General features: G+C 51.0%; 2 protein-coding genes and 1 pseudogene across 2 annotated transcripts; all 3 read left to right on the forward strand.

Moving 5' to 3' along the window:
• Positions 1 to 2,152: 2,152 nt before the first annotated feature.
• Positions 2,153 to 18,088, forward strand: LOC119103488 (indole-3-acetic acid-amido synthetase GH3.15-like; the record flags this gene model as incomplete). Its single annotated transcript, XM_037227047.1, has 6 exons — positions 2,153 to 2,478; positions 2,610 to 2,859; positions 3,066 to 3,232; positions 6,816 to 6,899; positions 15,540 to 15,709; positions 16,886 to 18,088. Coding segments are annotated over 6 exons (2,200 nt in total), but the record flags the coding sequence as incomplete, so codon positions are not given.
• Positions 18,089 to 18,387: 299 nt separating this feature from the next.
• LOC119103628 (GH3 domain-containing protein-like) lies at positions 18,388 to 19,365 on the forward strand. The gene is made up of 2 exons (XM_037227230.1): positions 18,388 to 18,596; positions 19,003 to 19,365. The coding sequence occupies exons 1-2, from the start codon at positions 18,405 to 18,407 to the stop codon at positions 19,219 to 19,221; spliced, it is 411 nt and encodes a 136-aa protein (XP_037083125.1). The 5' UTR covers positions 18,388 to 18,404; the 3' UTR covers positions 19,222 to 19,365.
• A 4,535-nt stretch (positions 19,366 to 23,900) lies between these two features.
• On the forward strand, positions 23,901 to 51,073 carry LOC119102334 (aromatic-L-amino-acid decarboxylase-like; annotated as a pseudogene).
• The last annotated feature ends 6,035 nt before the right edge of the window (positions 51,074 to 57,108 follow it).

The following is a 57,108-nucleotide window of genomic DNA, read 5'->3' on the forward strand; positions in this document are numbered from 1 at the left end:
CACTGCATGCGATGTCGTTTTACCCTCGCTTAAATACTACCACCAACCATCCGGTGGAGGTGGGATCTCGTGGTTTTGCGGTGTCATGCGCAGCGAGGAGCTCTTCATGGTGCCTGACCGAACCCACCACCCCGCCAATACGCCAGTCACCCACTTCATTCTAGCCATGTGGCTCACACGTGTGTGATGTCGGGTGTACTGGAATCCGTGCGTGCCGAGTCGTGCGCTTACCATCATTTGGCTCGTATGCTGACCAATGGGCTTCTCATGATAAATTTGGCCTTCTGAGGAAGCGTAATAGTGGCAGGCGGTGGCGCACAACACCAGCGGAAGCCGGGTAGCTACGCAAGCGCAAGCGAGGACCACAGAACCTCCCCTCCCCTACACACACACCACACGCACACGCACGCGCACACGCACGCACACACATACGCACGCACGCACGCACGCACGCACACATACACACACACACGCACACGCACACGCACACGCACGCACGCACGCACGCACGGACAGGCACACGCACACGCACAGAATGTGCTCGATGACAGCTCGCAGGCCGCAGCTGACATACGACGGAGCGGTTGCTGCGTCGATAGACAACCAAACAACGTTGAGCCCGTTCCCTTTCGGCAGCCCGCGCTGGTGCTGCTGGCTGCTGTCGCGCGATGTCATGCGGCGCGGCTGCTCCGTCGATCTGACCTGGCCGCAGGCCCTCAGGCTCTATGCGCTCAAGGTCATCCGCTCAGTGGCAAATACACTGGGCGTACCGTCAGTTTCTGGCGGACACTCGGAACTTTGAAAAGGTGAGTCATAGCAGCATGCAGGGTGTGGGCCATTTAGTAACTAAGCTAGATTGTGGGCGATATCTATAGAAAAAACATGGAAACCGAACGACAAACTGACCTTATACGATGTTTATGCGTTTTATTTATTTGCGTTACACGTCTAAACACTTTGTGTCATCGAATGTATTTGTGTAACACCAGGCTAATTAAAATTATAGCTGTTACAGACAATATGATGGTTAAATTTGAATAAAATTGGGCACGCCTGCGGTGATTATCAATCCAGCTTGACAGCTGGGAGTGTTGGTTGCCTCTCGTTGGGCTAAAACACCTATTTGCAGTGAAGTCAAGGAAAAGGGTCAAAAAACTCGAGGACAGTGGCCCCTTAACACTATTGCGCTGGTTTTGGGCAACTGTACGCGCGAACAAAGACGTCCGAAGCCATGGAGATTTGGAAACCCAAATCACGCAGTAAACCTGAGTACCCAACGTTTGGATCGACAGTAGTAGGTCAATGCCGTTCTACACAGCCGGATACGTGATGACGTCGTCGTCCGTGAGATGGAGTAATGACGGTGTCTTGCGGAAAGCCTAATGTAGCGCTTTTTTCTTGTCCTGCCGTGTGGGGCACAATGCCCTTCCATAGAAGGAAAGGAGGAAAGGGTCCAAATGAATGCCATTACGCTGTAATTTGTTATCAGTGTAACCATTGCTCGCCCTAGTGAGGAATCATTCACCTTGTCCTTTGACACGCTTACAAGTTGATGCCTGGACGCAACTGTCCTAAACTGCACCACAATCGCCACGCGTTTGGGCCCGTAACACCACGTCACTAACGGCGAAGGTTAGTTACAGTAACACGACGCGCTATAAACAGCCCAGAGCACTTACTGTAAGAAGGAACACTATAATAGCACCTACTGTAACAAGGAAGCAAAGCTGTCTGATATTCAAAAGCACCGGGTTAAGTGCCTCACTTCCATCACGCATCACTGTCTACGAATTCCACATTCCCACTTTATCTCTTATCTTTTACCGTAGTTGGATCAAAAGAGTGACTCCGATAATCGTTTTCAAGCATTATCCCATTACCAGGAAAACAGTATGTTGAACTGTTAATGACATAAGTACATACCACGCATTCAAACCTATGCGCAAAAAAGCGATTATATCGCCCATAAGCTGTTTAAAAGGCATGCTAAGATTAAAGTTCCCGTACCACCCCTTCCGCATCTAAACATAACAGATCTGTAGCCGCCACAGCAACAGCAGCCCGGTTTTGCGCCGACGTTTGTAATCATGTCCTGTGCATGCGCTGCAGGTTCAGGCAAACACTGCTGATCAGCATCGTCCGCGGTCACCAGAACACCGCTTACGGCCGCGAGCACCAGCTCGCCTCCTCGCTCGACGTGGAGTCCTTTTCGCCGCTCGCGGCCGGTCACCGAGTACGAGGACGTGAAGACCTACATCGACCGCGTGGCTGACGGCGAGACCTCGGCGCTGCTGGGCGACGGCGAAAGCATAGAGATGTTCACGATGACGTCCGGCACGACGGGCGTCCACAAGCGGTTCCCTCTAACGGCGGCGGAGGCGAAGCGCGCTGTTCGCGGCTGGATGTTCAGCCCGACGCACCTGGCGCTCTGGCGCGACGTGGCACCGTGGAATCTGCAGCGAGAGATGTTCGTGAAGGGTGACAGAGCCGCCGCCACAGGATCCCCTCGCGGTGTCCGGCCACCGAATGGGGGGCTTGAGCGACCTCCTGGCCAAGACAGTCGGCCCAATCGACCGCCCTCAGCACCCCGGTGGTCGCTCTTGGAATAGAGGGCGAGCCCGAGTCCCTCTATGTGCACGCGCTGTTTGGGCTGCGCGACCGAGACCTTAGATGTATCAACTCAATCTTCCTCTACAGCGTGCTGAGCTTGACCAAGCGGATGCAGGAGCAGCAGGCGGACCTGGTGGCCCGACTCCGGCCGTGGTCGGCTGAAGACGATCTCGCCATCCCTGCCGCCGTACGTGCGCAGCTCGAGACCCAGCTGAAGCCGCTGCCTGCGCGCGCTGACGAAGTGCAGGCGTGCGTTCGCAGGGGGACTGACCCGGCCTTCTACCGCGCCTCTGGCCGGAGCTGCGGTTCGTCATGGGCGCGTTCGCCGGGCTGACGAACGCAGCGTACCACCGTGAGATGGCGCTGTATGCTGGCAACGTGGCCGGTGATCGCGCAGGTGTACGGCTGCTCAGAGGTCGGCCTCGTGGCCGCCATCACAGACTTCCGGCGCCCAGACGCGACCTGTCTACACCCTTCTGCCTTAAAGCGGCCTTCTTCGAGTTCCTGCCGGTGGTGGACGACCGGATCCAGGAACTGGCGGAGATCGGTCGGCAGGAGCCGCTGCTGGCCGACCAGCTGCAGGAAGGCGGCGAGTACGAGCTGCTTGTCACCACCAGGGGTGGTCTGTGTCGGGTACAGACTCGGAGACGTTGTCCGCTTTGTCGGGTACTTCAACCGGACACCACAGGTGGAAATATTATATCGGTAAGTGGTGTGCGTGCGTGCGTGCGTGCGTTTTTGCGAGAGGCTCGTGGGTTCCGTCCTCAAGCGCATGTTTAAAGCATCAGCTGGCAGGTTTCAATCAAACATATTATTCCAAGGTACAGCTTTTGTATGAAGTAAAAATTGTTTCCCTTAACCCGCTTTTTACGTTTTAATTAAGGTAGCAAAATGGGTTGGTTTTTCCTTATAGTTGGATTCCTACTGGTAGAAAACAATGTGGTCAGCTGCCAACTTTTCAAGGTCACACGCTGCCACCCTTATTTCATCTGCAGCGCTGGGTACATACTGAACGCGGGCGACGAGATGGTATCAGAGAAGGTGTTCTTCGAGGCCCTGGAGGATGCGCTTGCCCTCTGGCCAGCGGACGTGCAACTCGTGGACTATACGGTCGCTCCCAGTCAGCTGCTGCCGCTCTCCAAGCATCAGCTGGCTCCCCACTTCCATCTGTTTTTGGAGCTGGACGGACCGCTGCTGTCTGACAAACAGACCAAACTGGTGAGGCCACGCAGCCAGCGGAGCTGAGCAGGCCGTTGAAGGACGTTTTAGCCATGCTACCGAATGTTCACCGATTGTTTGATCATAACTGGATCCCTGAAATGCATGATTGAGGATTGGTACCGCCTTCAGTTTTGTCCGTCCGCTAGAATAAAAAACATCTCACGCCTTTCCCCAGGTGGACGCGACGCTGCGACGGCGGCACGTGATCTACGACGACAGTCGATGGAGGGAGCGCGTATGTCCGGTTGTCGTCCGTCAGCTGCCGGCGGGCGCGTTCCGCCGCTTCCGGGACCACTTGCTGGCAACCACGACCGCCACTCCCACCCAATTCAAGATGCCCCGCGTGCTGAGAACCGTGGAGGCGGCCGAGTGGCTCCTCAAGTGTCACCCTCTGAGTGAAGCTCGCCAGTGATATCATGTGCGCATAGAGGATGACGCACCTGGACGAAAACAACAACGGATCGCAAGTCTGAGTGTTTTTTTTAATCCTCAGCAGCACCTCGACTGCCTTCGTCGACGGCGTTGTCGATACTACCGTCGTCATGACGACAGCAGAACCTGTTGGGGGCTGTCTTAAGCTGTTGCCGACTGTAGATACGGCATCTAGTATCCTGCATAGATACCACGCTTGGGTCGTGTTAAATCCACATATTGCGGGCATGAGGGCTTAACGCCAGTACAAATGAATATTTGCGACTGGCTCAGCGGGCGGCGAAGGTTTTTGTGCAAAAAGGTGCATTGGTTGAAGCTTGGACCAGTACGTTACTATAAACCATGTAAGAGGCTTGCACCCCAAAGCTAAGGTGCGCATAAAAAACATCTACCTTTGTAAACCCCAGAGGGGAGAAGTCAAAGCCATAGTGTACGTTCCGTCGAATTCGTGGATCTTAGCCCCGTGCTTTTGTGCATATTTACCTACAGCGAGTGCTTCAAGCTTTGTTAGCAATAGTTACTCAAACATTTTGACAATTGGGTAAATTTTAAACATTACAGAACACACACAGCTTTAAAAAATCTAGGATAATTACAAGGATTGCACATGCCATTAGTTCAAGCTGTTTTGGTTATATGGATATGCATATATACTTGTTGTGTGTGGATACATATGTATATACGCATATCTATGTTAGTATTATAAGCGTTAAGCAGTTTTTACTCCATCGTAAATCTACAAAACACACCCACCCACACACCCACACACCCACACCAACACCCACACCCACACCCACACCCACACCCACACACACACACCTCACGCACACACACGCACACGCATTGGAAAGGACATTACAAGTAATACTTTTAGCACCAAAATTTGTTTAACTACACTTGCAAGCAGACAAGTGACAAATGCTTGTCGGTCATGTCACCCAGGGCCAACGGAGCGAGCTGTTGGACTCAGATTTATTTTTGCACCGCTTTATTTCTTGACCCCGATGGCAAATAATTACTTGATGGTTTAACTCAACCCTACACGTAACAAGCAGGTCGACCGTGTCGTATTAGCAGGTTCCGTCACGGTCCAGTGCGGTTGGTGGGTTAGCTTTCGAGCAGGTGTTGCAGCGCGGAGCTGTGCGCTGGGACGATGCTGCTAGATGAGGACATATTTGGGAGGACAAGCACCACTGCCGATGGCTTGGCATAGAGGCGAAACACTTGATGGGGGAACGCACGATCCGGCTTGCGGTGTCACCACAGCTGGAGAGGCTTGAGTCCATCCTGAGGGGCACAGGTCCCCTCAACCGCTGCTGCCATTATGGGCGCGGTTCGAAATAGAGACAGGGCCGACAGACTGGTTCGACAGGTTCTGGCGCGGGATTTTTTGGTATAATATAAAGAGGAGGGCTTTGGCACGATATGAGCAGAATGTCCTGAGAGATTTCTCCCGTCGGAGCGGCTAGATCAAAAAGACCTTCTTCGCTTTTCAGAATAGTTTTGAGAAAACTGGCATTACCGATCCAATCGAACGCGTCTGATCTAACAATATGTAAAAAGCAGAAAAGGGAAGCGGGCTTCTATTAACGATGGTTAGTCATTCGAGACACATTGTGCCTGATTTCGATAGTTTTGATGAGCTAACATCAAAGCTCTATCTTCTATGAAACTTTGCTCAGAATAGCAGAATCCAACAATCGCTGCAGGAAAACTAAAAGCGGGGCGATCTGCATATCTACATAGCTTGCCTATAGACATCATAGACATTTCCGTCGTGGAGAGGATGCCAGTGGTGTAAAGGTTAAGTTGCGCGTCTTGGGAAAACGGAGACAGGCGACGCCATACAGCTCTCAGCAGCTAAGTGTGCTGTAAAGAGCCAGTGGGAACGACGACAGAATGCAGGGCAACATCCACAGAGGAAGATAGCTTCCCGGTGACAAAGTGAAAGTGACCGAAAAGTGAAAAGCATCTAAATGAAGTGGCTGAAATTTGGTCACTTTTCGTGAGGGAGTGAGACCCCTCAGTGAAGTGTGGTCCATCCCGTCACGAAGTCCGAAATCCACCCCTGATTGCACGGCCTTGTTAGCGGTGTTCAGCTCTCACAAAGGCTTCATGCGCATGCACAGCAGAGTCGCCACAGCGAACGCCAGCAGATTCCAGTGAGGCCTGCGCTTGCTCCAGTCACTGCGGTCACGCCAGTCAGTGGCGAGCATTTTATCTGGCATCATGCAATGGTGCGATGCCACAGATATGCTATGACGTCACGAATTGCGCCACTGCCCTGTGGTCGCTGCAGCCGCTTGAAATTCACCGCAGCCATGGCAGGACAGCATTACTTAGCCGCTGTTCATGCAACCAACTCTAAACTCAGAAATCGTTGTTCGGATTTTGTCCAAACCAACACCATTCAAAAGGGACAATGTGGTTTCATAAGCCGCTGTGGAACCGACCACCGTAACTGCGACCGCGGGCGCCGTAACTAAAGCCAGAAACCGGTTCCCGGTACCAGCTTTGCACCCGTCTCTGGTCATGCGGCTGCTCTTCTGCAGTCTGCTATACGGCGCAGAAGGCGTTCACACCATCTGGCCGCGAGATGGGGAGCGTCTGGTCCGTCCCAGCGACGCTCGTCGCCGGTGAGTTTTTTGTGAGATGGTGCTGTTGAGATGGATTTTAATTGATTGGTTTGATTTTGATTTTGTTGGGATGGTAGGAGTCACGTTGACCGGGATGCGAATTGAAACTATGGTACGTGCATTGGGACAAAATATGGGCTAATTCCAGTCGAACAGGTGTGCGCAATGCGACTAGACTGCAAAGGCAGAATGTGTACTACGTCTAGGACAATATGAGAGACATGAGGGTTGCGAAAATGATTGGAATGCGAAGGAAGCTGCGTAAATGTTCAATGCTTTAGCACTAAATAAAGAAAAGTACATAATGATTGTAATACAGCAAGCAAGAGCAAAGTTGAGTCAGCTCGATCGCCACCCGCCAGCCCCCAGCTTTTTGAAGGTGTAATTCGGTTTGAAAGCATTTGAAAGTCGGGGCGTTGAAAAATTTAACGTAGAAAGAATGGCAGTGATGTTTTTTTTCACTGCAACCTCTATAGACTTCGTTCGGTCTATCGCCAGCGCGCTTTTCAGCACCAGTCTGACCATGTGTTCTGCCTAGGTCAGTCACGTGACGATAAAATCAGGTGGGTTGTGACATGCGGCACCGGCTGACGCTGCGGCCAATATTTTTTTTTTTGTGAGCCCAATAGCTGTGAGAAAAAGCACTGCTAGACTGAATACATCACCCTGGAAAAGAACCGCGCATTTCACGTAGAAGCTCTTCAGTTTTCCAGTGCGTTTGGAGGGGGGGGGGGGGGACTTTTCCCTAATTTAGAGAGAATATGACGCAATGGACTTAAAATGCCTGATAAAAGTGTAGTCGTGGAAAGGTTAGTAACAGTGAGTGGCATGGTAAATAGTCGTGTTTCCGGAAAATATTCCACCATTTGCAACGAAATTTTGTCCAGATATTTTCCTTGCCGAATTAGTTTACTACTTGATGTTCCGTTTTGCGACAGTTGTTACTTTTCAGGGTAAAATTTGACATCAAAGGACACAAAAGCCTAAATCACTATCAATTTCCCAAAACATTGCGCATAAGCGATCCAAAAATACACCAAGTCAAAATCTAGCGTACGAGAGGTCTCCATCCCGCCAAACATTGACCTGGATTGTCAAACTGCAGGAAAACGGGCGAAAATGTCACACGTCCAATTTTACCGTGAGAAACGCACGAAACCAACATCCAAGTTCTTTATACAAAAGTTCAAGTGAAAGAAAATCGAATGGAAAAGGTGAGACGAAAACGGGCTGACAAAAAGAGTCGAACGAAATTAGTCAACATGAACAAAAAATGACAGCGTTATATGTTAAATTGGAAAACAGTCAAAAGACAAAGATCAAAAGGGATTGTAGTTGACTGGAATAAAAATATAATCGAGTTATTCAAAGGGCAAAAAGTGGAATGGGATAAGAGCCAAGAGGGATTAAAGTCGTGCGGGAGAAACGCAAAATTACCTCAATTCATAGATGATAAAGTCGAGACGTGTTTAAAGTTGAATCGGAGCAAAATCGAAAGAGAAAAGCTGACAATGGTAAAATATTGGGAAACAATTAAAAGGACAAAGATGGAATTGGTTAAGTGTCAAACCGAAAGTGCCAGCAAAAAAGATCAATATACAGTACTTCGGCACGAATAAACATTGAGTAAATAAGACTAAACAAGCTGGCAGTCGAACCTATTCACGGGGACGCCGTCCTGCAGTATTGTGCGACAGTGAAAATGCCCTATAGGTTTGTCTTGTGAAAAAGCGGTGGCAACATTATCCCTTGAACCTTGGGAGGTGAGTTCAGGGTATGTGGAACATGACGTGCTTAGTAACTACACGGATAAAAAGGCCGCCTATGATCGGAATAATTTGATCAAGTAGAGGATTTCAGATGAGAGAGTTAATGATTTGACGCCTGCCATGGAAGGGCATATTGCCGGCCGCACTCGGATGCGCCCGTCGATTCAGTGGGTTTCACTATCTCGCACCAGTAGGTTCTCTAATTTGGGCCCCGCCCTCGCTTGCCCGGCAACTACTCTTGGCAGCAGGCCAGCGTTCGAACCTTCATAACCAGAACCCTGCGGAACGTGGCCTAAGGCCATCAAGTGGTCGGTGTGCTGTGGGTATCGTGCCAGTCACTATTTATTAATGTGCATATTCCCTTTGGTCATTTTCTGGGACGGTTGTTAGCACTGCAGACACTCATGGTGGGAGCCGGCGCACAGCGACTAGGCCCACAACAAATCCCGCTTTTTCGGTAGCCCTGATGTTAGACAGACACGGGCCTAGTTCCCAATGTTGGTCCGTGCTTACCACTTCCCCTTTCTGAAATCGAAGCTTTTTCGTAAACCGCAGCCCCGGGTCACGAATCACACTGGTTGTATACAAACAGAGCTCCCTGGTCCATGGTACTCACTGGCTCTTCACAAATAAATCTATGGGTTTCCGGTCCCCACCGGTTTCTTCACAAGTACTGGAGCCGAGATCCTGGTTCCCATTGGTTTTCCATAAGCACCCAACTTTGTTTCCCTGGCTCTCATCAGTTGTTTTATAAAAGCCAGGGTCTAGTTACTGGTTCTCATTGGTGTTTTGTCCCCATCGGTGAGTTGTTTCCAACTTGTTATTCCTGTCAGCTATAATCTCTTCCAGCTTTTTTGTCGTCGCAATTCAACTTTCATCACTGCTTAATGCCCACTCATATTCTCGTTAATTTTTGTTATTCGACCCCTTTTCCATCCTTCTTTTATCACTGCCTATGATTATCCCTTTTGATCCTTTGGCATTCGACCTTTCCCCAATTGAGCCCTGGTTTCTGTTTACTTTTATCGGCGTCTAATTTTTGCCGTCTGACTTTGTCCATTATGGAGAAATGAATATAAGTTATGCTCTTCTTCCGAACACCGAAACAAAAGGCGGCTGGTTTTCAAACTTCAGAGTGAGCAACATTTTACCTTCAACCGTTGGCGACCTTCAAGGTCAAATTCAATGTCAAAGATCGGAAAAACCAAAACAGTTAAGTGATGAAATTTGCAGAAAAAGGCCTGTTGCCACCTATCCCGTGTCGAGTGGTAGGATAGGCCAAGTTTTTATCGAAACAACGTTTGATGTTCAAAGATATTTCAGACTACAAAAGGAGGGAAGTGCAAACTGTAGGACTTGGGTGTAAGGACAAAACCTATCCGTATTCGTTGCTAAAACGGCGTCACGAAGCACTTAGTACAAGACTAAATCAGAACCTTGACTGTTAACGCGACGGCTGATGACCTCCAGGGTGAACGTCAAGGATCTTTGCCAGTCAACGTCGTTTCCAAGGTAGAATGACGGGGAGCTGTTAACCTCGTAGCTTACAGATTGTATAAAGTTAACTGCTTTAACAAGTTGGCCGCTGTTAACTGCGGTAGAAAGCAAACAAAAGTACAAACCAGGTTTTCTTGGTGGTCAGATGCCAGGTAAAACTGGCCGGAAACGCCAGAACGCCAGGGTTTTTTATATTCGCAGTCAATACAGCTCTCACGAGATAGCCTGCGTCAAGCTCCAAGGTAAATGGGCTTTAATTGTAACAGCAGAAAACTTTGAAGGTCAACTTAAGGGGTAGGTTGACAAAATGCAAGATGGTATAGATTGGTGGCTGGTGAGCTATCGGTAAAATGATACGCAAACAATTTTTTTTCTTTTGATACCGGCTTTGCTTATTCGTACCAGCAGGTTTTACCAGCATGTTCTGACGCTTGCCGTCATTCGCCGTTTAGTTTCACTTTGAAGGTAAACGGCTACCGAACCAAGAGGGAGTGTCATGACGTAAGTCGTTACAGCCTGTCCTGTGATCTTCTCTTTGTCGACAAATGCAGGTATGGTTTTGCATTGCAGCCCTTTACGACGTTTTGCACTAAAACGCCTTTTGAGCTTTAAGTTGTCTCTGCAGACTAGTTGCCATATGCGATGAAAACTTAGCTCATGTTTTTTTTTCGTTCGGGTAGGCTGGGCTGAGATGCGCGGTCGTGCGTCGCATGAGGAACCTGGTCCTTGCCGCAAATGATGCAAAGGGTTTTTAAGAAGTGTAGACTTTGCTTGTGCACTTGAGGGAGATAATTTGTCACACGCTGCGTGGTTCCATAGTCATGTTCGGAGTGGCCAAATCACTGCACCGATAGAACTGCATGGCGATAGGCAAAGCAGGCGAACCTTCCCTTGCGTATCCCACACGTATCTCGGACGACAAGTCAGAGCGACTGAACGTGAGCAGGACGCTGTTGGTTTGCCATTAAATGTCCTCCCGTTTCGACAAGGATACTGCAAGCGGCGATCACACCAAACTCCGACAGTTCCTCGACTTTTTCGCCCGCGTTGACGTCGCGCAGATCAAAACGGTTAGCACGCTTCTGGACAAATGTTTGGTGTTGTGCGGTGTCGTTGACATTGGCACGGATCAGTTTATGCTTGCCAGCTTTGTCTCGAACGCTATACGTAAATTCATTTGCTTTCGTGGCCTGCCTCGCCTTCAAATCACTAGCAGACTGAAATATTTTTCGTTCTATCCTGCAGGTTGTCACACTTTTGCGAACATATCGCAACCACTTCATCTTTGAAACAGTGACAGAAAGGCCCGCCTAATCTCATCATTTCCAAAGATGAGGATCCGTAGAGCGTGGAGATCAAAATCTTCTCTGCACCCTGGGGTTATTGAGGCCTGACCTCCTTTCGGGGACAGAGTGTTTTCAGAGTGAGAAGATGCCATACAAGATGGTTTTTATTTCAGAAACAGAGCTCCCCAGCCACCATGGAGCCCAACTGGGGGACACATTCCCCCCTCGGGAGGTGGTCAACGCCAGGGTTACCCCGGCGCTACACGGGGTCGATGACGCCCCCCACACGGCCAGATGTAACCGTGTTGACCGTCCCCGTTCTGGCCGTGGCTCGGCACTGCCGCCCCTTGACCACTTAAGCCGTTTCTGTATGGATCTCTACGCCACCCCCCCCCCCCCTCCGTGTCCCCGTATATTCTTGCCAAAGTAAAATATTGGGACGCGCCGTGACTGACCCACGCGACGCGCTCCTCAGCCACCAGAATTCGATTAATCGGGGGTCGCTGGCGAGCGGGCACGGCAACCCCGATAAAACGGGGATGAGGAGTGGTGAGGGGATGGGATGCCGGAATGCTGGTAATGGAAAAGGAGCGGCGGGGGGGGGGGGAGGGACACGGTGCAGTAGATCACGTACCGACAAGGTTGCTTGGCAATGAAATGAACAGCTTGCGCTGCCCACTCGTTACAGGCGCTAGACCAGAGGAGCGCCCCTGCGTGGATTGTAGTGGATGGATTGTAGTGTAACCTCCGCAATGCTGTGCACTCCAAAGGCTCACGGTAAATTTATTTGAGATGCAGAAATGATACAATTTTCGTCGCCCATGCTACATGCGTGGCATAAGCACACCACGGGCCATGGGGTTGGTTTAAATCTGCTTTCCAGTAGTTCGCTCTAGGATAACCTTGACGATACGCATACCGCTGCCCCTTTAACGGGGGTCGAGCCGCGCAGCGACGGCCGCGAAGAGTGATGAGCGCGGAACGCCCCCGAGCAGTGCGGCTTGGCTATAGTCAGGATTGAGAAGGGACAAAAACGGCCACAGACGCGCTCTTATGCAGATAAATTTTTGATAGGTAACGCGGCTCAAAGGCACGGTTTTGTTCTCTTTTACCAGAAAACTATCTGCTCGTTTGTTTGTTTTACAGTCTCACGACCGCTTCGAATAGGTAGGGGCACTGCCGTAGAGAGAATCGATACGTAGTCGACCATCGATCAAATTAATACTCTTTACAGGTTCACCGGCGTACACCTATCGTTATAAAGGTCATACGATATACAATTTTCGAGAGGTTCACACAATCTTTACCACCTTCAGGTACTTCAGAAATATGGGCCGACGGTCAAATGCGAGACCCAAAAAAGGCCGCATGACATGCTGACATGCTGACAAGTGGCTGTACAAAGTCGCAACTCCAGGTCTCTGCAGTCGCGACTCGTTGAGCAGAAGTGCATGCTCTTGACTTCGGCGGTAAAAATTGGAACGTTTCCCTAGACTTCACACAGTTATCCGAATGAGACATAACTGAAGCTGTCTCTCTGCGGATGCCGCCGTCAATGCCGTTCACCAGATGGCAAAGTCATGCACAAATAGTGACCGACTATTGGTGGGTTGCAGAGTATTGGCGATATCGTCAATCACCGGTGCAAACACAGCTACGCTAAGGACGCTCCCTTGGGGAACACCATTCTACTGTTCATAACGGTCTGACAGCGTTCCATCCAGTCGAACAAGGAAATATCAGCGATGTACAAAGTGTTCAATAAACAATGTCATGAAGTCTCGAAGTTTACACTTGTGTTCGTTGTCAGTAACGTCACGGCGTCAGTTGATATCATAAGCATTCCCAAGGTCGAGGAAGATGGCTATCACATGACGTTCTAGTTTAAAAGCATGTCGTGTAGCTGCATGTAAGATCGATAAATGGTCAACAGCACGTCGGTTGTCTTGAAATCCACATTGCAGCTTAGACAGACAGCCGTGAACTCCAAGGTATCATACGAGATGATCATGTACCATCCTTTCTATTCTCCATAGGGATGAAGTCAGCGTAACTGGACGACAGTGCATTAGGTCGGAAACATTTTCTGGATATTTGTATCGGGTCTATAATGAAATCCCGCCAGGACTCTGAGAAGTCTTCATACAACCACATGTAGTTGAAAAGTCCAAGGAGAGCATCTAGAGACGTCTTTTTAGGTAATTTGGCGTATGATTGTGAACTCACCCCGACCAAGGAACACACCCCTTGCCTTCCTAACAGCACTACGGAGCTCCATAATAGCGAATGGTCAGTTGTGCTCATAAATTTCTGAGCCAGGAATACTAAAATTGATTGACGTCGATTCAGTCTGTTCCCTGTCTGTTCCATGCTGGCACCTAACTGCAAAAGCCAGGTCTATTTTGTTAGATACTTCCTGGGTATTCAGCACCGGAATTGCAACAGGAACGCGCCGACCGGAGATGCAGCTAGCTCGCTGCCACACACGACCACTGGGTGGGGTGTAGCGACTTAAGTCATTCAGATGTTCCGTCCATTAGGCACGTTTGGCCCCGCGTGTGATGCGTTGGCCAATTATCTTGCCTTTTTAAAAAGTGACCAAACTGTCGCTGCAGATCACTAAAAAACATTTAACGTCCGCTGTCGCTTAAAAATTGCCGCCACACAGTCCCCCCACCACCAGTGGACAGGGATCCTACGTGGCTCAGGTGATTGTTCTCTTCTGACGGGTGTACACTAGATCTCACAAGCCCTAGATGGCAGGATTTTCAAGTAGGATAAATATTCAAGTACGAATAGAGATCCCGAGAAGCCCACAGAGAGGGCAAAAAGGCATCAAGTCGTCGAATAGGCCGGTCAGGCCGGTCAGTACGAGTGTCCAGAGTGCACCAGCGGTGGAGACTGTGGAGCGTAAACAGCCCACACCGCACGCTCACTGTCTGCCGACGGGCTCCACCGTCCTAGCAGGTGCACTGTCTACCTCCAGGCCTCTGAGGGACGCGCCCCAGGGCCGATATGTAGCGGGTCTTAATCAGTGCAACTTTCCGATTGCGCGTGATCCCTACCAATTTTGGCGTACCAGGGAATTCAGCACGTTTAAAGTTTTCGCTGCATGCGGTGTCGTTTTAGCCTCGCTTATATACTACCACCAACCATCTGGTGGAGGTGGGATCCCGTGGTTAGTTGCGGATAACCATCCGCAGCGAGGAGCTCTTCATGGTGCCTGACCGAACCCACCACCCCGCAAATACGCCAGTCACCCACTCCATTCTAGCCCTGTGGCTCACACGTGTGTTGATGTCGAGTGTACCGGAATCCGTGCGTGCCGAGTCGTACGCTTACCATCATCTGGCTCGTAAGCTGACCAATGGGCTTCTCATGATAAATTTGTCCTTGCGAGGAGGCGTAATAGTGGCAGCCGGCGGCGCACAACACCAGCGGAAGCCGGGTAGCTACGCAGCGCAAGCACTGACCACAGAACCTCCCCTCCCCTACAAACACACACACACACACACACACACACACACACACACACACAACACACACACACACACACACACACACACACACACACACACACACACACACACACACACACACCACACACACACACACACACACACACACACACACACACACACACACACACACACACACACACACACACACACACACACACACACACACACACACACACACACACACACACACACACACACACACACACACACACACACACACACACACACACACACACACACACACACACACACACACACACACACACACACACACACACACACACGCACGCACGCACGCACGCACGCACGCACGCACGCACGCACGCACGCACGCAACGCACGCACGCACGCACGCACGCACGCACGCACGCACGCACGCACGCACGCACGCACGCACGCACGCACGCACGCACGCACGCACGCACGCACGCACGCACAGGATTTCGATTACAGGGCAGGTTTTGGATGTGCACGATGACACAGCTTGCAGGCCGCAGCTAACATACGACAGCGCGGTGCTGCGTCAATAGTCAACCAAACAACGTTGAGCCCGTTCTCTTTCGGCAGCCCCGCTGCTGGTGCTGCTGGCTGCTGTCGCCGATGTCATGCGGCGCGGCTGCTCCGCCGATCTGACCTGGCCGCAGGCCCTCAGGCTGCATGCGCTCAAGGTCATTCACTCACTGCAAATACACTGGGCGTACCGTCAGTTTCTGGCGGACACTCGGAACTTCGAAAAGGTGAGTCATAGCAGCATGCGCCATTTAGGGTGTGCGCCATTTAGTATCTAAACTTGCTTTGGGGACCATAACTGTAGAAAAAGATGCAAACTGAACGACAAACTGACCCTATACGATGTTCATGCGTTTTAGTTCTCTGCGTTTTACGTCCAGACACTTTGTGTCATCGAATGCATTTGGGTTGCACCAGGCTAATTAAATCATAGCTGTTACAAGACAATATGGATGATTGAATTGCAATAAAATTGGGCCACGCAGCGGTGATTATCAATCCAGCTTGGCAGCTGGGAGTGTTGGTTTCCTCTCATTGGGCTAAAACACCCTGTTGCCGTGAAGTCAAGGAAAAGGGTCACAAAACTCGACCAGTGGCACCCGTAGCCATACCGCGTTGGTTTTGGGCAACTGTAAGCGCAGACAAAGACGTCCAAAACCCATCGAGGTTTGGAAACCGAAAACATCGAGTAAACCAGAATACCCAACGTTTGGCACGACAGTAGTAGAGCAATGCCGTTCTACACAGCCGGATGCGTGATGACGTCGTCGCCCGTGAGATAGAGTAATGACGGTGTCTTGCGGCAAGCATGATGGAGCGCCTTTTTTGTCCTGCCGTGTGGGGCACAATGATCTGTCATGGAAGGGAAAGGAAGAAAAACTCCAAATAAATGTCACTACGCTGTAATTTTGTTATCAGTGTACCCTTTGCTCGCCTTGGTGAGGAATCATTCACCTTGTCCGTTGAAATGCCTACAAGTTGTAGGCATTTCTGGGCGCAACAAATACCTGGGCGCAACTGTCTAAACTGCACCACAATCGCCACGCGTCTGGTCTCCTAACACCACGTCACTAACGGCGAAGGAAGATGGGTGCAAGATGTCTTATCTTGCACCGCAGTTGGATCAGAACGGTGACTCCCAATTATCGTTTTCAAGCATGATCCTATTACCAGGAAAACGATATATTTAAGTATTAATGACCTAAGTAAATACCGCTCATTCAAACCTATACGTGAGAAAACCGAATTCTTTCGTCAATAAGCTGTTAAAAGGCATGCCAAGATTAAAGCTGCCGAACTATCCTTCCGTACCTAAAACATAACAAATCCGTTACTGTCATAGCAACAGCAGACCTGTTTTGCGCCGACAGCGTTTGTAATCGTGTGATGTGCATGCGCTGCAGGTTCAGGAAACACTGCTGATCAGCATCGTCCGCGGTCACCAGAACACCGCTTATGGCCGTGAGCACCAGTTCGCCTCCTCGCTCGACGTGGAGTCCTTCCGCCGCTCGCGGCCGGTCACCGAGTACGAGGACGTGAAGGCCTACATCGACCGCGTGGCCGACGGCGAGACCTCGGCGCTGCTGGGCGACGGCGAGAGTATAGAGATGTTCACGATAACGTCCGGCACGACGGGCGTCCACAAGCGATTCCCTCTGACGGCGGCGGAGGCGAAGCGCGCTGTTCGCTGTTGGATGTTCAGCCCGACGCACCTGGCGCTCTGGCGCGACGTGGCGCCGTGGAGCCTGCAGCGCGAGATGCTCGTGACGATAGCGCGGCCAGCGCGGCTGCAGCATCCGATCACGGCGTCCGGTCACCGACAGGACGGCGTCGGTACTCTTGTAGCCAAAGCGATCAGCCCTATCGATCGCTTCAGCACTCCGCTGGCGGCGTTTGGCATCGAGAGCGAGCCCGAGTCGCTGTACGTGCACGCGCTGTTTGGGCTGCGCGACCGAGACCTCAGATGCATCAACTCAATCTTCCTCTACAGCGCACTGAGCCTGACGAAGCGAATGCATGAGCAGCAGGCTGACCTGGTGGCCGACCTCCGCCGTGGTCGGCTGAAGGACGATCTCGCCATCCCTGTCGCCGTACGTGCGCAGCTCGAGACCCAGCTGAAGCCGCTGCCTGCGCGCGCCGACGAAGTGCAGCAGGCGTTCGCAGGGGGACTGACCGGCCTTCTACCGCGCCTCTGGCCGGAGCTGCGGTTCGTCATGGGCGCGTTCGCCGGGCTGACGAACGCAGCTTATCACCGTGAGATGGCGCTGTACGCTGGCAACGTGCCGGTGATCGCGCAGGTGTACGGCTGCACAGAGGTCGGCCTCGTGGCCGCCATCACAGATTTCCGGCGCCCCGAGCGACCCGTCTACACCCTTATGCCTAAAGCGGCCTTCTTCGAGTTCCTGCCGGTGGTGGACGACCGGATCCAGGAACTGGCGGAGATCGGTCGGCAGGAGCCGCTGCTGGCCGACCAGCTGCAGGAAGGCGGCGAGTACGAGCTGCTTGTCACCACCAGGGGTGGTTTGTGTCGCTACAGACTCGGAGACGTTGTCCGCTTCGCCGGGTACTTCAACCGCACACCACAGGTGGAAATATTATACCGGTGAGTGGTGTGCGTGCGTGCGTGCGTGCGTTTTTGCGAGAGGCTCTTGGCTTCCGTCTTCAAGTGCATCCTTAAAGCACCAGCTGGCAGGTTTCGAGAAAGAATATTCTTCCGAGGTACAGCTTTTGTATGAAGTAAAAACTGTTTCCCTTAAACCGCTTTTTACGTTATAATTAAGGTAGCAAAATGGGTTGGTTTTTCCTTTATAGTTGGATTCTTACTGGTAGAAAACAATATAGCAGCTGCCAAGTTTTCAAGGTCACACGCTGCCACGATATTTCACCTGCAGCGCTGGGTACATACTGAACGCAAGCGACGAGATGGTATCGGAGAAGGTGTTCTTCGAGGCGCTGGAGGATGCGCTTGCCCTCTGGCCAACGGACGTGCACCTCGTGGACTATACGGTCGCTCCCAGTCAGCTGCTGCCGCTCTCCGAGCATCAGCTGGCTCCCCACTTCCATCTGTTTGTAGAGCTGGACGGACCGCTGCTGTCTGACGAACAGACCAAACTGGTGAGACCACGCAGCCAGCGGAGCTGAGCAGGCCGTTGAAGGACGTTCTAGCGATATTCCCGAACGTTCACTGGTTGTATGAACACAATGTATGTCAAAAAATGCGTGGTTGCGAGTTTGTATGATCTTCTACTTTGTCTAACAACATTATTTGGTAGACGATTCGTAGTAGCCTCGTGGTAGTCACGCTGATATGACGCAGGCCCCATACATAGCCCAAATGTGCTTAAGAACTGCCAACAATAGCTGAAGATCTTGGAAGACATTCAGGCAACAAGGTGCGAAATATTGCACCAAAATTCAAACGCAAACACCTGCCCCGGCTACACCACGCAATACCCCCCGCCCCTGGTGGGAGGCCTGGCCACAACTGCGGCCCACACCGACAGCTCGCGCCTCTCCGCAGGTGGACGAGACGCTACGACGGCGGCACGCGAGCTACGACAACAGTCGGCGGCGGGAGCGCGTATGCCCGGTTGTCGTCCGTCAGCTGCCGGCGGGCGCGTTCCGCCGCTTCCGGGACCACTTGCTGGCAACCACGACCGCCAGTCCCACCCAGTTCAAGATGCCCCGCGTGCTGAGAACCGCGGAGGCGGCCGAGTGGCTCCTCAAGTGTCACCTCTGAGTGAAGCTCGCGAGTAATGTCATGTGCGCATAGAGGATGACGCACCGGCATGAGAGCAACGACGGATCACAAGTTTGCCTGTTTGCATTAAGGCTGTACCTCAGTGGGGCACGCGACTCCACTAACTGGTCAGCTGAACAAAATGCGATTCAGTGGACGGAGCGACGTGTTTAGTGCCAGAAACCCTTGGGTTAGTCTCAGACTGGAGCGTACTTTCTGCAGATTGTGTGCTACCGTTTGGCCCTGATTATTTTTTGTAGTTGAGCGTCAGTGTAGATATATATGCCTACGCAACGTTTAGAAAAAATCATCGTACACCATTCGTCGTGTTTAAGGCGGAACATACCGTCAATAATCTTAAAACAGGTAGATTCATGCTCCTACCTTCACTGCCTTGCTGTTGCGTAATTACAATATTTCTGGTTATCAAGAACTATAAAAAATGTACGGGACCAAGGTAGCAATATTAATGCAATGAAAAACATTTCTTATCGCGTCTAGGTACGTTTATGAAACGGACAGGCCAGAAAAGTCCAGAATATAGCCTAAACTAAACTAAACTAAACTAGCCTAGCCTAAGCTAACCTAACCTAATGTAACCTAACCTAATGTAGCCTAACAACTTAACCTAACCTCACCTAACCTAACCTAACCTTACCTAACCTAACCTAACCTAACCTAACCTAACCTAACCTAACCTAACCTAACCTAACCTAACCTAACCTAACCTAACCTAACCTAACCTAACCTAACCTAACCTAACCTAACATAGCCCCCACCCTATCCCCTTCAACCCAATGTCCCACTGGCATCCATGTTCCATGTCATATATATGTACCGTATCAAGGAGTTTTGTTTAGCCGCCATATTCTCATTTTGCTTTTCATTCCCACGGAACAACGTCATATTTCCCCACCATGTTGACCAATCTACAAACAATACGGAAGACTGCTTCGATACGCAAGAAACACATTTTATTGAATTCTTGTTACCTCGGCCTCATACATTTTTATAGTTCTTGATAAGCAGTAATGTGATCGCGCAGCAATGTCGCGATCACGCGTAGAAATGGCGCCGGGGCCGTGGTTGCTGCGTGTTTGCGCTCGGATGTTCGCTATCGTAGTTATTTAAGTTCCAAGGTAAGAGCTTAGATGACCTGTTTTACGGTTAATTACGATATGTGCTGCGTTTAAAAACGGACGATGCTCTGATGTAGCTCTGATGCTGATGCTGATGTACATCGCTCTTTCTTAACATGAGGTAGCAATGTATACCCTGACCTGAGCGTCTGGTGGTGTGGTATATTTGATGTTGCGTTACAGGGACTGCTTCACGCTTGTATGAGCTTTCGGGCAGATGAACACAATTTTCGAGAACCTTCCCTGCAGTTCACAGCTACGCCCTCGCAGCTCAGGCTTCAGCCACACGGGGAGAGAACGGCCCCTTCAATCCCTGACCTTCCGGAAGGGGCAATGTACCCCCCCCCCCCCCCCAGTGTGCCACCCACAGGCTCCGTTTCCGGAAAAGGTGAGAGGTCTCCCCAGCGCTAAAAGGGCGGATAGAAGTGTGGTCAAAGATAAGAGAAGACAACTTACGGTAGCCTCACTAAGTCCAATCTGTTACAGAATCGACTAATAAAACTAATTAGACGACATTATTTGGAGCCTGCGCTTGCCGTCTTATGACCGGCAGCCGACATTCTGCAGCCGACGTCAGGCGGCGGAAGCCGGGCGCGCAAGGTCGACAGTCGTGAAATAATGCTGCCGAAAGTTTTCCGCTATCAATTCTTATCGTTCAAAGACTAGACTGGACTGTTTACTTGACCCGCTTCGTTTTAAGGTTGTCCTCTGAGCAAAATGACGGTGTAGCAGCACCAAATGTAAAGGTTAGACCTTTACTTTTCCAGTTCCACCACAATATTTCAGCACTACCTCGCGGCGCTACTAATCCGTTCCTGTGATCAATCTAGGGATTGCATAGATGAAATAAACATTTGGACTAAACGTTTTCACTGGTGTCCTAAAACGTTCAAAGGCTTCTTTTTCAGATACACCATCGTTTTCGCCCATCCAGTGGCCGCCACCTAATGCTGCCGCAGGCTGACACCACGCAACATACGGAGAATGCTACGCCGGATGTCGTTTTTGGTCCAGACTGGCGAGCGTGTGTGTTCATAACTATCTTACACAACTTGTAATTGCCCAACTCTAAACGCAGGTTTAACATCTACAGAGGAACGTGACTTGGCCATGTTGACACAATTTTGACCTATTTCGATCTACAATGTACATCACGGGTCCTCAATATCTCTGCATAGAATTCGGCAACAATTCCGAGAAAGCCCACCGCTTAGTACTATCGTTTTAGAGTGAGTTAACTGAGCCATTGTGAAATGAATAGCACCGGCCGCTTTATTCCATGCAGTCATTTAATGCACGTGCTTTTAGTTTGTTGACCTCAAAATACAAGAGAAAATTATATCTTTCGGTGACTTCTGACCTGTTTGCATTAAATATGGAAAAGAACAATAAAGTCAAGAATATGACCCTCCTCGAATCGGGTGCGCCATATCCGGTACTTTGTGTTTAGGGGGCCTTTCACTATCAGAGGGCATTCGTCAACCCTGTGCATCCTATTAGCAAGACTCTGGCTGCGCCCCTGCAGACCTCTATGTACCCAACGTCGCTCCTGCGCCGTTCCAGCTCCTCAGGCCCGCTGTGTTGACAGAGGACCCCTCTGGCCAGTGAGGAGTTCCTGACCAACGGCGTTTCCGGTGACTGTTCGGGGGCTCCAGTGACCGCCTGAGGGTCCTCCGGCCACCAACGGACACCTCTAATCGCTCAAAGGCCCATCCGACCACTTTAGTGCTAATCTGGCTACCAGGACCCCACTGGTCTGTTCAATGGCCCGTTTGGTCGCCGGGTTATTTAGCCGTGCACTCGCTATACTCCGGAATCTCAATGGTTTTATTAGCACTTCGGGGCACCTTTCGCCGCTCCTATACCGCCTCCAAGAGGCACGAGAAGAGACGTACTCCTGAGAGTCGTTCTGGCTCCAAAGGGGATATTTTTGTTGCTTATTTGCTGCTCCGACCGTTCAGGGGCTCTCTGGACACTCAGTGGTAGAAGTAAACGTCAAGGGCTCTCTTTCAGCGCCCTTCTTGTCGCTCAAAGGCCTGTCCAGCCAGCGATTGGTCACTTTTTCCACTAAAAGCCTTTCGGCGCCTGACCTACCCCTCAGGCTGGAACTCAGCACATGGCTGGAAATCTTCGTAAGGCCCTCTGGAAAGCCCCAGGCCCCGGAAACCTCACGAGCCGTCTGCATTGAACCTGGGGTTCTGAAGAGCGGTTGGCGGGTCCAGGCTGCCCCCTAGAAGGGATATTTTCGGGGCGGGCAGCGCAGAGAAAAGTGGCCGGAATGAATGAAAAGTAAAAAACGAGATTTTTGCTGTCAATTAAGGTAGTAAGTGTAGCCAAGTGAATTAAATAAGTCATTACGGCAGCACCATAGGCAACCTATGTGCTAAAATTCATGACTACAAGACTGGACCCCTGAATCGACCAGAAGAGTTCCGGTACCGTCACACACAAATCTGACATACTTCGAGCTCCCCGGAAATACTCAAGATACCTGTCGAACACTCAACTGAAGTCGGAATAATTCGAACGGAATTTTGCTTTTCGGAGCGGTGCTGCTGATCAACACGAACGTTGCGGAATTGCCCAAATCTCCGCGGGGCCTTTAGGCACAGAAAGGTACTGGTGGCTTTCTCTGGGTCTCTTGGGAATGTTAATCATTCGTAGACGATCTAATTCAAAACTAAATACCTTAGCACACAAGGAGATACAAAGATATTCAACTTGTTTTGACTGTACAAACTAGCACCAAAAGCGAAATGGATCCAGTATCATTTTAGCTGCGACTACATTGATGAGGGGATGATAAAATGTAGACAAGTTGTAACAAGGGGTAACAGACTATCATCCAAATAGGCTTGGATGCTAGAGAAAAGAATGCGCGCCTTTGGTGCGTCAACATGCGCAATGAAAGACAGGTGAGCTTTTGTATGAAACGGGTCATTGAGTAGGATCGGTCTGCTGTCCATTACGCCGTAATAAACTGGCTTAAACACATCAGGTAATCGTCCAAACGGCAAAAACTGTATAAGCTTAAGCCAAAATGTCGTGTACCTTCGGCAACTCAAAAAGTGTCACAAGCTTCCAGCTGCCTCCCAAGCCCTGCGCGCGGGTTTTCACAAAAAGCTTAAGATCTTTTCAAAAATTGAGATCGGTGTGCCGCTCTCAAAATGAAGTGGCCTAAAAACCGAGATGTTCTCAAGTTGGGGAAGGGGAGCGGGCTCTCTTGCGGTTGATCGGGTTCGTAAGGGCTCGAGGCGCCTGGATCCTGGACAGGCCCCCTCCCCACCCAATTTCCAAGAGCGGTCTCCATCTCTGCCTAGGGCCTGTTGGTCGAATTAACAAGTGGGCCGGCAGTCCGGCGCTTCGCGGAAGCGCACGCAATCTCGACGAAATGCGCATCAGCTGACCAGTCCGGGACAGGGACTGCGCGCGTGACGTACCTGCCCGCGGGCCAGCTCTGACGGCGGGGGCGTGGCATTGAATCGTCCGCGACTGTAACGATCTGGGCGGGCGGAGAGGACCGCCCCAGTTGGCCGGGGACCGACCTGTTGAGTGCAGCCTCCGGCCAGCGGTCGCGGCGGAAAGGGGGCTGACGTTAGGCCTGTGTCGCCCTCCCACAGGTATGTCTAGGGCTAAGATCGGATTAAATGGTCTTCATGACGTCGCAAGATATTCGTGGTATATAGTAATTGTATGTGGTGTACCAAGCGCGGGTTAACTGGACATAGTGCTCTCTTGTCCCAGATTTGATATGAACTTTTTCAAAGGCTATATGGTACCATCAATTTTTTTGAATTTTTTTTGGATCTGACAAGTGGTTTTGAGATACTGCCTCTACAACTTTAAAACTTGACGACGCGAGGGTATGACTGACTTGTGTGTTCCATTAACTAGCGCAATGCTACAAATGATGCATTATCATCACACAAAAGCTCGTGGTCCGTAAGTTATGACACATGCTTTGTGCTCAATATTCCCTAAAATGATCTCGTGACGTTGTGATCTTGAGTCGCGAGGCCTGCTTCGATCTCATCGGGGTACAATTTATGGTTTTATTGGCTTTAAAGGTAAAAAGATAATTGGTCTTTGAGCTGGGTACACACAAAATGATAGACCTCATTAAATGCTGCATTTATTTTTTTTTATGTCATATTATGCGAATAAGCACCTTTGCCGAAGGAGGTTCAGCTTTGACGCGGGAAGAATTAACACGCACTCGGGTGGAGGTGAATTTGACCTGCCTTACTAAAAAAAAATTCCGAATAATTTCCGAACGGCGCAACGGTGCCGCATCACACTTTGCATAGTGTAGCCAATAAACAGTTAATTTGGTGTATAAGGCATCAAATTACTTTTGTTAAGTAGCTGACCTATGACAGGTCAAAGTCAGGCCATGGTTGTCAGCGAAAGCAATTCCTAGGACATAGGTCAATCTGATATGGAAACGGAGTTCTAAACGAAGCCACGCATCTTTGAGCGGTATTGTTTACGAATGAAAAATCGAATTTAGGATTAAGACTAATTCATTAGCCTTGATTCAGGTATAAATTTTAGGTCGAGGTCAAAGCCAAATTGTTTGGCCATTGTTGTGTTTCTATAGGCTTTTGGCTGTGTAGGGCTAGTCTTTGGCGCTCATTTCAAATTTCTTGGTTAAAGGGAAGCAAGAGAATGCTTTACATGAGTTGCATAAAGATGAAGAAAGGTCACTGACCGAGTAATGGACCCTCGATCAATCGTTTGTTTTTAGTGAAATACCGCCTAACGTAATCCTTGACGCTAATGAAATTCAAAAATTAGCACAATGTCGCAGATTCATCGTCACCTGGACATTTTGAAGATCAAAATAAAGCCAATGACCTGAAATTCACACCAGCGGCCCTTTGCTTCTGAGAAATGCACGGGGAAAGGGTGGTTGTATAAAAAAGTCTGGGGGAAATTGTTACACCGATCTGAAATTTGACTTTGTTTGACTTGTTTGACCTCGTTTGACTTTATCTCACCTTGTTGGCTAATATGTGACCAGCAGGCCGTGACCTTGGGGCCTAAACATTTGACTAAGTGAATTCAAACCCACACGCCTATCAAACATCTAAATGTCTTGTTTCCAAGTTGGTTGTCTTGAAATGAAACAAAACAAAATTTGTGTTTTTTTGCTGTCAATTAAGGGCATAGGCAGCCTGTGTGCTGAAATTCATGACTACGGACAAGACTGGTGCATCCCAAAAACAAGCTCTCTTGCTTTTGAGATCTCCGTGGTCAAACTGGCCCTCATCGGTCGCAAAATGACTACCGACGTCGGAGAGCGCTTAAAGTACATTAATAAAAGCGAACTTGTTTTTATGAAAAGAAATTGGAATAGTTCCCGAATAATTGTAAGAAGGGTGAAATCTTGAAGTCGACAACCGTATTCGTCTTGCTGTGTGTGATATCTGTACGCGTGCATTCACTCATCCTTCACGCCTTTTCCTCCGGTTCCGTTCGAGCGTGCCGGCGTCTCTATCGCCGATCGACTCGTGTGGTCGTATGGACATGTGACTTGCGCGCATGCGTTTTCGACATGGATGATTTCGGAGATCATTCCCCTCTAGGGGTGTTGACTTGCGCTCTTTTTTTTAAGGTGTTCCCGCTCTCCCATACGGAGTTGGGCTTACGTAATATTGGACTGGCCCCTCCAATATGTTAACACGCGCTCGAGTGGCCGGTCGAATAACCTTCACTCGAGTGGGGGGTCAATAGGACCCCCACCCACGCGGGTGGGGGTCAACCATGGCCCCCTGAGATCTTAAAAAGTATGACGAGCTAGAGATACTAATTCACGAAGCGTATTAACCTGTACATGAACTTACTTGCGTCAAGTTTTGAGATTTTTAGGTCATGATCTCTTGGTCTTCTGGTTAAAAAGGGTCCAAAAAGGTCAAACTCCAAGGTGGTGTCTAAAGCGTCCCCAGAACCTAGATTGCCCGGTCTAAGCAGAAGGCCACTGATGCTCATTTAAGGTCATTAACCTTGTCGGAGCTCTTGAAGGGTTATGGTGACCCAAATCTTCCAAGACTGCTTGGAGTTTGGGATTTGAACAAGCGTTCAAAGACTTGCGCTAGGCAATGCGCTCCTAAAGCAATACATTGACCTGGGCAATTTTAAGTTAGTTCACCTATTTAACCTCTCAGAATTCTGTTGAACGTGTATAATGCGGTTCCTCTCATCAATAGATTCGCAATGGGCACCAGAAATTAGCACGCACAGTATAATTAATAGCTCTAGAGTAACAAGACAGGTTCGTTTTTCGCCGTGGTTCGACCTTCAGACCTGCCTTAGGTCAATTCCATTCCTTCATTCATTTGTTGTGTTGCCTAAGAGGCTACCTCACAGGTGCATGGCTTCGTCTAAGACTTGTTGCATTATGTTGAACGATTTCTCAGAAATTGTATTCGTCGAATCCATGGCCTAACTTTAACTCGTTGTAGGTCAGTGACTTTACACTTAACATCTAAATTGTACTGCCTAAGAATCCTCTATTCAATTATCTACAGTTATGCAATATTTGACACGGCTACGATGAGTCGTTCGGAAACCATTCCGGAAAAAACCTATTAGGGGAGAGGTTTAAATTGGCCCCGCTCACCCGGGCGCGTGTGAGCTGGAACGCTACACATCTTTAGCGAGACGTGAGATGCCACAGTGAGCGGCGAGCGGGCATGTACGGTTTATTTTATGCTATGCCACTCCAAATAAAAGCTGCCTCACCACTTTTTTATTGTGGTTTGCTAAACGAGGTAACGAATGTGGTGGGCTAACGCTCCTTTGACAAACACAAACTTGGCATTTCGTTGTCTGTTCCAGACTGCCCCCCCCACCCCCCAACAAATAGGACGGTGGCCAAAGTTTTACACTTTTGCTCCCCTTCAATCCAGTGCTGATCTTTTAACGGTCATGCATCTATTGAATACCGAAGCAAACAGTGCCGCACTGATTCGTTTTAATCATGATATGTGGTGGGTGTAACCTGGGTCGGCGCCGCTAATAGGGGCGACGGGGTCGTGACAACATCACAGCTCTTGAATAAAATAAAAAATGTATCGGATATCGTGCGCTTTATACCTGACCTTGCTGTAAATGAACATCAGCATGTAACTTCCAATGTGTCTTAAGCAAACACCAAAGTAAGGCATGGGCCGCCGGAGTAGGGAATTGAGCAGGGTCCAAAACCCCCAACTCTCTGAAAATAAACAAAAAGTAACAAAAATAAATGATAAAAGGGTGAACGATAACACTTCCGATTGGGAACCCGTGGCCTTCGGTGTCCCAGAAGAATCACTCTTGGTTCTCTCCTTTTCACTTGTTAGCAATGTTCCGTGCGTAATTGAATCCGGCTGCCTTTTGTGTGCCAAGTGTCGCACAAATGTTCACTACAATTACGTCCCCAGCTCATGGCCTGCTGCTGCAAAATGAGCTCGATCATCTAGTAACGTGGTTAATCAGGTGGGAGCTGAACTTCAACACTTTAAGATGTGAAACACTCATGATGACCCTCAAGCGTGCTCCCGTACAGACCAAGTATTTTATCGATAGCACTGAGCTTTAACATGAGTAAAAAATTAAGAATCACAGCGCAACGTTGGGTACCAAACTACGTAACGCTGAATACCAAACCATGTTGTAAAATGCTGGGGATTTCATTAGCTTCCCTCGATCGAGCCCCTATCTTCTGACATTGCTGGCGGAAAGTTTGGATTTCTCCGATGCCGCGCGACTGTCAGATTCAGGATTTGTTTCGGGAAGTCACTTTGGTGAGCGGTCGCCACAGGCACCCCGGGGAACGCTCCGATCACCCCAGGCGGGAAAATATCGGGAAACGGTCCGGAAAAGGCTGGTTATCCAAACCAAGTGGTCACCCATTCAGGCTGATCACTGGCGTCCCCCAACCGAAAAACTGAGGAACGGTTGGGATATTTCGATTGGCATTGAACCGGAACTGCTGGCTGGACGTTTCCTCATCCCGCCTGAACGGGCGCCGAAACGGCCGCCTGCCAACTGCAGTGAGCAGCACCCCCGCCTGCCACTTACACGGCAGCACGGCATCTGGCGCGCCGGAAACCGCCACCTGCCAACTGCAGTGAGCAGCACCCCCCGCCTGCCACTTACACGGCAGCGCCGGCATCTGGCTCGATAATGGCAATGTTGAGATGTTCGGTCGCCTCTGGAAGTGCCGGTGGCGCCAGACGACGGCTTCAGATGACCTACACATGGCTTAAGAGGCCCGAAACGCGCCGCTGAACGCCGTTGAACGAAACCATTCAATAGCGCATGACCAATGGCATAAGTCATAAGGAAAATGCTCATGAAAAGTACCCATGACAAATAATAATGGGGAAAATTATGCTAAAGTCGTGACAAAAAATGAGACATGGAGCACAAAATGCAAGGCACGCACCTACAGTTCTGTAGTTCGTTCAGGACACGTTACATCCAGCAACGACTCGACAGCAACGATGATCTTGATTTTCTTGACGCAGACATGGGTGTGGTGGAAGGGGCCTAGTTAGACAATGGTCTAATTACCACGCACCACGCGTCCATTATGATTTCGGGATTCTGTGTTGCATGAGTCCATAGTTTGTATGCGTCCTTGCGGCATGCTGTCACATATGTCAAAACGCTGGGGAGAACCACCGCATCCGGACTTTAGCATGGATCCCTGAACAACTAAACAAATGCGCCCACCAGGGCTGTGGACTTCAGGGTGCGGGACGAAATCTGCCGTCCAAAGGCAAAAGGCCTAAGCGCTAACAAGTTAGCTGTCTAGGAGGAACATTTTTAAGCTTCGCCGAGTTTAATATGGTCTAAGATACTTCGAAAATTGCGAATATGCTGAATGCAAATTACTGAAAAATTTGACATTGTATCACAAGATGCAGCCAACTGATAGGCATTGCGTCGTCTAAATCACTCCATTTTTCGAGAAGATCTTAGACCTTTTTACCTTTGGGCGGCAAAAATGACAGCGCAGCTGCCCCGGGAGGGCGAACAGCGTACGTAATAAACGCCACCGCGACCGCTCATAAAATGTCACGATTTAACCCGCGCCATGTCGAGGGTCTGAGACAACCGAGCCCTGCCGGGCGGTAATTCTGATAGATGCAGTTAACACCTATGTTAACACTTTAGGACGGATAATGAGGGAACGAAATAAGCGTTAAGACTGTAGGAAATCTTTTCCGACCATTTCTGTTTGACAAAAAGGGTTGGTCAAATCAGGTCATCGTTCAAAATTGATCTACGAGTACCCGACAAGAACAATGTTATTTCACAGTGTTTCTGACTTTATTTTATTAGGTGTAGCTCTGGGAAAAAGTATTTTATACACCAAAACACTTCAGCCTGACCTAAAGGTCAGCAGAGGTCAACTCAGGTCGAATGTGTAAGCCATTCAAATGAAAAAAATTAAGTGCTTGCCGAGTCTCTATGACCAGTGTAATGTTTTTCTTTGGTCAGAAATAGTGCGTCGCACATCTACAGGTACTCAAGATCGCATGGCCGTCGTATGCACTATACACGGTCCCTTAAACACTTTTTTTCTACGGCCGTTACCCAAGAACAGGTAACCGGGAGTGCCCCTCCCTCAATCCCAGCGACGCAGTAAACCGTACGTTAACACCAGAAAACATAAAATCAAGTCGCGGCACTGCCAGCTAGGAAGATGAAACAAACTTAAAAAAAAAACAGGCGAGGAGGTGGAGCAGACCCGAGGGAATTGCGTTATGTGAGAGGTAGGGAAAAATCATAGATGAAAAGGCTTAAAGTAGTCATTAGCCAAAATCAGCTAATGACAGCCCGCTACAACCGCCCAATAATCTACAACCACTCAATTCCCCGTGTTAGTAAGGGTTATACAGTCACAAATCGGAGGGGGCAATTACCTGGTCATTTTTGTGCTGGGTTTTGGGCTGGATTTCCAGGGAGTCCACCCAGCTAAGCAGAGCTTGTTGCTGGGAGAACTCCCGGAGCCAGCGCCATGAATTTGGGTATATTGTGCATGACTTTATATCAGAAATTGATTATGAAACTTGGAGGAGGTCAAATATGAAGTGCGTTGGATATGTACAGCACAAGGATGGCAATGTCTTCAAATATGTTTGTTACGTTAATATATGTTCACGAAATGCTTGCGGATGATGTTCTTAACGATGGTTTTCGATACAGGAATATCAGCTATTCTTGGAAAATATGGAACCATAATGTCGTTCCACAGCTTAGGGCCAAGGCAGGATGCTGTAAATGGCACTTGGCAATGTATTTGCACCAGATTGGGAACAGGCACGTTGGCGCATGAAATTATGCGTCATCAGCATCAGAAACGCGATTAAGAGATGGCTACACACGTCGCACTTGTTCATCCAGTCTCTCCGCTACAAACAACACAGGTCAATGACTTTTGATGGCCTCATATGACTGCATGTTTTCACGTGGCGTATTGTGTGCTCATCATGTACTGGAACGATATCATAGCACGCTTTCAGTGGAATATTTTAATTGTGCGTACAAAGTTACCTCTACGAAGCTGCCTATATTGAGCCCAGCATGTGATGTGCAGAAGGCATCCACTGACGTAGATCATGACCTGGAGCAAGGTTATGTGCTCTGTGGTCATATGATGGCTTTGTATGTGGATAAGTCCTCTTTTCTCACATACAAACGCCAAAATGGCACAGAATATGTCATATATGCAGGTAGCTTTTGAGGGCAGCGTAGGTGGCGATGGCCTTTGGTAAGTGTCCTCCGAAGCCTGGAGCTATTTCTGAGGACTGTCTTAATGTTTTATCATCAACGCACTGTTCCGTTCTGCTCTGAAAGCCCTTGTTGTAAGGAAATGATGCCTACGCTATTCGTTCTGCGTTTGGCTGCCTTGCTTATTGAGCGTGCGCTGGGGGCTTCCGGTCCGTGAAGCTTTTTGGGTACCCGTTCCCGCAGAATGTGTGGGTTAGATTATTTATTTCTCTCTTTTTAGGTGCGTCATCACCGCTTACGGTTTTTGGGCGATGCTGAAGGCAATGTCGATGACTTTTTTATGTCTGGGCGGTGGGACTGGAAGTTCAGGTAGGAACCGCCTGATTTTGGTTTCCGTTATATTGATCCGAGGTGATAGTCTGAACAATTATTGTATGCGGGCTTTTAATACCTCGTCTCAATGCTTCCGTAAAACTTCAGCATATTTACAGCCTGTTGATCGAAACATTGCGGCCCGCTTTCCCAAAAAGCTCGAAGACTTTCACCATGGTCAAAATAGTAGGACATTTACGTCCGGAAAACTAGAGGTGCGGGGGTTTGATTCTCTGCGGTGCCCGCCTTTCCTGCAAAATGAGAGGCAGGCGCCGCCATAAAGCCTCAACCGCCGAATGCGTCGTGAATCTCCAGTAAAAACAACAAGCTTGCAAATCGAAACATGTGTAGACCGCTTAGTGTTCCTAACAGCCACCGCTTTGATTCATACTACTAGAGGCGCGTAGCTCCAGTTTCTTCCCTGGCCTTATTAACACACGCCCGGGTGGCGGGCTAGATACCCTTCGCTCGGGTGGGGGTGGGTTGAGGGGGCAATTTGGCCCCCTGAGACCTCTGGAACTAAGAAAGCTAGATACACCAAATTTGTACGCTGTGTTGACCTGCGCGTTAACTCATTTCGTTCAAAGTTTGAGGTTTCTTAGGTCATGACCTTCAGGTCAAATAAGGTCAAACAAGGTAGAATTCTAGTTTGGTCTCCAAAGTGCCTCCAGAACCTTAGATAACTGTTTCTGAGCGAAAGGTCACAAGCTCATTTAAGGTCAGTAACTTTGCTTGACCTTTTGAAGGTCATGGTGACCAAATCATACAGGACTGCTCTGAGTTTTGCACTTGAATAAGTGACAAAGATTACGCTGGGCAGTATGCTCCTAAAAAAAATGTCGACCTGGGTCATCTTAGGTCAATGACATATTCTTACCTCTTACAAGTCAATGAAATATGTATAACGCGGTTCCTGCAATCGATAAATTCGAAATGAGCACCAAAAGCTATCCCATACAGCAAACCCTAGAGTAATAAAGCAGGCTAATTTTGACCCTGGTCTGACCTCCATATCTGACCTTAGGTCAACTTTATTTGCTCATTCAATACTTGAGCTGCCCAAGAAAGTATTTTAGACGTATGGCTTCGTCAAACACGCCGTTGTTGCATCAGATTGGACGATTCTCCAGAAATTGCCTTCGCTGAAACCATGACCTGACTCTAGTCTGCCATAGGTCAACGACCTTACAAAGTATGTCTATTTTTTATATGAAACGATTCGCCATCCAATTGTCTACAGCAATGCAAAATTTGGCGCGGCTACGCTACGCCGTTCGGAAACCATTCCGGAAAAAACTTTCGGGGGGGGGGTCAATTTGACCCCTCACCGGAGCGTGTGTTAACAAATACGAAACGGACCTATGCAAGAACCTCGTAGAAAGAAGGCCAAACCTGCCCTGTGTTGAACTTACTCGGTCGACTAAAGAAATGTATTTGTGAAAAACCAAAAACGACAAAAGTTACGTCATTACCTCCATGTAATGCACTTTCGAGGGAAATAGAGCAGTTGTATATTTAGACCGCTTTTATAAGGCATAAACACTTAAATAGAAGCTCCCTGAATCCCCGAATTTAAAGAATTATGGGGGCTACATCACAAAAACCGTCGGTGGGGTCGATGTGCCAATCACAGGGATGGGTTCAGGGCGCCAAATAACCGCATGGATGAGTTAATATGAAAATCAGAAACACCAAACATGAAGATGTTTTTCACCTTTTGGTGGTTGATCTATGGTGAAATTCTCCGACTAATAAGCCTGTGTCAAAATGCTCTTTGCTGTACCTTTTTCACTTTGTTCCTTTCAATGTGAAATACTTGTGTTGTGATCACCAGTGTGATGAAGGGAGTTTCTGACAGAACCTCGTCCTCATTGGCGAATGGTGAGCAGATCGTTGGAAAACTGAGGCTGCCACCTCACTTGCCAGTGAAGAGCGACTGTAGTAAACAGATTTGTGCAAGACGGCGAATGCATTAATCTCACCTTGTCCCCGTTCGGCATTCAAACACTCGCGAGCGGGGAGTGGCGGTCAGGACAGGGAGGAAGGGGTGTACGTTTTCACTGCAGGTTGAGCCAGCTGTCTATGTGGCGGTTTAAACAAAAATGGGTACATCTAAAGGCCCGACCTGACTATATGCCCGTTCCCCCCCCCCCCCCCCGCGCGCTAATCGCTCCCCCCGACACCGAACAGCTGAACAGCACAGTGCAAATGCAAACGACGTCAGCTCTAAGGCACCATGCCTGGTAAAAGCTCCAGATCTCGGAAGCCATGTGCCCCTGGAGCCGTATTCACGCTCCTGTATCCGATTGCCATTCGGTCTGCGTAATGCCAGCCAAACCCTCCAACGATTCACGGATGAAGTGCTGCATGGAGTGCCAGGGACATTTGTCTACTTGGACGACATTTTGGTTGCCAGCAACTCGGAGCATGAACATCTCAAACACCTTCAAATGGTCCTCGAACGACTCGACAAGTTCGGGCTGGTCATTAATGAAAAGAAATGTGTGTTCGGGACCGGGAAAGCTCAGTTCCTTGGCCATGAAGTCACTGAGCTCGGCATCGTCCCCCCTCCCCCCCCCCCCCACCCTTCCAGACAAACTACCTGCGGTGTAGGATTTCTCGTAACCAACTACGGAGAAGCAGCTCCGGCGTTTCACCGGAGTGGTGGCGTATTATCATCGTTTTATGCCCGACAGGGGCCCGCAGCTATACTGGCCCTACTCACCAGTCTGCCTCAGGAAGAAAGCTCGAAGAGCCACCGCCCCATCATCTGGTCCGCCGACGCTGGGCAAGTGTTTCGTCCCGGTTAAGCAGCAGTTTGGCGCAGGCTACCCTACGCCGGGTTCACTCCTCAGTCTGCAGATCGGACGCTTCAGACACTGGCGTCGGAAGCGGTTCTCCAGCAGTTCGTGGCTAAGCAGTTGGAAGCCGTGTCGTTTCTTCTCGAGAGCTCAAGCCGACCGGGAGACTCGGTGCAGCAGCACCTTCGGCCGACAACTCCTTGCCGTGTACCTGGCGATCTCCGGCACTTCGCACAGCGTCGATGGTCGGGAACTCTGCCGTCTTCACGGATCAACCAAAGTCCCTGGTGTCCGCGATCGTTGGTCAAACTCTTGACCGTACTCGCCCAGGAGTCCGCACCCCTCGACTCATCGGGCATTGCTCCCAACTGACGTCAGGGCACGTACCAGGGAGAGGAGAACACTGTGGCTGACACACTTTCACGGAAGATCGCCATGCTGCAGGCACCGCGGCCCCCGCTGGGCACACAAGAACTCGCCTCCCAGCGTTTTGTGTGGCCTTCTATGCGCCGAGACATCGAGGAGTGGACATGAGCGTGCACCTCGTGTCAACGGGCAAAGATTCATCGGCACACACGGGCACCAACATATGGCTTCACGCTACCGGACGCTCGATTTGACGCCGTCCACATCGACATTGTCGGCCCACTGCCCCCGTCGGATGGTCACACGTACCTCCTTACGTGCATCGACCGGTTCACCCGCTGGGTGGAAGCTATCCCTGTTGCGGACATCCGGGCGGTCACCATCGCCCGCGCCCTCGTCGCCGACTGGGTGGCTCGGTTTGGAGTGCCGGCACAGGTCACCACCGAACGCGGTGCCCAGTTTGAGTCCGCTCTGTGGTAGCAACTGTCGGCGCCTCTTGGCTGCACTAGGCATCGCACCACCAGCTACCACCCGCAGAGTAACGGCATGGTGGAGAGGTTCCATCGACAGCTGAGGACAGCTCTGCGGGCGGCAGATGCGGCCACTTGTTGGACCGATCTCCTACCACTGGTTCTGCTGGGCGTGCATTCAGTTCTAAAAGAGGATCTGGGTTGCACGTCTGCGGAGCTCGTTTACGGTACAACACTCCGGCTCCCAGGGGAGTTCCTCAGTCACCAACCCTGCAAGGTACCGCTGGACCCGGCGTCGTAAGTCGACCTCCTCCGGCGAGCCATGGGGCAACTCCGCCCGGTGCAGCCACGCCAGCAGTCATCGAAGAACGCTTTCATTTCCGAAGAACTCCCGGACTGCACCCATGTTTTCGTCCGGAGAGACGCCTCACACTCACCGCTAGAGCCGCCCTACGACAGCCCATTCCACGTGTGCAGGCGGTCATCTAAAACAGTGACCATCCGCCACAAGGACAAAGAGGAAGTTGTCTCTGTCGCCCGCATCAAGGCAGTTTTTCTGGATCCACTACCGATCTACGAGACGCCATCCGGGCCAGCCCGCCCGCCGGCTGCACACGCGGTTCTGTAGGTGGCCCGCGGCTGCTGCTGTTCCCGTCGCCAGAGCGGCAAACTCAGGACGCTACCTCGTGCGTGCCTGCGCGGGACGGGATGCGTCCGGATCTCCCCGGACGCCAGCCGCCGCGGCGCAATAAACCCCAGCGCTCCCCACCAACTGAGGACGGTACTGAGCACCCAGCTCGTCCGGCCGTCTGTACGCGCTACGGCCGCGAAGTGGTGCCCCAGTGCGTTGCGGCGCTCGACATGTCACCTTCCGATTGTAACATGTCCGGGAGGGGTGGTGTAGCAGCACGGGGTCAACACCTCGTTGTGTGGGTCACCAATAGGTGGCGCTGACGGGTGTTGTTGTGTGTATGACATTGTGCGTCGTGTGAGAACTGTGTGTCTCCATAGTTTCGCTGCACTGTTAGTGCTGGGTAATGATATGAGTGACATGCCTACTACAGAACGGTTGCTAGTATAGCTGTTGTTTGGTCGCTAATGGCGTATTGACTACCATAACTAGGCAGATGTTTGCTGCTGTCAAATGGTGTATTCGAACCGATCCATACCGATAATAGATGGTGTGCAACCTGACAGCGCAGTGTTCTTTACCATTCGTGATACGTCCCCCTCCGGACGCGCTTCCCTGTCTGTCAGTCCGGGCCGGCATCACCTCGATGCCGGCACCGATGTTTCAAACCGGACCAGCACGACCGACGCAGCAGTGCTAGTCCCGGCCACCCGGCCGCAACCAGCCGGTTGACAGCCCGAGTCCTGAGGTGCGGGTGATTACTCTAGAGTCGCACTGCGCGGGGGCTGGGGTTGTCAACTGAAGAAAACAAAGCGCAACTACTGCCTCCTTTTCTCTTTCGTCGCCGAAGACGGGGACGTGCGCGACACTCCTGCCGTGGAGGGCACGGACATTACCGGGTTTGCATGAAATACGTCACAGACCCGTCACTTTCTAAATATAGACCTCAATTTCCGGACCTGTCTCATCAGCGACGGAGCAATATCGGACAGGTAACTCTGGTGTCGGTAAATTACCGGCCGCCGGGCGGGCTGACTGGCAGGCTGGAAATGAACTTACACCGACTGCTGACGAACGGGCCTCTTGCGTGGTGTCGTTACGTGACGCCCGGTATGCTTCGTCTGGCAAACACGGCGCCTAAGTAAACAGTTCGGTCGGCCAAGCGGAGCTCCGGAGTAGATCCAACACAGCGCTCCGGTTCCGTTTACCATCCGAAGTGGGCAGTGGTGTATTCAAACGGGGCTCCGGCTCTTGTGAAATGTTCACGTGATGAACCCTTCCCCTGTTAGGGCGTCGATACGACCCCCACCACATGAGATTTTCTGAGCATACCTCTCTGGCGTGTCATGCAATCACGCCCAATTTTTTGGTAGCCTCTGGGCATCCATTGCGTGTCTTTTGCCACCAAAATGTTCCAAGCGTTTTTGGCTTCTCAGTGACGATGTTTTTTTGGGGAACGCTGCATGGCGATCCACGACCGGCGCGGCCCCGACTAGCTGATTTGTGCATGGTGTCGACCCACGTAACCTAAACACTCGATCCATTTGTGTTTCTTTTTTAACATGATACCGTGAGGCGTCCACAAAAACAGGAGCTTCACGTGATGTTAGGTGTGCGACTGGGCCAGTGGGATAATGCATCGCATATCATTTGGGACCGTATCCAGCCGACGGTGCGCCACCGGCCAGCGCAACCGTGTCCCATCGGTTCAACGCAGGTAGCACACATTTCGAAATTGACAGAAATCGTCGTATCGCGTGTCAGAAGTCGGATCACTGATGTCTAGTGGTGTTTACGACGAATCGCACCTGCCACTTTGCGACCCGGCAATATGGCTGTTGCGTTTCGACAAGACTAATCAATGGTGCACTCCACAGAACACACACATGCGCACTTTTGGACGATTTGGGACGGAACACTCAAGTCACGAGGGAAACATACACAAACTGACGCTGTTCCACACCCTCATCCACAACCAACCTCATCCACAACCAACGTCAACTGCCAACAAACGTCACTGCACTTCTACCTGACACACGAACACTTGCAACAGGACACCCACTACGCACTGCAAAGACACATCACCACCGAACAGAACCCCAACATACTCAGAATACTACATTCCATCAACTACGAGAAAATGGAACCAACTCCCGCTTGAGGTGTCACTTATATAGTCTTTTCGTTCCTTCAAACGGGGAGTATACCAGCGCTGCGGTGTGGCTGCGTCTCCGGTGTATCATAGTTTTGGATCCAGGCACGATAACATCCTACTAAATGTTAGCCTGAGATAAGGAGTATCAGAACTCAATGCTCACCTGTTCGAAATTCAAAGTCCAACAACACCTAGTCCCTCTTGCGTGTGGCTGTCCATATGAAGACCCTTAGCACGTTGTATTGAACTGCCCTCGCTATCATGAAATCAGAATTTTGATACGACGCACAACAGATCGTATTATTCCAACTTTTTCCGAGCTCACTCACAACGAGCAACAAAGTATCTATTTCAGACGTAACGGCTTGCAAGATCGCACTGGGCACCAGATAGCAAAAAATTCAAGCATTTCTTTTCAGACCAAACGATTCGCCTAAAAACTTTCTGCTGGCGCGGGCAGCAGACGGGCCACTGTGTGGCGTTGCCGGGCCAGGCGTCCCCCGCCGGTCCGGGACGGCTATACGTGTAAACCGGAGCGGCGGCGGGCGCCTGGCCCGTCTCGGCTCACAAATCTGACTAGTGGGCAGTGTGTCGCGGGTTCCCTGGCGGCGATGACCATATCTTGTTATTGTTAGGAGAGGCGCCCAGATTGAAGCGTTCTGCTTATGCACCAGTCCACACGTCACATTATGTACTGCGTCATGTCCATCATCGAACAAAACATCAAACATCAAACCTGCGATCCTTCTTAAGGCGGGTGCTTAGAGGTGTCACTGGACATTTGGCAATCAAGGGTCATAATTCATCGCTAAAGCCGTGACAGAAGTGATTCGGCTGAGACGAGAACATGGAATCTCACTGGAGCTCGTACTCATGTCTTTGTTGTTCCTGACCACGCGCTGGCGGGCCCCTGGTCACGCACAAGCGCTGTTAGCTTCATCGGCGAAGTCATTCGCGTGGTGTGTATGCCACATATCCGATGGCAAATATTTAGACGTGTGAATGGACATTCAGCAGTCTGGGGGCGTGGTGTCGCAAGCCAACACAGTGTGGCTGGGGCAAAAGCATGTAACTCACTAGCGCACATGTTTATTCGAGTGTCCAGCTGGCCACGCGCTGCCGAGTGCGATGCATGAATCGGTTGTGTTAGCACGTGCCCCACCGCACCACCAAAATTTCGGGTAAGCAGCTGAAAGTAACAAAAGAACAGCTAGACTCGCTTCAAGTAAAATGGGGTCAGATAGGCCTGCATCGCAGTCACAAAAGAATGTTTCCCAATAATCAAAGCACAAAACGATTGCAATTTTAGGACACGCAATTCTAAAAATGAACATATCAAAAACAGAACGTTGCGCACCGTGCAATGATGACTCTCTAATCTATGCCACTTTTTATAACGTCCGTTAGTCTTTCATGCACAAGCTACACCTCAAGAATCGCATCACCTCGTTAAATTTGGGACCGTGTCCGAAAATCAAACATCTAACATCAAAGTCAAACATCAAATATCAAACCACCCCGACACTCCACCGCGGTGCCGCAGTGGGGTGTCGCGGTACGTGCAAACGTACCCCGTTTGTGCACCACTGGAAACGTGCAATGCCCAAGTCGCCGGAACGCGCCGAAACGAGCATCGAAACTCGTGTCATAACCCGATTATCGGTGGCCACGAGACAGGATCGTGCATTCCAACTGGGAAAGGGACGGGCAATATGGCGGACGGTGCGTTGCCGGTGTCTCGATGGATCCGACAGTGTTCTACTGGGTGGGTGATTTTTATGTGGCACACGTACCAACACGGTGTGTCTAGTTAATATCGCTGTCGGCTCCGTCGCTGAGAGCTAGCGTCAATCATTAAAAAATGCAAAAAAAAAACTCCGAATACAACATGCTGACGCCTAAGCGAATCAACCTATTATTATTATTATTGCATACATTGGCCAAATCCAGCGCGTGGCAGTTCTAACGCCGCGTCAGTACATGTCACATAGATAAAGACAGAACACGCAACAAATACAAATGGGACGCAACGCCAGCGATACACGTACGATGCTATAAAACATGGGCGACTAATGGTGCAATCAGCACCTGCACGTCATGGTCAGTTGGTCAAATTAGGTAAGTTCTCTGATGAAAGACATTGCTTTGCCCTCGAACTCATTAAAGTGTTTGCGCTGACGCGTGGCAGCAGGGAGGAGAGCTGACGCTTTGGAATAAGTGTATATATAATTAGAATAAGAATAATACAAATAAGGAATAAACTAACGAGCTAACTCCACGCCGCCACCACTCGATAGGGAAATGCCCTCTTCACGCACTCTAAGCGAGGGTGTTTGACAGCGCTCGTCTGCAGTACAGTTTTGTCATGGGGGGGTTTGTCTGCTATATATATATATATATATATATATATATATATATATATATATATCCCCTAAATATCTATAGCTAAATATCCTCTCGAAATATTTCGGCATGCCACGCTAAATTTGATCGTAATCGCCCAAAACACCAATCACTGCCAAATTCTAGGCTTTCGTCGGCGCAACATGACGCTGCTATTTGTCATTTGGGGCGGGGGTTCACATTTGTATGTGGGTTTTGAACTGTAAAAACCGTCTTGAAGATCATTCGGCGCAGTTCACAGCCCTGTCCTTCTTAAGACTTAAGCCCCTTTAATGTCTGAACCACACGCCCGCGAAGATGTGCAGACTTTTGGGGACACTATTCCAAGGCCACTCAAGCATCCGTGACGCTGTAACAACGTTATTTAAATTAAGCCATTCTAACCAAGTGACGATCAAAGCCAATGAAAATATAATTGCGGAGTCGTTCATACCTTGTGTCGATGAGTGCGATTTCCAGATATAACAGCCGTCTATTAGGTCATAATCTAACCTGCCCAAGTCACGATGACGTAACCAAACAATGACGTATTGAGGAGACGTACAACAACAAAAATTGTGTTGTCTAGAGCAGTCTTTTCCACTTAAAAGTATGCCAATAGTTATAAGCGAGCTTACTGCATTATGTCTGATGCTTGCTTCAGCATCTCCAATTGTGGAGCATTCCCGTTAACAGCAAGCCAATGTCAGATGTTGCGATTGCCACTGATATATATATATATATATATATATATATATATATACATATATATATATATGTATATGTTGATCTAAATATATATATATTCATAGATATATATGTTGATCAAAAAAAAAATATATATATATATACATGTATATATATCATGTCACAATTTCAACCGTTTTAAACTGGTGAAAATTTATGTGAGAAGCTTATTCCAAAACGGTCATCCCCAAAAATGTCATCCAACCGACGTCACGCACTAGGTTCTATGTTGTCACGTCGGCTCGGCTTTACCGAGTGATCAAGGCCATGTAATAAGATATGATCATCCGGGATTTTTCCGGCACTTACCCTTCACTTTTACAGTGACGTCACAAAGTTGCAGCCTGCCATCACCGCTCCTCCTGCCTGCATTATCTTCGCGTTTGCTACACCGGTGCACCTACTAGCAAATGCATCTGGTGATCGCCACAGGGCGCTTCAAGAAGTACTGTGAGGAAATATGAAAGGGGGATTTTTTGTCACGCTGGGTATATAAGAGCGAACATAGGCCTAGGAACCGGGAGGCTGTGTGCCATGGCACTCCCACTTGCTGAGGATGCCAAATATTGAGTCTATGGCGATGCCTTGAAGTTGGCCAGCCTACAGCTCCTTAAATGCAGGCTGGCGAGCCTGCCTAAGGTCCAGCCACTGCCAAAGAAGGAACTGACCGGCACCAGGATCATCATCCGAGCTGTCGCGCTGAACCTCAACAAAATACATCATGACGCGCCGGGTTGAACTGGTGTGTGGTGGAGGCAGTTTGAGACGACGGAAGTAGTGTGCAGCCTGGTAGAATATAGGACATTGCACATTGCATCAGCTATGACACGAAGCATCCGAAGGTCGTGGCGCGTGGCGTTAATCAAGAAAATATCTGTCACACCATGCAGCCAGTTCATCGAACACACGTATGACTCATAACTCACCGTATTGTTCTGAAACGATTCTTGCGCCCAGCATACACTTCATTGTGCATACCTGGCGAGGACACAAAGCAAACGGGAAGGGGGGGGGGGGGGGGCGGAGAACACAAGTATATATTTATCAGCTTGAATTTAGAGTTATGCGACATGACAACCTGTCTGAAACAACCCAAGCGTTGATCTGCGAAGGAAACGTCCAGGCCTCAGACAGACGCACAAGCATGCAAGACAAAGAAGGCATGAGGATGCCCATTTAAGGTCACTTACGTATGCTCACATAAGCACAACAATGTTCACTTAACGCTGTCCACCTGATGCCGCACCTGTTTGGCTGCGAGCCTGGCAGCAGCCCGCTCAGCCCCAGCCTGCTTAAGCCATCCGAGGCGCAGATGGATGCGCGTCGTCACCAGCTTCCGAGCAATTCGCTTGTCCAGCGCAGAACTTTCTCAGCAGGAGCTTTGTGAGGCGGTCAACGATACCAGTGTCTCGGTCGATGCTTCCGCCCATTACTAGCTGGAACACGATCTCGAAAGCCTCGACAACGAGGGTCAGCGCCCTGTGCTCGATGTTGACCTCGTCCATCTTTTCGCCGAGGCGGAGGCCATTTTCGGTCCTCTCGCCGTCACAGCCATGGAGCTTGTCTTCGCCCGACCCGTTGACCTCGTCGTCCTCGCCGAATTCGTTCAGGGCGGGCATTGGAGACATCGCAGCTGTTTGCTGGTAGGCTGTCTCCATGTCGTCCGCATGCCCTGCCATGTCCACCACAGCTGGATCTTAGATCTACGACACGACGAAATACAGTAATTTCTACGTACCTAGCAGGCGTATTAATCAGACCCTATTACAAGTCACCAGTGCTTTTTCTCATTGCAACAGCAAAACGTGCTAGACCCGGACATGCCCTTTCTTTCGTTGTCGCATGCTTGTTTTATACACAGACACAGTTTTTTTGTGGTTCAGGGTGACAATCCGAGCGGGTAGCAGGGACGGTCAATGGCCGACGAGTTCTGCACTGCCTGCACCATTCTGATATATACCGTTCCTGGCCATAACCACGGATTTGTCTGGATGGCCCCGTTTCATGGTCCCATTTCAGTGCATCGGCTACCCCAGGGTGTGCGGGAGGGGGGGGGGGGAGGGCGGGGCGCCGCAATTTCTGTTTTCCGACGCAAAAATCACGAGATTAGCGCGGCCCTCCGAGTCCCCCCCCCCCCCCCCTCCATTCGTCTCTGCTCGTGAGGTTGAAGATCTATGGTTTAGGCACAGCAGCAGGTTTTACCATGATATCTCGGTATGCTATCCCGAACTTCGGTGACCAGGCAAATAGCCTTTGTTTGAAATCTCAGACACTAGCATAGACAATGACACGAAGAGTCCAAAAAAGGTTCATTAGTAACGGGACTCGCATATAGGCGGGCGAACATGTACGGCACGCAGCTGAAAGAACTGTTTACGGCACCAAACCAGACCAATATTGGTAGCTCATTGATGCGCTAGGTACTGTACCTATTAGCGGTTGTGGGGTTTGTTAGTCAGTTCACAGTGCATAGATGTGTTGCCAATGGGGCTGGAATTCGCCCGTGCAAACTTGCCCTCCCCCGTCGCAAACCTCGACTACGCCCTGACACTCACCCCCTTCGCCCGCGTAGCATAGATGGCTGTGCCAGTTGTGTGGTAGTCAGGGCCCACTTTGTAAACAAGGTTATGGTTGGAAAGTCTCGTTTAAATCTCGTATTGTAGTCTAAAAACTGAACAGATCGGCATAGATTGTGCACGCATTGGACCGTGAATCGGGTTGAAAGATTTCTGCATAAAACAAGCCGTAATTTTCCTTTTAAGCACACGCATACTCACCTCGGCATGCCGGCCATGTCCAGCTGCATAGAAGGAACTGCACTTGGTCGAAGGCATGGTTAAACGTTGGGTGTGGGACTGGTCTTAACCAGATGGCCAGGATCAGTCATGATCTTGAAAATGAGCAGATCGGATTACCGCATTCTCCACATTTATAGTTAGCCCGAGAGCAACGGTGCACTCATGTTTTCAGGACAGTTGGATCGGTGTTTTATGAATGTAAAAAAACTTAAGTGCCTTTATTGTGCCGTTTAACATTCTTGCAAGAGGCCACCTCACAGGATGGCATCTTGCTGCCGAAAAAACCGCCTTTGATGCCCACTCTCGCCGAACGCTCGCACACCGCTTGGAATATCTCCCATCCGCGACATGAAAACATACGCCGAGGCCACATAACAATACAAACTTGATGCCACGTTGCACGATAATAGACAGGACCGACCACAGTACTTCTGCGGTGACTTCTGCTTTCCAAGCGACGTCGACGACGTTGCCATGCAACGCTGCCGCTCAAGCCAGTGCGACTTTGTGACGTCACCGCCTAACGTTAAGGAGCCGCCCGCCCGACCAATTCCCCAAGCTGTGATGGTGGTCCCCTGCGAGTGTTTCTATTTCCTTGTTCATAAATTGGCCAGCGATCAGGAAAAACAATCGGCTAAAGATTGACCAATCCCCCATGCAGCGCGTGCTGTAGTAGACCTTGAGACTCCCGCACAAAGCGACAGAAAACCGAACAAAACTAAGTCAGCGGCAAATAAAGTGAGGGCTGATAATACGATGCACAAAGTCCCCAAAAAGCAATTCAGATAACCACAGAACAAGAGTTTGACAACTTCAGACCATGTGTGATAACTACGTTAGTTGTTCAATGCATTAGCGAGGGAGATCAGTCACATAGATAAGACAGTAGTATTAGCCTTATTTCTCGAAAAAAAACAGGGGAATAGAGACATAGTTAGGTTGATATTTCGGCAACATGCCAATCTCGAAACAATAACAGAAGTGAATTGAAAATTGCCTGCCGATGATCCTACTCGATTTTTGAGGTTTGTTTTGAAAGAGCAAGCCACAGTTTTTACCGGACACTAACATTAAGGGGGTTAAACAAAAAGCAATTGCAATAAGCTCAATACAATAGATAAGCTATACAAAGAGCAATCGCTCTTTGGTTGATTCCCTGAATGTCGGTGTCCTGTAAAAACTGTGGATTGCTCTTTCAAAACAAACCTGAAAAATCGAGTAGGATCACCGACAAGCAATTTTGAATTCATTTCTGCTGTTGTTTCGAGACAGGCATGTTGCCAAAATATCACCCTAACTATATCTTATTATCCTGGTTTTTCTGAGGAATAAGGCAAATACTACTGTCTTTTCCATGCATGATAACCTTAAAATACACCACGAACAAGCAGTAAAGCTTTACAAATTGTGCATCGTGTTATCCTCGCGTTCTAGGAAGAGCTAAAGCCACATCAGATTGTAAAGCAGTTGCAGCATCCACAGCCCACTCTTTTGGTTCAGGCACTCAGCTCCAAGGCCATGAAAGATGCATTTGGCCATCACGACGCCCGGAAGCGCTGACAATGGTCCAGGCCGCTGTCGGCTGCCAATGCTCCCATGGCTAAGTCGGATCCCTGGGTTAAGGCATGTCACGCTGCGTGGCAGCGTCGGCTGCCAGTGCTCCCATGGCTAAGTCGGATCCCTGGGTCAAGGCATGTCACGCTGCGCGGCAGCACAGACGCGCAGCGTCGGGGTCGGCTCAGAATCGCCTTCAGAGCGGCCGCGGCGCGATGCTGGTGTCGCCAGCAACTGCTGCACCGTGGTGCTTCGGAGACCGTCGTGGATTCGGAGGGCGCAGCTGACGCGCTCGCCTTCCGACAGCCTCGGCAGGCGGCAGCACCATGAACGCCGAGGAATTCCGCAAAGCTGGCAAGGAGATGGTGGACTATGTAGCCGATTATTTGGAGAACATCCGCGAAAGGTGAGGAGCGGGTCATACGCATTGGGTTCATACGCGTTTTCACGGTCTTGGAATGATTGGAAGAGTTTGGAAAATGGCAGAGGCGCTCTGACTATCTCTAGCTTACAACTTCCATCTAACTTCTATATAACTTCTGTCTAACTTCCGGCTATTTCTCCAGCTGACGATCGGATCTCGTTTGTTATCAGACCCACCACCATAAAACGTACGTGCATCACAACACGCAGCGGATGTATTTTGTCACGCAGTGCGGTCCCGCGGTGGTACTTCACGTTATCCGACCGTTGATTTTCAACCGCAAATCAGATGTTTTACCTGCATGCAGCATGTCGTTCATGTAAGAATCCGAAACCACTTGATCGAGACGCGATAATAGCAATATCATTTCGATTGCGTTTGGGGACGATGTGACTGCTATAGTCATGCGTCCATGGCGGTGATAAACTGCGTGTGGTTAGTCAACCATGGGTTGGATTGTGCATGGTCATCGATCAAAGCAAACATGCTAGAAATTGGCCCCGAACGTTTTCAAGAGCTCCCGATACATACGAAAACTTTCTCCAAAAGATGACTTAGATTGTGCCATTCAAGACAGACCATTCAAAGGTGCGCCAGTCAATAACATTGGGACGCCGCAGCGGTAGTGGTTCGGTGTCGGCCAATCCCATCACGACAAACGCATCACGAGCTATCACCCCTAGTACACTACGACCGTTTTTTTTCCAGAGGGCGTAAACAAACCCTGAACGTTTACCAGGCGTCCATGGCCGTTGTGGCTTGTGTGACCTACGTAATCTTCGTGACTGACACGAGTTGCTCGAGTGTTGTGACCTGCACTACCCGTTTGCCTGCTGGGGTGACCTGCGTGACCAATGTGACTTGTGTGACCCATCTGACCTGTGCGAACCGAGTGATTTACTTGGCCCGTATGACCTGTGCGACCTGTGTGACCTGTGTGATCTGTGTGACCTGTGTAACCTATGTGACCTGTGGCATGACCCCTGTGCGGCAGGCGCGTGCTGCCGACCGTGCAGCCGGGCTACCTGCGTCAGCTGATCCCGGCGCAGGCGCCCGAGGAGCCTGACTCGTGGCAGCAGGTGCTGCAGGACGTGGAGCGCGTCATAATGCCGGGCGTCACGCACTGGAACTCGCCGCAGTTCCACGCCTACTTCCCCACCGGCAACTCGTACCCCGCCATCGTCGCCGACATGCTGTCCGACGCCATCGGCTGCATCGGCTTCACTTGGGTGCGTCGGACGGGGCGGTCTGCCGCCTCCAGTCGATAGGGCGGACCGCATCGGCTGGGTCCGCGGTCCAGCTGGACCAGGCGATAGCGCTTCGGGCTCCATGTTCCTCAGACGAAAGCACGGGCCCTGCTGTAGACCACTATGCTTGATGATGGGAATTAGCCTGAAGGTCACGCCGCTCATGTCGTGCTTGATGTTGCTGAATCGTCAATGGTTGCCTCGTAGACGCTAATATGTCGTTGATTATCCGTTTTAATAACCGTTACTTAGCTGCCTCCTGGGAATAGTTTATTTGAGAGAATATAGGAATACTTCATAGAGCAGTCGCCGTCTGGTGTCAAGCGGACAGGGTGATTGGACCAGTTGCAGTGCTGCCTCATGAATATGATGGTCTGGAACGTATGTTATGAGTGCAGCGTAGGATGCTTTCCCGAATTAGTGATATTGTCTTAAATTCAAACGTTGTTTTCAACTGTTTCTTGGGATTCTTTGTGCTAATCACATGCCACTGAATGCTACACCATCAAGCCGCCAAACCGGGCAGACCGTCCCACAAGACGTCCCAGCCAGGGCCCCGCAACCGACGAGAGCTGACGGTGCAACGCCGCGATGGGAGGCGGCGGCTGCGGCGCCGCCAGCCACCTCATGCGGCGGCTCGCTCCTCCACAGATCGCCAGTCCGGCCTGCACCGAGCTGGAGGTGGCCATGATGGATTGGCTGGGCCAGGCGCTGCGACTGCCGGCGGCGTTCCTGGCCAGCGCCGGCCACGGCGGCGGCGGCGTCATTCAGGGCACAGCCAGCGAGGCCAGCCTGGTGGCGCTGCTCAGCGCGCGCGCGCGCGCCACCCGCCGCCTCAAGCAGAAGCACCCGGACTGGCTGGAGAGCGCCGTCGTCGGCCAGCTGGTGGCCTACTGCTCCGGTGAGCGGGCTCCTGCTCCGGATAGCTCGCTGCTGGGACGCAGCTGGATCTGGGAACCGCCGACGGCTGGTCTCAAACGGACAGGGTCGTGAGACCTGTTGCCGTTGCTGGGACGTAGCCGGATCTGGGAACCGCCGACGGCTGGTCTCAAATGGACAGCGTGGTGGGACTTGTTGCCGTTCTGCCCCTTTCGCGAATGTGATAGTCTGGAGTCATGATAGAATTACATCGCATGTTTAGTTAAATGTTGATTTGTTTTTTAATTGGAACATTTGTCATGCATAATCCATTAGGATTCTTTGGGCAAATTGCATCGGTAAAACGATTCGCGTAAACGGCTGCTATGGCCCGAATGCTCCTGTGCGGTCCTGCAAACCAACACAGTTTTTTGTTTTCTTTCTTTCTCAGACTTCCGATATCCTGATCGAGAGTGCAAGCACAGTGCGAATACGTGCGCGCTTGCAGCACCGGCATGACTTCATAACAGCAGTTGTCCACCATTGGCAGACCAGGCCCACTCGTCTGCAGAGAGGGCCGGACTGTTGGCCGGCGTGCGCATGCGCCAACTGCAGACCGACAACAACTTTTCGCTGCGCGGCGCGGCACTGCGACGGGCCATTGAGAAGGACAAGTCTATGGGGCTCGTGCCGTTCTTCGTAAGAACCCCGTTTCCGTGCTCTTCGTGCAACAGCTGGCTTTGAACATTGACTTTGTATGTTCGTATCATGTTTCACACAACAATGCAGAAATGCAAAGATGCTCAAACCGCTTACACGTCTTTTCCTGCCTAAACAGTTGACCATCTCTCATGGGCGTTCCTCACGCATGGGGTCCTCCTCGCGAACTGTCAAGTATCATGATATGGTCCAGCATTTCCCTTCCCACACAGCTCTACTGCCGATGGCTCTGAGCCAACTTATTCACATCAGACAGCCGGTGCAGTGGTCTCTCCTCCCCCGACCCGTTCTCGGCATGTGCAGTCCTGCGCGGACTCCGCTAGATGGCTCGCCCGGCGTGACGATGCCGTCAGCTGGCTCGCCCGGCGTGACGATGCCGTCAGCTGGCTCGCCCGGCGTGACGATGCCGTCAGCTGGCTCGCCCGGCGTGACGACACCGTCAGCTGGCTCGCCCGGCGTGACGATGCCGTCAGCTGGCTCGCCCGGCGTGACGATGCCGTCAGCTGGCTCGCCCGGCGTGACGACGGCGTGTGCTGGTCGAGCCCACTGACCCCGTGACTCGCCGCCAGCTGTTGGCCACCCTGGGCACGACGCCGTCCTGCGCGTTCGACTGTCTGCCCGAGCTAGGCGCCGTGTGCGAGGGCCGAGGGGCTCTGGATGCACGTGGACGCCGCGTACGCCGGCTCGGCCTTCATCTGCCCCGAGTTTCGGCCACTGCTCGACGGCGTGGGTCTGGCCGACTCCTTCAACTTCAACCCGCACAAGGTGAGCAGGGTGGGCGACATCCTCTGCAACAGGGGCGTCGCGCCCTGCAGAGATGTCTCCTAATGACGACCTGAAGCGGAGAACAGCGGGTGATGACGGCTTTAAGGCATGATACAGCTCGAGCGTCATTTCAATTCAGCTGTATGGTGAACTGCCGAAACTGTGTCATGACAGAAAGATACGTGCATCCAGGGTCACGTGCTGATACAGACGTGGGCGACTCTTGCACACTCTTTTGACTGGGATCCCGCCTAGGCTCCTTAATACAAGTGATGCATAGACTTTCACGGCATGCTTTACTGGGTACGTACGAATTAATTTCAGTCCCTGTTAATAATTGCAGTGGATGCTGGTGAACTTTGACTGCTCGGCGATGTGGGTGAAACGAGCCAACGACTTGGTGGACGCTTTCAACGTCGACCCGCTGTATTTAAAACACGATAAACAAGGATTGGTGCCTGACTACAGGGTAAGTGCTGAAAACAGACGGATGCTCATATATCGACGCTTAAAATGGGAAGTCATCCTAAGATGCTTCCGCCGTTCTGCTGCGTCTGAGTTCGGACCGATGACGGGGTCGAAAATTTTCACTAATGTTGCAAGCTTTACAGCAGGTTTGAAAAGGTCAAATCCACCACATCCATCCATCGAGCCCATCTGTCTCCAAGAGCAAATGCATTTTGCGTGTCTTACATATGTGGGCCTAGGGATGGGAGCGTTTCTAACATGTGACTGGCACTCATTCGCATCGGGTTCAAACACCATTACTCCAACGAAAGAGCACACAACCAATGACTGTCGGTTTTCCCGCCGGATGGCAGCACTGGCAGATTCCGTTGGGCCGCCGTTTCCGTTCGCTGAAGCTGTGGTTCGTACTGCGAATGTTCGGGCTGAGCGGCCTGCGCGCCCACATCAGGCGTCATGTGGCGCTGGCCAAGCTGTTCGGCGAGCTGGTTGGCGCCGACCGCCGCTTCGAGGTCGTGACACCGGTCACTCTGGGCCTGGTCTGCTTCCGTCTCAAGGTCAGCACCGCCCAGGCGTCCTGTTGGAAACAGGGCCTTGCATCTAAACGGAAACGAGCTATTGTATGCATGTGGAATCGTTGGAGGGAACACATAACAGCCAGGCGATGTAAGTAGTTGCGTCAGCGTACTTACCTAGAATGGTTCGCAGAACTTGAAAACAAGGCATGTTCAATGACGGCTTAAGAATATAGCGCGCTATTTCACTGATCGTTAACTCGCGAGGCCAAGATATTGGGCTGGGGTTATTGCCACCACCCTGTCCGTGGTTGATTAAATTTCAGTATGGGCCGGTCTTCACGGCCAATGTGAGCCAAGTCCCAAGCCGGCCCGGCACTGACACGTGACTCGGCCTGCCCGCGGGGGCCTTCATCGCAACGAGACCGACCCGCTGCCCGCCCCCAGGCCAAGAACGAGGTGAACGAGGCGCTGCTGAAGCAGATCAACGACGCTGGTCGGATCCACATGGTGCCCTCGAAGCTGCGCCAGACGTACATCCTGCGGTTCGCCGTGTGCGCCAGCGCCACCGAGGAGAGCGACATCGAGCTGGCCTGGGGCGAGGTACGCGACCAGGCCACGCGGCTCGTCGGGCCGCCCGACCGCCTGTGAGCGGGACGCGGCGGAGTGGGGCGGGACAGGACGGACCGGACGCGGCGGAGTGGGACGGGACAGGACGCACCGGGACGCGATGGGGCGGGACGGGACGCCACGGGACGCGATAGGACGGACCGGACGCGGTGGAGTGGGACGGAACGCCACGGGACGGGACAGGATGGACTGGACGCGATGGGGCGGGACGGGACGCCACGGGACAGGACAGGACGGACCGGGACGCGACTCAGGACGGGACGGGACACAGAGAACCGTGGCAGGACGTGGCGGGATAAGACAGGGACAGGATATGGAAGCTGGTATGTGCCCTGACCTTCACGTGCAGGACGCCAGAAAAGTACAAGACAGGACACGGCGAGGCAGACAGCACGACATTTATGACTAGGGTGACGTGAGAAGGACAGGGACACGACGTGGACATCTGAGCAGGACATTGTGGACCGGGACGGGGCATGGCGGGCGCGACAGGACATGCCGATCAGACATGGGGTCTGGTGAGGCCGATTAACCGGCTGAACAGGCCGGTGGACAGAATACCAGGACAGGACACAGCGGACAAGGGCGGGACACGGGGTCCACGACAGGGCCAGAGCAGGACGTGTCACACCAGGCAACGCGCCCGGTGGAGCCGCCAAGCCAACTGGGAACACGACAGGACATGACGAATCCGTGCAGGACATCCCGTCCACGACAGGATGGTGCCATTGCAGTTATTGGTCGATCCTTGCCGCTCGGCGTTTACGACAGGGATTAGCTCTAGACAGGTACTCTATCAGGCACGCGGTAGACGGAGGCGCAAAGCGACAGCTTATTTCGACCCGTTCCGCCGTCGCCCGTTGCCTGCAAGCCCTGCATTGACCCAGTCGCCACCGGTGGGCGTTGGCTGTGGTTCTTGACCCCGTTTAGCCGACGGCAATATTCGACCGTCCCGACAACATCGATTAGGATCGGATTGGTCGCTGCTGGCGATAACACAGCCGTCATTTATCATATGCGCACTAAAGGAATAGTCGATCGTTAAGGTTGGGGACATACCGCTTCCAAAGTGCAGCTCCTCGTTCCGGCCCCACCTTTGTGTCGACACGATCCGGCGACGAAGCCCTGGATTTGTATGCATTGGGTATGCATGGCCCCAGTGCAGCGTACCGGGGCAACACGATAACACGGCCTCATTGAAAATGAGGCCGTGTTATGTAAAATGCTGCCATGTTGTAATATATATGTAATAAGCGGTGGTCCACGGCCGCCACTTGCCACTCCCATGCTGGGCCGAGCCGGGCTAATTTCGCGGAAAGCACAGCGTTACTTCAGCGGCGGTTTATTGAAGAGCCGGACGTTATTGTGGCGTCACCTGTTTTGCGGCGGCCGGGCGGGGCCGTTCGCATACGATGCGCGGCCATTGCCAACGGCACACGGTCCCACGGTGGCCCTGCTGACGAGGGTCGGTGGTGGTCAGAGGTGGGGCCCTCCGCAAAGGAGCCGCGCCAGGCCGGTGCACTGAGGCCTGCAGGGGGACACGGGTCCCCAGGCGCCGCTGCTCGGCCGGTCCGTTTGCTTGATGGGTGGGCTGGGATCGCGGGGAACAGGAGGGGGCGGGGTTGAAGGACCCTGGCGTAATAGACAGCTGCATCTTGGAAACGCGGTGGTTGTGCCACTTCGTTGGGTGCGGTCTATGTGTCTTACCACTCCGTGGTGGAGTATCAGCGAAGGGTTACCAGCCAGCAAGGAAACATCTTGCAATGTTTAGAGCGGGGTATAACATCTGATAAGCAACGTCCAGAAGAGAACGGTCCCTGTTGGCGATAATACCACTGGTACAGCTAAGCTCGTTAAGTGTACGCAAACAGAGCTGACCAATGGTTACTTACCCTCCGGCGGAGTCCCGTTTGGATCGACCCTCGCTGAAGTGCACGTGGCGGGAACTTGCTATCAGCTAAAGTTCGCGCTTGTGGGCTGTCCTGCGAAGGCTTTAATGGGGCTTAATGAAGGCTTTAATGGGGCTTAATGGGGATCATTGGAGTAACAGAGACCAAACTTCAGCAGCCCAAGCCACTTGCTGTATTGACGTCTGGTTGGGCAGGCGCGAGGCTGCAGCTCCTCCGGCATGCAGCCTTCGGAGCCAAGGGTACCAACAAGCAGACGCTTGCCGAGGCGTGGCTTCGAAAAAGACGGTGTGGGCTCCAACAGCAAGTTGGATTTTTTGGAATTGTGCTTTCCGTGTATGGACATAGACCTTATCTTCAAGTGAACTATTGTTGGAGGGTTCGGGGGTGCTCCAGAGTGCACGAAGTGAGGCCCTTGGACGTTTGGGTGGCCATTTATTACGGAGACCACACGGTGGAGACCGAACCAACGACGGATTCACTGCAGTGAACCTCAAATTATAGTCCAATCACCGAACGGCGAACCTCCAAACTAGACACCAATCACCAAATGGGAAATCAAACCAGAAAACTGTCTAAATTATTGGGGCCGGGGCCACAATAATTGTACGAGGTTCCACCCCTGGACAATTGTTATACCCAATACGGCATTGCTTGGCCGAGGGCCGCACGGCGAGGACCAACTGAGGACCAGTAGCCATGTAGCAAGCCCCAAACTGAGGACCAGTAGCCATGTAGCGAACCCCAAAATGAGGACCAGTAGCCATGTAGCGAACCCCCAAACTGCAGGACCAGTAGCCATTGCAGCGAACCCCAAACTGAGCACCAATCACCAAAGGATGTGCTCTGAACTAGACACCAATTACTGAACGGTAATTGGTTGTCTAGTTTCCAGTTTCTCCAAGGAAGAATGAGTCGCTAAATGGCAAACCTAAAACCAGGACCCAATCGCAGCCGGTAAGCCCTAAACCGGCGCCCAATCAATCTCCAACGGTAAAACACCGCGCCAGAAAACAATGCGGTACAGTGAACTCCATTTCAGCGACCAATACAGCACAGTGAACTCCATACTAGAGAGTAAGAGTTTAACGATAAACTGGAAACCAGAAATCAATCGCCGAACATTGAGTCCGGACAAGTATCAGTTTCCGCAATGTGAACCCAGAGCAACAACAATCATAGCACGATACACGCTAAATCAAGCACCAATCACCGCGTAATGAACCGCAGATCAGACTCAATTTCCAAACAGTGAACCCCTAAACCAGTGGCCAGTCAGTTGAGGGACCCCCAGTCTGGGGACAATTACCGCATGGTGAACGTAAGACAGAGGCCAGGCAACCCACTGTGAATGTAATCCAGGGGCCAATCACAACACGGTGAACCCAGAACCAGGCACCAATCACAACACTGTGAGTCCCAAGTCAGGGACCCATCACCAAACGGTTGTGAACCTAACGCAAGGACCAATCACCAAACGGTGAACCCAAACCAGGGGACCAATCACCAACGGTGAACCCCAAAGCAGGGACCAATCACCAAACGGTGAGCTGCAAGTCAGGGACCCATCACTAAACGGTGAACCCCAAAGGAGGGACCCAATCACCAAACGGTGACTCCAACCCAGGGAACAATCTACAAACGGTGGAGCTGTAAAGCAGGGGGACCAATCACCGAACGGTGAACCCCTGAACCAGGAACAATCACCAAATGGTGAACCCCACACAGGGACCATCCCTGCTTCGTCGTGGCAGGCGTAAGCACTAGATTCGTTTTAGCTGTCGTGTTGACTTGTGATGATGTTGTTTGGGTGCAAGCCATTTAGTGGGAGCCGGGCCTTTATAGTGTTTAATGTGGTGTTGTTTTATGCAGACCTATTGACGGCTGGCAACGTCTGTTGTATTGTTGCTGAATGTGATGAGCCCACGTGCTGCATGGCGTCGTTCGTGTTGTGTTATCAACTGACCAGAACTTTTGTTCGTCGAACTTGAAACATTCAGTGGCAGCGGAAGGAAGTGGTGCAACTTCGGTCGCGAGCCTTGTACTCAGCATTGCTCATTTTCCAATAGCTCCGCACATTCCGAAGTCTCTCTCGGCGCAAATGTCGTTGCAGTTAAGCGTTTGCGATTTGCTGCATGTCTGTAGACGGAACTTTGGTCTGCAATGACGTTTCATGCACTGGAATAGCAGCGGACTGTGGGTCTGCAGCTGTGGCTCGTGAGCTCGGCTGGTTACGTGGCTCTCCAGTGATGCGTCTGGCGCCTGAAGGTGTTTGGTCCGTTCCATTCATAGACGTGCTCCTAGTAGTCCTACGAAAGGAAGAGCGCATGTGAAGAGGTAATGAGTCATCAACCTGGATCAGGACGTTTTTGGTCTCGCACATTGGACTCTTTGTACTTTGGCATTCTTGCACACTGTAACCAATAATGTGCCCATGTGTTCATAATGATAAGATATGCCAGAAACGCACACAAATGCTTTCTAGTTCAGTGGAAAGTCATCGGCGTCAGTTTGTCCCTGTCCTGCTTTTGTTTTGTTGTTGTTCACTGAAGGGTTTTCAGAGGCAGGTCGTTCCTGCGTTCGTGTAATGAACGGAATGAGTACGCCGATGGTGACGTTGCGGAAGCTTGTGTACTCCGAGTCGGGCACAGGGCATGCTAATGTTGTGCGGGAGAAAGGGACCAATGTTAGTGCGCTTAGTCCTTGAAGTCGCCTCGCTGCGAGACTGTATGTTCCTTGTTACTGTGTGAAATCCATCGGGATAACGTGTAATAATTATATCATGCAATTAGTCAGAAGCACTTGTCGCAACGGCATGGAGGCAAGCGTGAGCAGTGTCACCGATTTACGGCTGCGCGTTCGTCGTGACGATGTGGTTCAATACATGTGGTGCTCGACTAAACCAACCCATCCCACAATTTTCCAATTAGCGTAATGACTGGAATGCGGCCGATGCCCTTAAGATGCACGCTCATCGCGTGAAAGCCAGGAGATCAAAGGCGGCAATGGCGCCCACGCCGGCAGACCAGCATACCAGCACAGCACGAAACCAGCAGCAGCTTCTGTCGTGTCGCTGACGTGAAACACGTGGCAAACACTAGCGACAATACGCTTATGACGACTCTAAGCTTTTTGAGCACCGAGCTTCGAGGTGAAAGGTTCAGGATTCTCAGCTTTATAAAGCATGCAACCACAGCACGGCAGGTCATATTAGTCTTCGGGCGCATAACTTCGCACAGTTAAAAGATATGACCACCACAGAGCGACCCGTCAGTGTAAATATACAACTGGACTTCTACTAGACGGGTATATTTTTGTTGAATCAAGCTGCATTCTTGGGATGTGTCCAGTTCAAAATGTTACGGTGAACAGCAATCCAACGATCCCGCAAGCCAGGGTTTATCTTCAGAGGACGTGTTCAATGGCGTCCCAATCCATGCTGCTGTTGTTGATTTGGAGTTTTAGGGCGCGCCGACTTCTGTGGTCATTTTGCGCCCACCATGCTGCGCATGCCGCGCAACGCGCCCGTAACGGCAAAGGACTGACCAGCAGCAGAATTCTGCTTCGGCTCCCATGTGTTTGTGTCCGTGTTAGCACAATGTAAAGGCCAACCGCAGACCACAGCACCAGCGGCGCATTGAGTTTGTTCATGTTGCTTTCCTAGGCGTATGGGCGTTAGTTCACATGATGGCGTGCGGCCGTTCTGTAAAAGACATGCAGCTCACATTTGCACTTGGTGCAACTGTGATATCCGCGCTTGACTGCTAGGCGTGCGTAGCGGTTCGGCGGTTTTTGGTGGATCTTCGCGTTGCTTCTCTTTAGTCCTCTGACGTATCGCAGCACACCAGTGCCAACCGGACGTGCAGGGCTGGCGATTCAGGAGCACAAGTGTCTGCGAGACTGAATGCGTTGACAGCTGGCGGAATGTGGCCAAGCGTTGAAGACGTGGAGAGCGAGCAATGGTGCACACCGCCAGGCTGCGCCGCTCGATAAACGCCAACTCACTGCGTTTTAGCCAGACACTCGAATGTAAAACACCACAGTTCGGATGATCCATATCTTTTCACTACGCGAAGATCCTTTTGCTTTGCGGGGCTCCTGTATAATGGAGCACGTGCGTTACGAGTTACTTGCGACAAGTAACTCAGGAAAAGTGATTATCGATGCACTTCATGTACCAGGGCATCGGTCCAGCAGAACTGTTATAGGCATAAAC

The sequence above is a fragment of the Pollicipes pollicipes genome, unplaced genomic scaffold (genome assembly GCF_011947565.3).
Source record: "Pollicipes pollicipes isolate AB1234 unplaced genomic scaffold, Ppol_2.1 Scaffold_5724;HRSCAF=6776_pilon_pilon_pilon, whole genome shotgun sequence".
NCBI classification, from domain to species: domain Eukaryota; kingdom Metazoa; phylum Arthropoda; class Thecostraca; order Pollicipedomorpha; family Pollicipedidae; genus Pollicipes; species Pollicipes pollicipes.

Coding starts and splice junctions, on each gene's coding strand:
- LOC119103628 (XM_037227230.1), top strand. CDS start 18,405: ATGGTATCGGAGAAGGTGTTCTTCGAGGCGCTGGAGGATGCGCTTGCC. Junction 18,597..19,002: donor CTGACGAACAGACCAAACTG/GTGAGACCACGC, acceptor GCCTCTCCGCAG/GTGGACGAGACGCTACGACG.